The sequence below is a fragment of the Coffea eugenioides genome, chromosome 10 (assembly GCF_003713205.1).
Source record: "Coffea eugenioides isolate CCC68of chromosome 10, Ceug_1.0, whole genome shotgun sequence".
Taxonomy (NCBI): Eukaryota; Viridiplantae; Streptophyta; class Magnoliopsida; order Gentianales; family Rubiaceae; genus Coffea; species Coffea eugenioides.
In genome coordinates, this window is record NC_040044.1 from 31,968,050 (window position 1) to 32,033,788 (window position 65,739).

A 65,739-nucleotide genomic window follows, 5' to 3' on the forward strand; every position below is an offset into this window, starting at 1 on the left:
ATTGGATGATAGATATGTAATACTTGCCTTGCAGTTTGTTTCATCCAACAAGATTGCATTTTGTCTATGTGTGTTGCACTTCACCCCTTTCCCCCGATTTTCTTTGGCTTTTTTCATTTACTGAAATTAGAACAGGAATTCTGTGAATGACTTTGAACCTTGCTGTAAGCTTGAGGACCTAAACTTGGATGTTAGAAAGTATCCCAATGAGATGGAGAGGGCAACACCAGCTGAAGATTTTACCAGAAGGTAGTTTCTAAGCGAACTTTATTTACTTTGCTTTCCTGTCTGTTGGTTAACTTTTTAAGATTGATCTAACTACGGATGAGATGAGTTGGATTCTACTGGGCTGTATTGGTTAGTTTCTCGGTGGAATGACAGAATATCAAAACATTGGGAGAATTTTTTGGGACTGATGAAAAAAAAAAAGAAAAACAGAAACTTACCATGTTCAGGTAACGTATGGTAAAAGATTTTGGAACATAAGGTGGCAAATGCATTAATTATGAAGCTAAAAGAAGTAGTGTTAATGATGAAAAGAACAAAATTTTGTCAAAAAATTATTTCTAACACTTCATTTAATATTGTATTATGATTACTTTTGAGTTAGGAACTGTCCATCATTACAATTCTATGCCAGATGAATTAATGATGTGAAAGCTTTCGACATGTGCACCAGTTCCAAAAGGAAGATTTCGATTCTTGCCTTGTTACATGAACCAAAATACTTTTTAGTCTACCCATAATAAATTTTGGAGTTTAAGGGATTTAAAGTATATTTCTGTTCATCTGTGAATCTCTCTATGTTGAAGAAAGATTAATTTTTTGGAGTTTTGGCTCGTTCATTTTTGCAATTTTTATCCAATGGTGCCCTTGCGGTAATTGTTACAAGGTCTGCATATTGAAAGGGGACCTTGTATATGACCTATTGGTTTTTGTTATGTGCGCAAATAGCTAATTTGTCTCCCTTATTTACTGGGCTTCTTTGATCCCAAATCTGATTTGTAGCTTCCGGCGATGCTTTCTTTCATATGTGGGTCATAGTCATTGGTAATTGTTATGTAGCAAGGTATTGGTGTGACTAGCCTGCTCCATCATCATATTGGGATGCTTTTAGATGAAAGCTTTTGTGTCTAACACTATCAATTGTATAAATGGGAAGTCTGGTCCCAGGCACAACTTTCACTTTTCAGAACATTTATTTTTCATTATGAAATGCAATCTTCAGTGTCTTTTGACATTATCAAATATTTTGGTGTGTTTTCTTTTGCCCACAGTCTCACTGGCCTTAGCTGTTTAAGCATATGGATAAAATGATACTAGACTTCTACTCCAAGGATTTTTGTGTTATTTGATTGCTTTTCTGTAGTGCAGGCAGGACGTTTCACATATACCAATCCATGAAGTAATATTTTCAACTGTTGACAAGCCCAAGCTCCTCAGTCAGGTTAATGCTTGAATGAGATAATTTATCAATTGAAGAAATTGGTGTAGTATGGCTATGGAATCTTTTAGTTCTCCATTTTGCCTCATAAGCTTATGGTTGATGAATTTCAAAAAGATTTTTGTTATATTTTAAGTTCAACACTAACTTTTCCAAATATGCATGATATCAATGCTAATATTTGACATTCCAGAGGTTCTAAGCCTCCAAAAGTGAAAGTAGTGAACTTGATTGTCCTGCTCTTCTAAGCAACAAAAACCTTTGTATATTGAGTCAAGTATACATGCATTATTGCATTTTTTTCCTAATAAACCATAGTAATATTAGGACTAGGAAGTTGAAATAACTGATTGATATTAACCGAAAGAAAATAATGCAAATCTATTTGCATATACGAGGGACACATTAAGCTAAGTATCTAGTTCTCATAAAATAGCCATATATGCTGCAATTTTGAACTCTGATACTATTAGGGTTACACTTTTCTTTTGTTACTGAAGTCTCACGTGCCCACCAGTCCCTGAATGTAAGAATCAAACATATGCATTATATGATACATGATGTAATAGCATTTAGTTTTGTTTTGGAATGTTGCACATAATATTTCTTTTTGGTGCATTTAAATGATTATTAGAATTCGTATTTATCTTGTTCTAATATGTCTTATATCATTGTTTGTCAAGTGTTTTGTACGAAGGGGAATTGGTGCTGTGTAATTGTGGTATCCCTAGTATGCTTAGTGGGCCAAACAGTCCTAGAAACTTTGCGACATACTACCGTATTTCAGGGTTAATGAGAATGGTACTGTATAATATTAGCATAAATTTGTTGGAATGGCTGAAAAGTCTTACGGGTTAATCATGCTTACTATATCTACTGGATATAAGATATAAATGGGTAACCATACGTTTCATCTGAGAAAATTGCTATAGGCATTAGGCACTGGATATGGTTGCTTTGATTTTGCTGATAAACATTTTGTAATGACTTTAAACTTTGTGTCCCTCTTTCCAGCTTTCAGCTTTGCTTTCTGATATTGGGCTTAACATCCGTGAAGCTCATGTGTTTTCCACAACTGATGGCTACTCTTTAGATGTTTTTGTGGTGGATGGATGGCCTGCTGAGGTAACTGTGATTTCAGTTTTAACATTTTAGCTAATATTCTAGACTCAATGCGCTGGAAGATTGCTTGGTTGAACCTGTTATGCTGATGCCATTCCTTTGTTAAATATTTCCCATATTTCATTTATAGGTACTACATCTTTTGGTTTTTGGACAAGTGATAATTGATGTATCCTTAAGCTGCATGTACAATGTGTTTATCATGTGAAACTTCTTAATGTTGGTTTTTCTGTTCATTGCTGACCACTAAAGCTTCATGATTTGCGGGGTATGACAACGGAGAGGGAGAACCATTCTTGTAACACAGCATCAGTATCTCTTGAGTTATCAATATGGATGAGTTAATTCTCATGGGACATGTTAAATCTTCATATAAGGAGCATTGTGATTATATTTCTTGTATGACAGGGATCTCTGCTGAGTCAAAATGTTGCTGACTTTGCAATCTTGTGGTCAGGATACAGAAGGCTTGACTGAAGAAATGAGAAAAGCAATAGCTAGAAATTTGGTAATTCAATTTCCTTGTGATGATATTGTTATTCTTTTGTTGTCACTACTTGTGATATGTGCCCACTTGTTAAAACATGATACCTATGCTTTTTGTTACCTCTTTGTGAAAATCAAATTAAAACAATGCCCTGTTCTGACTGCCATAGGGATCTTGGTCTGGCTCTACACATTCCAAGCATGCTGTGGAAAAAGCTTTACCTGTGGAAGCAAAGCCTGTTGATTGGGAAATAGATACAAGATTGCTCAAAATAGGGGAGAAAATTGCATCGGGGTCGTGTGGAGACCTGTGAGTTGACCATTTTTTCCTATATGCATAGATTGGAAGCCAAGAAAACAGAAAAGATATTTCCTGTTTCTTTTTTTCTTTTTTCTGTCACTCACTCTCAACTGCAATTGAGCAAAAGGTATCGAGGAGTTTATAAAGGTCAAGATGTTGCAATTAAGGTTCTCAGATCGGAGCATTTGAATGACACCTTAGAGGATGAATTTGCTCAAGAAGTGGCTATCTTGAGGTACATGATTGTGATTGATGCGAGCCTCTGATGATTAATCTTTGCTGAGAAACCCCAAAATACTGTCCTGTCATAGTTTGGTCTGTTGAAATTTTGCGCTTTCAACAATAAGTTATTTTCAGTTCTTATTAAGATTTTGAGGACTGAGCTTAGAAAAAGAGTGACAGGCTGTGTACAGTAGCACCAGAAAGTGTGTCAATGCATCATTGGATGGTCATAAAATGATGAAAAATGAGTTGATATTTTTCATTTATTCTGTGTAGATAGCTCTCCTGAGAAGCAACATTGATGCAAACTAACCAGTTTAAGCTCGTAAATGTGGTGTATTTACAAATAATTTCCATAGCTCCTTTACATTATAGAAATTTATTTTGCTGTTTTGTCTTGCAAGAATTAAGCATCCGTACCACAATAAGACATCCTAAATTGTTACTAAAACTTGTAGTAACTTCTTTATCTAAAGGTTGGGGGCTTCAGTTGGGTTGGGGCTTAAGTATGAACGCTAATGTTATCTTACCCATGTCGAGGTAGGATTTAAGCTTTGTATTATTCAACGTGGTTGACTTGAGGTTTAAATGAAAGCTTGAATGACCAAACTCTTTTGCTTAGCAATTTGTTAAGTTTTGAGTTGAAAATTTGCATGTAACTGAGTAAGAAATGAAGCAGGTTAAGCTGGTAGTAATAAGGATCTGAAAGGAAAAACAAAGAAAGTCATGCATGCTTTTCCTGCCTTTGAAGTAGTTAGGCAGTTAAAAATTTTTGGCGCACATTGCAGTTTGTAATTACGGCACTGTTATATCCTCAGGCAGGTTTCTTTAGAAACCTATGACATTGTTTCTTTGTTTGATACACCCTTCTCAAAACTAGGAAGATGCCATCTTGTGTTGTTCTTCAATTAGCTAAATTGCATGGGTGCAGATGTATTTTGATGATTCAATTTCATTTACAATGTCCAAAGCAAAAGTTGTTACCAATTTGACTAATTCTACATGTTTATTTGAGTGCAGGCAAGTTCAGCATAAAAATGTTGTTCGTTTTATTGGTGCATGTACAAAATCTCCTAATTTTTGGATAGTTACAGGTACATGGCTTTGGGACTGACTAATATTTATATTCATGTCTTGTTTATCTTCTGCCATTGCTTACATTTTCTAACTGTACTCGAAGAAAATGAAAAAAAAGGATCTAATCATAGTTGGTTCTTAATTAAGTGAATAAAGATGTTTTCTTTTTGGTTGTTTTGAAAATTCAATTGCTATCTTGTATGTATGGAACTTAGACACTTATGTTAAGATACTCCGTCTATTGCATATGGTTTTTTCATCTTCATCGTGTCTCTTTAAGTATTATGTGTTGCTTGAGTGGCGTCTATACATCATTTTGTAGTTTTGCATATTAGATAACTAAGTTAACTTATATCCTTGTTGGAATGCTTATGTAACTTGTTGACATAACTCCTGCTGCTGTGTGAAGAATTCATGCCTGGGGGGAGCCTCTATGAATATTTGCACAAGAACCATATTGTGTTGAAGCTCCCACAGCTGCTGAAGTTTGCCATCGATGTCTGCAAGGGAATGGAATACTTGCATCTAAACAACATTATCCACAGGGATCTAAAGACAGCAAATTTGCTGATGGATAGTGCCAAAGTAAGTAGTTTGAATGTGCCAATTGGATTCTTTTGATGATGGCTGTAGACCCAAAAAAAAAAAAAACTTTTTCAGTTAAATCCTGATACTTGTTTTTGATTTCCTATCAGGAGGAGGATTTGTTATGCCCAGTGGGGAGTGAGGGAAGGGGGGGGGGGGGGGAGATAGTGGAGGTATTTGTGCGTTTGTCATGGAAAATAAATTTTTAAAAAATCAATTAGCAGTTTGTGTAGTTGTAAAGTCCCTATTGTTAGTATCTGATGATCTTACCAACCATATAGCTGGTCAGCTTTTGATGGCTTCACGATACTTATTCCTTTGATATGACTCTGAGAGTGACACCCTAGGGAGTGGATGTGATTCAAAATTACTTTCACCCAATGCAAAATGCTCTTACTTATTCAATTCTTCCCTTTAGCACTATTATCTGAATGGAATTCTATTTTGCACTTTTTGATAAAGTAATACGGTGCTTATGTTTGACTATGTGGAAAAAACTATTTATATCTTTAGCTTTTTCTCCTGGTCACTGATAGTCCTTGAATATAGCTTTTTTGGACCAGAGTTAATCTAGCCAATTTCTTGTCTTTTGGATGTTAGATTTGCTGAGTTACATGCTATATTTTTGGCTATGACATGAGTGTGAAGATTTTTGGTCAGCTGCAATGTCAAAACTTGTCTTTCTCTGACCAAGTGTTGCCCGTTCTTGTTTCTTTGGATGAATATTTGCATCATTTGAAGTAATTAAGTTCTTCTACTGCCATAAATATAATGCTCTTTTGGGATGGCTGTGATGGTTGTTGTGTGATGCCCATTTAGTTTAGGTGAACTTCCAATCTAAAAATGAAATAGCAGCAGTGTGCAAATTTTAGGCATCTTTTGCTTGTATGAATAACATGAGGAAAAAAAATTGGGGCTGGGGGGAGTATGAAATTCTTGGGATCTGACCTTAATTTCAGAATGACCAAATTTGTCTTAATGTCCTAAGAATTATATTCAGGTTAGAAGAAACTCTTGTCTATAGACAAATGCTTTTGCATTCATTGCAGTACAAATATGTAACTAAAAGATTAACTGTGGGGCCAATTTGATGTTGCTAATTTGCTGAGACCTGCATGTCTTTTAAGTAACAAACTGATTATAATACCTGGAATCTACTCATTTTATAGAGATTAAACAAACCTGCCTTTGAATATGAATGTAGAGAAATTCAAATTAGAAGGTGATAAACTTCTATTTTGAGTTATGACTCCAACAATGTGTGGTTTGAGTAAAGATTCTCCAAAAGATTGCATTCAAACTAGCAGGAATGATTTTTTTGTTGATGTTTCTTGAACCCTTGATTAGCTGTCTTGCCACCTTTTAGCATCTAGAATACACTGATCATTGTTGGACATCAATGGTTTTATTTTACATTCTAATCGGGTGATTGCATTTTACTGGTTCTTAAGTGATTCTATTTTACTCTTGCATGTCTTGGAGTTTTGCTCATCGTGCTGCTTAGTATATTACTCATGTGAGTGATCATTAATTTTTTTTTTTTAAAGGTTGTTAAGGTAGCTGATTTTGGTGTTGCTCGATTTCAATCTGTTGGGGGTGTGATGACAGCTGAGACTGGAACATACAGATGGATGGCTCCCGAGGTTTGACTGCCTTGTTCTTTAAAAAGCTAATGAAGCCATCTATAGTTTATATATCATTTCCAGCTTTGCGTATACCTTTGGACTACGCATGTTGAAAAGTGTGAAGCATGCCGGAGATCCTTTTGATCTGCTTGTGGTTTTAGAGACTTGATTTGGTTCCATCCTTTCCACATAGCTATTTAAATGAAGCTGTTGCTCTGTGCAATTAATTTTTCTACCATATTGCAAATTGTTATGGTATTTCCAGTTCTTCGTGAGACAAGATTTAACATATGCCTACTGCCAGTGATTTCTTATCTTTGAAATGTTTATATATCCATTGCCTGGAAAAGAATTTCTACACTCCATTATTCCCTTGACTTTTACTCCTCTAGTAGATTGTTCATGTTACTTCAATGGCCTAATAAGTAGTAACTACCGGGAGTTGCTTTATTTGTCTGTTTCTCTCTTACGCTGAACTGCTCGTTTTGCTTAAATTCGATCTGCTTGTTTGCAGGTTATAAACCACCAGCCATATGATCAGAAGGCAGATGTATTTAGTTTTGCGATTGTTCTTTGGGAGCTCGTGACGTCCAAGGTGCTCTGAGTTTTATCATGCTTTATAGAAAATTTTAACTTCATTGGATCGGTCTTCTCTTTGAAGATTTACAATCAGTTTGCTGTATCTGCAGATTCCATACAACACCATGACACCCCTTCAAGCTGCCTTGGGAGTCAGACAGGTTTACAACATGATTCATTTCTTACAATGATACGTTAGGCGACTTATGTTGGTTGACTATGTCAGTTGTAGCACTGAAATGCGAGTGATGCATAAGAGCTGGCTTGATGCAAGATACATCATAAGTTCGTGATAATGTTTTTCCTGGAGTTCCAAAATTGGTATTTTATATTGGCTAGGCAAGTATATCAAGTAATAGTTGGAAAATTAGAATGGTATGTGGATGAATAGGAGAACATGTAAGGTCGTCATGTTAGATAATTAGGTATGAGATGGGAAACATGGGGGATGGGCTAGTCTCACTGATCCACAAAGTACTTACAAAGGAAGGGTTGCTGATAAAACTTTTCAGTTTTGGGAATCTAGACATTAATCTTGGGGCAAACCATAAATTGAGACAATTCATTTTGGTGGAAGTGAGGTAGTTGTGAACTGCAAGTACTTTGTTAATGGAAGTTGAAGTAACAAGATGTAAAGAAATGTTAACATGACACTCAGTGATGTACCTCCTTTGGTTGCGAGTAATAGTCGCTATACCTCCTTTGGTTGAATAGAGCGCTTTGATAAGACTGTTCCTCAGAGAGTGTGGCAACACAATCAAGATGGTAAAATTAATTTTTTTTTTTCGGAACAATTGTCTCGTCTCTAAGTGCCTTGCAATTTTTTTAAAATTCCCTTAGCGAGATAACAGTCTTTTTCCATTTCATGTAAGGAGTACTACTTTTACCATTTCTTCCTAGAAGTTACTTTTTTTTTTTTTGTTAATGTCGAATTGACTCGATGTATGTTCCCTCTAGGGTCTTCGGCCTGAGCTTCCCAAGGATGCGCATCCAAAGCTCTTAAATATGATGCAAAGATGTTGGGAAGCGATACCCGAGAACAGACCTTCCTTCTCCAATATAAGGGTACAACTCGAACAACTTCTTCAACAGGAAGTTCAGGTAAATGTTGGTAGTCAATCTGCTGCTTCTTTTTGATAAGTTTTAACATTGACATGTAAGGATTGAGTTGTGTCATGCAGGAACTTCCCGAAGAACCGAATGGCAGCTGAACATTGCTTACACTACATGCTAACGGCCGAATTTTGCAGTAACTAATGAGGGATCCTTTTGTTTTTACCTAGTTCCTGATACAGAGTGTATTAACGTCTTCAGGGAAATTGGACAATTTTTACAGAGCCACTGGTATAGGACTGTAGAGTAACGAGAGACATTGTACCAAGTCTTTTTGAGCGCCCACTATCAGACATTATTGATCTTGTACAAGGAGGAGGGATATATAATGCCTTTTGTTTTTCCCTATACCTTTTTTTGAGTAAGCTTTTTTAGATTCATTGTAAGATTAGTAGGTAATTATCTGTTTGGTCTTGCTTTTGCTAATCAGTTGCTCATCTAATCAATCACATAATAAAGAACAAAAAACAAAAGAAGACTTGGGTGAGTGGAGAATCATCTTTTCTCAATTATTCCGATCAATAATTTTGATATGATATTTTGGTAAGCATTAGAAGTATTTTGATATGATATTTTGGTAAGCATTAGAAGTTTGTGCAAGTTTAGCTTTACTAGTCAAATAGGATACTAGTAATGTGACAAGACATCATGAATATGAAATTTTTATATAAAATTCCCTCAATTATTGCTCGTATGGTTTTAGGGGTGGAGTAACAATATGGAGATAAAGAGATAATGATAAATTTGGGGAACATTAATGGCTAATAGTGGCATCTTAACTTGTGAAAGCTTTCCATTTGTGCTAATCACAAAGTTAATTTTCAGATATAGGAGCCCAATTGCTATCATCCAATGCTACCTACTTGAAAACTATCCATCAAGAAGTTAGGCAGAATGATACCTCCAAGTCCAATTCCTAGGTGCCCTCCAGAAATATAAGGCATGATTTTCAATAAAAACTGCAAAAAGATGTATAAGTTGGTGGCCTTGAAAATGGAAATCACATGTTTATTATTTTTATTTACTGAATAACCCTTGTCGTCAAGAATCCGGTAAGTGTTTTTGTCCCTTCTTTTGATTTCTTGGAGTTTTCATTTTTTCAAGAATGATGGCTACAACTAAACCATAGAAATGGTCTCTTAAAACTAACTTGGGCAAATTTGCATCTATAATTATAATTGTCAATTAGGAAAAACTTTCCCCTTCCTGGTCAGAATTTTTCTCTACACCTTCTGATGAATATTTTATTAAGAATGTGTACATTTTTGCAAGAAGTACAAGTATTTACTATTTGTATTCACAAATTTTTAAGACGATATTGTGCTCTTTTTCTTTTTAATCATGAAATCAAATAGAACTATAGAATTTCTTGATGGCTTAGACAAGTGTTTGGATTGCATTTTCCGTGATTTTTCATGGAAAAATTACTGTAGCGATTGGATGTATATATGTGAGGGAAAAAGGTAATAGGGAAATGTGATCACGGAAAACGACATAATTTTTCGACGGAAACCGGCAATCCAAACAAGGCAATGTTCCTGGCTACATTCACAGGATTGTGTGTGTGTCTACCTCCTTCCTCCAAAAAATTGAATGTCAACTGATACATTTTTTTTGGGGTTCTTCTGTATAGCCTGCAGGGAACAGAATATATCAAAAAAAAAAAGAGTGGGTGGTCAAGTGTTTAACTGTGGGCAAAAGTTTAATTTAGGAAGCAAAAGATTAGCAAGTCAGATGTCAGGCGTGGTGGATAATATTCGAATTTTATAGTGGGTCCAAAAATAATTTTTTTTAATAGTGGGTCAGCCTTATATTTTGTGTGCTTACAGAATTAAAAATATAAAATATATTTTTTAACATCAATAATATTAGCATAACTCCAATAACATGCCAGCTAACTATTTCTGAGACGTGAAATTCAAGATAATAACATCTCAACAAAACAATTTCAATAAGAAGAGAGAATAATCAACAGTACCATATAACTATTTCTCAGCCATGAAATTCATGATAATAACATCATAACTAAACAATTTCAACAAGAACAAAAAATAATAGGACAAATAACTTTTTTTGATAGGACAAATAACTTAGACCCTCGACATGTGCAAAACAGTAGAAGTCTTTTCAATTAGTTGTCAGATAATGATCTTGATGTCACCATGCAATGAGTTGTCGAAACTCCCCTATTTTATAAAAGCAGACTATTCAACTCCAATTATGGGACACTTTGACGGACTCTTATTTTCTCTGGCTAATATGTGTACCTTTCAAAATCTCTCAAAGTCTTATATGCAATCTTCCGAACGTCCCTACCAATCATTTCACATTTAATTAGATTCTGAGGCCTAATCCTCCTGCTCCAATGCATGCTTAATGATACCCTAATTTTTTTTTTCCATTTTAATGCTTCCTTTATTTGTTCTATTGATCATTCGTCATGATGACATTATTATGAGATGATAATTTGCTGTCCTTCAACTAGCCATTTGTACTTCAAGAAAACTGGAGAGCCCAGAACTGATGAAGGTTAAGAAGAAAAATAGAGTATATTTTTGAGTTCAATTTGTTGAATTTTCTTGATGGTGAATACTTGATTAGAAAGCTTATGGTTCTTTGGCTAATCCGCAGTTGGGCAGCAAAAGAATGAATGACTGAGATTTGCAAAAAGCGCACTTTTATGGATTAAGAGAAGATGATATGAAATCATGTTCCATAAGAGATACACTGCAATTTTGATCCGTTTAATTTTGGTAGAAACAAGAAAAAAAAAAAAAGATTGAAGAAGGTTAGCATGATATCCTTTCACATTTCAGAATTCGGTTTGCCATGAAAACCCCATATAAAATTCTCATTTACGAGTTAGATGTCTTAAGAGAAGAGAGTTTTGACATCAATTCCATATCGTTATCACGTAATACGAAGTCAGATTCACTAAGAAATTTTTGACAGTCCTTATTTTTTGTTTTCTCTTTTGACAATTTCGTAAGCTTGAAAGTTCAACTGATCATACTTCGAGATATTATTGTTACTTGTGTTTTTCGATTGAGTCCAGCTGTCAGACAAGAAATGTAATCACAAAATAAAAAAAAATTGCTTAAAAAACTATGATGATATCCCAAATTCATGAAGCATATGTGGATGCATTTTTAGTACTTGCATCACAAGCATGAATTTGCTGTGCAGCACGAAGATCCTATGTTCCTTAATTCATTCGATATGTAAAATCTTAAGGGTCATGGGAAGAGTGTCCTACTATTTTTTTTTTGGCTGCTTTTGTAATCATTAGAGATTATGCGAGTAATTATTTCCTTTCATCTTCTAAAGAAAAAGCACAAGAGTTAGTTTATCATGGGGAAAAATATAGGGTTCTGTTGTAGTCGAAACTAGTTAGGGATAAATAATGATGATAGCGTCATTAATAATTTATCAATAGCGCAGTCAGAATTTGAGTTTTGTAACTATAGATTCCACGAATAAATAGTTGCATCAAATCAAGATTTACACTTTTCATAATGTTAGTTTCCTTGAGTTTCAATGATATATTCATTAGTATCATGCTTCCGTCTTAAACAGGGATCACAAACTATTGCATCCGTTTGAGTTGAAAAGGGGAGCAGGTGAAAAAGAAAAGTAAAACATACAATTAGCATTAGACCAGATTACCTAAGTATTTGAATATTTTTGTTAAAAATATGATTAAGAATAGTAAAGACAAAATATAAGAGAAACAGAGAAAAGTGTCGTAATAAAAATAGTATTCATTTATTACATGGAACCTGCGGTTTGCCGGCAGGATAGAAAACCTTACAAACATGACATGTACTGCATGGTACGTAAAACGATACAAATCCCATAAACAAAGGAACTAAGGCGCTACAACCAATTTAGATAAAGAAATGGCAACGTAGAAAAACTTGAAATCATCATCTTCACATTGGGCTTTTATTCTTATGCTTCTACATCTTCAAGAAGGTCTCAAACACTGGTTTCCTTCTCCTTTGCCTGCAAATATTCAGCTGGCTATCAGCTATATGCATTTCTAAGTTGATAAGCTAGTTAAAAAAAAACTCTTTAATCTATATACTGTACAAGTTCTTGATAACAGAGGGAAAAAATGATGCCTTTCTTTGGTAACATAAACAAAATTTTCTAGCAGTCATTTTGGTGGATGAAGTGAAGGCACTTAGCATGATAGACATGACAGTTTGTGTTGATAGAGATATGTTTTATCATGCAGAAGTGGGTATATTGAACAAGTGTTATTACCTCAGAAGCAATTGCTTAGTAGTGGTGAGGAGGTGGTGGAGACTCGTATTTGTAAACTGGGGGAGGAGGTGGTGGTGACTTGTACTTGTAAACTGGGTGTGGCACCGGATGAGGAGGTGGTGGTGGTGACTTATACTTGTAAACTGGGTGTGGTACCGGATGAGGAGGTGGTGGTGGTGACTTATACTTGTAAACTGGGTGTGGTGGTGGCGGAGGAGACTTATACTTGTATACCGGATGAGGAGGTGGTGGTGGTGACTTATACTTGTAAACTGGGTGTGGTACCGGATGAGGAGGTGGTGGTGGTGACTTATACTTGTAAACTGGGTGTGGTGGTGGCGGAGGAGACTTATACTTGTATACCGGATGAGGAGGTGGTGGTGGTGGTGACTTATACTTGTAAACTGGGTGTGGTACCGGATGAGGAGGTGGTGGTGGTGACTTATATTTGTAAACTGGGTGTGGTGGTGGGGGTGGTGGAGATTTGTACTTGTAAACATGATGAGGTGGTGGTGGGGACTTGTATTTGTACACTGGTGGAGGTAAATGCTCTGGAGGTGGTGGTGAGGGATAGTGGTAAGGAGGAGGAGGAGATGAATACTTGTAGTGATCATCAGCTGCAGTTTCTGAGGGCAAGCCAAGAGCAACAAATACCACTAAAACAGTGGTAAGAAGAGGAGTCAGCCCAGACCCCATTGCTTTTGCTTTGCTTCCCATCATAACTACAAATTCTTGTTTTAGGCTGATATGCTTCTAGGCAGCCTCTAGCCCCCTTTTTATAGCACTCAGTGCCTTCATTTTTAACTCCCAAGGCTCGGAAGATGTAAGCATGGTAAGTCTTTTTACAGCTCTCAACAACTTTAGAAAAGTAAAAAATCTTTTGCAGGTTGGAATGGGTTGTCCTCAAACTGTGCTTTGACAGATTTGACAATCGTGAATATTCATTATTCAATTGTGTTAGGTGGAGGGTTGTGCTCTAAAGTTTTGAATCTTAAGCTATATAATAACAAGTGTTCGTACTTTTTTGCAGCTTAGCCATGCAATGACTTCGAAATATAATATTGCGTGAATGACATTGTTCTATCTATGAAAAGAAGACCGGATCCAGCCGACTCCCCTCCCTACCTCTAGTACCAATCCTATCAAGAAGGATGGTGTGATAATTCAAAGTAGGTGTTGGCGCGGGTCGGATACCCGTCCCATTCACCATTTGGTTGATTCAACCCGCACCTTACAGGTTAGCCATTTTCTGATCCTTACCTGCCCCGCATATCAGCGGGTACCCGATAAGATAGGGTCGGATCAGCGGGTACTCGCTCCATCCCGTTTATCATTTAATTTTTTTTAAAAAATAATTTATACTAATTTAATTTTATATTTTACACATTCATCTAAGATTTAATAATTTTTTTTTTCTAAAAAAAGGTTTCCCACCAAGAAACAAGCATATGAAGAGAATATAAGATAAAGGAAAAAAATTAAAAGAAATCAAAATCAATAAAAGTTTGAAATAAGTAGCACAATTTTTAATATATATGTTCTACATTAATTAAACTTTTTTCTATAAAATATAAGATCATGACCTTTACAAATGAATCTTGTAAATAAACTATAGTCTCTCATATTTGTAATACAATTTGTTCAATAAAATTACTTATTTGGTTCTAACTTATTATTTTATAGTGTGTATAAAAATAAAAAATATATATATGCGGGGCGGATCGGATACCCGCGAATTTTTAATTATGTGACTCTAACTCGCCCCGTATCTTAGCGGATACCCGACCCTCTTTTGATCCGATCAAATAATAAAAATCAAATATCCTAATTTTTGGATCGGATCAGATCGAATATGACGGATTTTCGGATTAGCAGATAATTTTGCGCACCCCTAATTCAAAGTGGTCATTGTCTCATTATTATTAACAGTCAATCTTGGAGTAAAGTAGAAGAATTTCTGACATCAAATGGGAGTCGGTGAATTGATTTTTAGGGTAAAGATCCTGTAAAGGCTTTCGTAGACGTGACCATAAAAGGTGCATTTGTGAAGAAATGAGTTGGTAGATTATTAGCTAGATGAAACAAAGGAATGTCCTGTGCACTAAGAGGTACGAAAAGATCGTACCTCTACGGCTCTACCATGGCAGGTTTTATCTTGGTCAATGATCAACTATTGGACAAGCCTGATACTTTTGGTCATTCACCAATGAAAATGTTTCAAATGTGATTAACAGACGTACCATTTTCCCTGTCATAAACATTTATGTACTAACCACCGTTTTATCTGTCTTTCTGTAATATTTCGCCAAGGATTTCAAACAACAAAAGTTAACTGCACCTTCTCCTCTTTCCCTCTGTTGCAGCAGTGCCGTCCAGTACAATTATTCTAATTCCCACATAATTGGGATAATTCTGTAAACCTCCCTTAAGGTTTTTGATTATTTCATTAGCTTCTCTCCAAATTTTGAAAATTATACTAATCTCCCTTGAGATTTATTATTTTGTAATATCTAAGTTCAACCAATAATTAAAAAGTGATATTAGGAAAGAAAAAATAATATGATTTCACTATTTTCTTTCATCTACTAAATTATTTAATTAATCTAATATCAGCACAAACATTAAAGAAAACACTTGAATTTGCTTTTTATCATCAAGGATTGAATCACATATGCCATAAAAAATAGTATATCATTCTATATATTTCACTTAATGTAAGATCCAAATTATTCTTTTCAATTACAAACCCATAAATATTACAAAGAGTGAACTTTAACACCATAAAAATTTTAGTAACTAACTTTAATATTTTGATAAGAATATTTATGATGTTAAAGTTTATTTTTTTTTTATAATAACAATGGATTTGTAATTGAAAAGAATAATTTGGATCTTACATTAAGTGAAATATATAAAATGATATACTATATTTTATGGCACATGTGATTTGATCTTCAATGAAAAACAGAAAATATTAGTATTTTTCTTTAATGTGTGGGTTGCTATTAAATTAATTCAATAATGTAGTAAGATGGGGGCAATGATAAAATCATATTTTTTTCTCTCTCATAATATCATCTTTTAATTATTGATTGGACCTAAATGTTACAAGATAAATAATCTCAAGGAAGACTAGTGTAATTTTTAAAATTTGAAAGGAGGCCAGTAAAATAGTAAAAAACTTCAGGAGAGATTTCTGAAATTATCCCCACAAAATTTGCTTTTCATGTCTTTTCTTTTTCCCGTGTTAAACTGATTGAAAGCAGCGTATCACACTAAGAGAACTTCTATGGAAGCACGATGCCGCCAAACTAGAGCTCAACAATCAACCCAGATTGGGATTTTTGTTGTTCTTTCTTTCTTCTTTTTAATTTCAAGAACAATACTTAATCCCAATTAAAGAATGCTTCGGATTTCATATTTTTACCTATGTTTTGCAAAGCACAGAAGGAAAGAAAAGAAAAAAAGGAGGGAAAAACCCAATTCTCCACAGTATCGATTCCAAAAGGGGTGAAAAAGGAAAGAGCACAATCTTTACTCCATGTAATCGGCAATGAACTGGACTATACAATTAAACGTTGAATGCACTAATCAAAAGCTATGGACACGTATAGTTTGTCGGTGGGTTTCAATGAAAATTAGTCTCTTCTTTTGTTTTTTCCAATTACTTAATAATTTTTTCTAATATTAATTTAATATTCTGTTGGATATGGGTTGATGTCCACGGCTTTCATGGTTAGTTAATAATAAAATGTCCAAAATGACAGATTTGCAGTGCCTATCAAATGTTTTAAAAAATGCACAATAAAGGGAAGAGCTTGAACTAAGGCTTTTTTTTTTGGTTAAAAAGTCATCCCAACGTTAGTGATGGAATTTAATTAAAACATTACAGCTAGAGCTATATTAGTCATCCAATTAGCAAGTTGTGATTGGTCATTGAACAGCTTATAGGACTATTTCTCCTATAAGTTGCTCAATGACCACCATAATGCTTGCCGTTCTATTACACACTAATGTATAAGTAACAATTCAGGTTACACACTCTCGTGTCTTAACACGTATTCTTTTTAAGAGTTAAAGTTAATTAAGGGTATTATTATGATAATTTAAAGTGTATAAGTATCAATCTATTAGAGTGTACACACTAATACTAATGCATAACAAAAGACTCATTACCATTCAACGATTGACCATGATGTGTTTGTAAGTCATCAGATTAGTTATTGCAGCAGTGAATGTACAAATACCTGTACTTGATCTTGGGTACGATTGTACCTATCAACTTGTTTATAGAGTTTACCTAACTTTTTAGAATTCTGCAGATGAAGAGGCCGTGTTTTAGGCGTGAGTATTCTTTTTTCAAGAATTGACAAGTAGACTAGTTCGAGGAAAGATCATGAATTTCCACGTTTAAGGGGACAATTTTCCATCTTGTGTTTTTGAAAAAATGCTATGGTGGCTATGTTTGGATAGATAATTTTTCCAAATGATGGTATAGGCAGATTTTTCCTACGGTACATCAACCATAGAAAATCTTTGTCGACAGACAGTGAAATAGTACTCTTGTATGCTATGAGATGAAACCAAAATTTAAGAGTAAAATATAGTAAATTCCCTTTGTGGTTTAGAATTCGATCATGATACTCCCTCATTGTTTAAAAACCTCCACATAATCCATTTGTGTTTTGGATTAAATTAGACCGTGGGTGGAAATCATCCAAATTAACAGAAAAATCCAAAATGTCTATGCTACCCCTCTTATTTCTTTCATTTCTTGTTTTGTTTTATTTCTAGTTATTCTAAGTGATAGGTTACAATTTTATCATTTATTTTATAATTAATTTCCCCTATTACCTGACCCGATTTAAATTAATTGTCAAATTTTACTCACTTTTGACAATTTGCATTTATTACAGGGAGTGGAACACAACTACCATAACAAGTGTCAATTTGACAGTCATCAGGAAATGAGTTCAAGTAGCAGTCCTCATTCCAGGGGCAGTTTGGTAAACGGAGGAACTTTTCTACTTTTGGGGAATTGCCGAAAAGGGAGGAGATGGAACAAGACCTGGAGTCTCCTTTTTCTTTCTTCCTCTAGGCAGCCGCAGAAGGGAAGTAGTAATTAGATAGGAAATAGGATGGTAGAGACCAAGCACTACTTTGGGTGGTTTTCTTTGACTTTTCTTTTTTCATCCTTTAGTTGTTTTTCTTCTTCCGTATGTGTAGAAAAAGTGCAGACGAAACAAAACAATGAATCACTCTTTGTAGTTTGGTTTTTTTATCCTTATTCCAACGCAATTGAATCTACTGGATCAAGACGATGTCCGTGAATATTATTTTTGAATTCTGGCGTGGGTCTTTCGCATTAGGAATGAACTAAATTTCCTTTTCTAGTCAAGAAATAATTGATGCTTTTGGTTTGTCTAAAAATTGTGACATCGATTTAATTTTATCTTTTCCTCTTATTTATTGGTATTTACATATTCTCCGATTGTAGTGCTATTAGTTGTTAAATTGATTGATTATCTTGGATCGAGATAGTGAATTGATTTAGTAACCTATAGTCAATTAGGACATTAAATCCGTAATTGTTTCATTGTCTTGAAATAGTGACAACTGACATGATTGGGTTTGTATCAAGGGAATACATGGGCTAATTTAAAATAATCTTGGTAGTGCGTTATTTGGTTAGAATAGGACTCCTCTTATACGTAATGCAATTGGGGAATTAAATCTTACGGGCGTACCTAAGATTATTTCTCAATTAGAGCAGTGATTAACGGGCATACCTTAATCACCGATACAGTAAGGAGGGGTTGACTATCATCACTTGTTTGACAGTTATAACCTATTTATTAGTAAATAATTGGAATTGCCTTTGCGTCGATGATCAATTAGGTGAATCATTGTTGAAGTTATTTCTTGGCTAGACCTTTAATTATTATTATTCTAATTTTAGTGAATTGTCATTTAATTTCTAGTTATCTATTTATTTCTATTTGAACTCTTTAGATTGTTATCGTTTATACAAAAACACCTCCTTGTTACTGTGAATTTAAAAAGAAACAAATTTTTCCCAATCCCTGAGGATACGACCCTACTTGCCCTGTTTACAAATCAACAATTCCTTTTGAATAAGCAATCACATTCTGGTATATCGGGTTAAGCAAACTCTTCGGGAATAGGGTGAATCAAGTAACCCATTACACACCTATAGTCCCTGCTCCAGTACTCAGAATTGGGTTCTGATTATTTTAATTGGCAACTAGGTTTATTTTTATTATTGCACAGGCATCGACAACCTGTCAATTTTTAGCGCCGTTGTCGGGGACTGGTGTTGGTTTATTTGTTTCTTTTTAGGTTCATTTTTGTTCTAATTTTCTAGTGCTTTCCTAGTATATGCCTTATTCTTCTCATACAGGTGAATTAATTTTTGACCCCGAGGTAGAGAAGACTGCGCATAGAATAAAGAAAGAGACCGGACAACTTAGAGAAGAGCACTCCAGTGCTGCATCTCAAAGACCTGAGCCAGAAGTTGAACTAACAGATTCACATAGTGATACTTCTAGTGACTCGGATCGAGAAGAAGTCACTATGGCTAATGCACGGATACTAAGGGAGTTGGCTGCTCCTGATTTAAAACAGCAGCCCTTATGTATTACTTTTCCATATTTAAATGATAACCACTCCATTTGAGTTAAAATCTGGTCTAATTCATCTCTTGTCTTCTTTTTATGATTTACCAGGTGAGGAACCGTATAAGTACTTGCAAGAGTTTGATGTCGTTTACAACAGTATGAAACCTCCGGAAATTACAGAAGAACAGATAAAAATGAGGGCATTCTCTTTCTTCTTGAAGAACTCCGCAAAAGATTGGATGTACTACTTAACACCAGGTAGCATCACCACGTGGGATCAGCTGAAGAAAAAGTTTTTGGACAAATATTTTCTTGCGTCTCGAGCTGCAAGTCTAAGGAAGGAGATATGCGGTATCAAGCAGTATTTAGGAGAGTCGCTTTATGATTATTGGGAGCGATTCAAGAAGTTATGCATCAAGTTCCCTCAACACCAAATAAGTGAGTAATTGCTTATCCAATATTTTTACGAGGGGCTGTTTTTTAGAGACAACAGTATAATTGATGCTGCAAGTGAATGGGCATTGGTGAACAAAACTTCTCGAGAAGCGTAGGAGCTAATTGAAGGAATGACGGAGAATTCGTAACAGTTTGATACGAGGGAGGATGTCCCGACACGCAAAGTAAATGAGGTAGAGACATATTCCATCCAATAGCAGTTGACCGAATTAACATCCTTTGTTAGGCAATTAGCTATAGGAAATACATCACGAGCCAAAGTGTGTGGGATCTGCACTGCTATGGGTCATTCTACATAGATGTGCTCAATGATTCAAGAGAAAAGTACGGAGCAAGTAAACATGGCTGGTCACGCGCCCGTGCTAAGAAAGCCATAGGACCCTTACCCGAATACGTACAATCCTGGTTGGAGAGATCATCCCAACCTCAACTATGGAGGAAATAGGCAACCAGATTTTACACCAAATAGACAGCAATGGTATCAATAACAGTATGAGTCTCGCCCGCCACCACCTCCATCAAACTCAAGTCTGTCTATAGAAGAGATGATGAAGCAATTAATTGCTAATCAACAAAAAATAGATTCTGACCTACAAAGTATGAGGAATCAATTGGGACAGGTGCAAGCAATGCAGAATCAGATGAGTTAGATGGCAATAGCAATCAACCGCCTGCAATCCCAAGTTTATGAAAAATTACCATCTCAACCTGAACTGAACCTGAAGAATGTAAGTGCAATGATCTTAAGGAATGGGAAGAAAATTTAGGGATCCGAACTTGTGATTCCGAAAAATAAAAATGAAGATTGAATTGACAAAGAGCTTGAGGAGGAAGGAATGAGAAATGCGAATCCAAAGATAATTCCTGATTCTATAATTAGAGTTGGAACTAACTTACTGCCTTTTCCGAGCAGGTTAGAGAAATCAAAGAAGCAAGATAAAGAAAAGGAGATTTTAGAGGTTTTTTGATAAGTGAATATTTAACGTACATTTTGTACAGATTTGGCATGAATTTTTGGCATGTTTTGAGAAGATTAAAGCCATATTTGAACTCTTTTGGTGATAATTACTTAAAATATTGTTTAAGTGTTCAAAACTTGATAAATGAGTGGATTAATGAGTTAATTTGGTGAAATTGTGAAGGTTATTGATGTATGAAATTCATGCACGAAGTTGAAAGAAATGCAAGGATCATCCAGAGGACAAAGTACAAAAGAAATTGGGAGTAAAAATGTAGAAAAAGGAAAGAAGTGAAAAACTGAAAATTTAATCAACACGGATCCGAGCTCGGATCCGTGTGAACAAGAAGGATCCGAGCTCTCGTCTGTACTTCTGGAGGAGTGTATCCAAGGTCAGAACGATCCGACCTCAGATCCACCTTGGGAAGTCCTCGGATCCAGTTTCACCCCCCGGATCCGAGGCTCGAATTTGTCTCTCTGCTCAGCAAGTGACACAGCTGTTTTTCTTTACCTTTCTCACAACTTTTTCAACTATTTTGAGGGACAGAAATCGGTGGCACATGCTTCTGCAACAAAAGAGAAGACCAAATGAGTTGTAGAAAAAGGAAACATCATATCTTTGACTTCTTTTTACAAAATCTGAGTGGAGGAAATTATGAAGAGGAAAAATAGATTTTCTACCACCTTTTATGCAGAAATACAGGGGAGAAGCAGGACAGGACCATACGTAGCTAGTTTTTCCTTCTTGTAACATTTTCTCTCTAGCTAGGAGTCCTTGGAGAAGCATTTGGAGTTTTCACTTGTAATCATCTTGTACAAGAATATAGCAGAAATTGGAGGGATTCACCATCAATTGGCTAAGATTTCTTTTATCTTTCTTGTACTTGTACTTTATGATGTTTTGCATTAATAAACTTGTGAATTTGATTGTTAAATCATTCATGAGTAGCTAATTTTCTTTATCTAGGAAGTAGATGAAACTTATGGCTAAATAATATGACTTGAATGTGATTTACACTTGTTATATTTTGTATTAACTTGTTTACTTGTGTAGTTGTGATTACTTGTTATTGATTGATCACCAATAGCATGTTTATAGTTGTTATTATTCAATGAGAATTGGTAGTAACAATGGAAACAAATGAGTAGAGCTTAAGTTGTATGTTCATGAAAATAAAGATACACTTAGGTGGATTATTCAGCATTTCATGAAATAAAACAGAGTAGTAGTAGTATTTCACCATGAAAATAGGGAAAACTATATTGGTCTAGGCCATTTCATAATGAAAATGAGACTTGGTAATTTTGAAAATGAATCCCTAGTTAAACAAGAATAATAATAAGAGGTAAATCCATTCATTTGTGTTGTTTATGCCATAAGTGGAATCTACATCCCTAGATTCTTTCTTGAGTGAAATTTCTTCCTTTGCATTTAGCATTTGTTAAATTATATTTGTATATCAAATTTGTAGATTTTAGCAATATACTTTCTCTGCTCAAATTTATTGTGAGTCTAAATAATAGAGAAAAATAAGGGTTTAGTACTTGTTTAATTTGCTTCTCGTGGGATCGACCCGATACATACCCTACATTACAATTTCGGCCTGTATACTTGCAGTCAACGGGTATAAAATCGGATTTAAACTTGCATTGATATAAAAATTCTGTTATTTTTCGCAAGGTGGCAATCAATATTTCTTTGTTGGACGCGATCAAATAAGTGCCAAAATACGCTAAATGCTTGAAAAACTTGTGTGTCAACAAGAAGAAATTGAGGGAGGACAAGCATATTGTGGTAGATGAGAACGTTTCAGCAATTTTGCAAAGGAAACTACCACCTAAATGCGGGAATCTAGGTATGTTTACTATCCCATGTAAGATTGGACATTCTAATATAAAAAATGCCATGCTAGATTTAGGAGTTTCTATTAATGTGCTGTCTAAATCAATTTATGATTCCCTAAATTTAGGATCTTTAAAAGAAATATGGATAATAATTCAATTGGCTAATCGTATATTTACTTATTTGGATGGGGTAGTTGAGGATGTTTTAATGCAAGTAGATGGATTAATTTTTTCTGCTGATTTTTATGTGCTTTATATGGATGATGAAAGTGCCCCAAATCCATCATCCATTATATTAGGAAGGCCATTCTTGAGTACTACCCAAATTAAGATTGATGTTAGTAAGGGTACTCTCACAATGGAATTCGATGGAGAAATAGTCCACTTTAATATTTTTAATACAATAAAACATACTGTTAACTCTCATTCTGTGTTTGCTATTCATGCTACTAATTCCTTTGTGCAAGAATTTTCTGAATTTGGTTGTAGGGGTAAATTCAAAATTCCTGCGAACAAATATCAGGGAATGAAAGCAATTTATGAGGTGAAAATGAGTAGAAAATAAAGAAAGAAGGCTGTACTCAATGACTATTTGGATCCCGGAGTAGGACCACCGATTACAAGGAAAATTGAATTACATCCATATTGAAGAGTGGTGTTCAACGTCTAACCAAAAACGTTAAAAAAGGCGCTTTTTGGGAGGCAACCCAAATATTGACTTTATTATTTTTTGTTGTTCAATTCTTTCGATTTGTCGTTTTTCATTTGGGTACTAGTCAATTTTCATATTTTTCTCCAATGTGACCAGGACATGGAATCTTGGTATGCCCACGCGAGGAGGACACGCAAAAAGTGACTCCCAAGGCCAGTGGATGTTTACCAATCTTGGCGTGTCCACGCCATGTTAGTACAATTTCAACATCTCGCGACGTTGGCAGGAAGTGAAATCTTGGCGTGCCCACGCCATGTCAGTGACTCCCAAGATCAGTGGACGTTTTATAATTTTGGCGTGCCCACGCTGTGTTTGACAATCCAAAACAAAAAAAATTAAAAATTTTAAAATTTTTTTTAGCAAAATAAAATTATTTTCCTTTTTAACCTTCATTTTTTTTTCAAAAATTCAAAATTTGACATTTAAATTCAAAAAAATAAAAAAATTGAAAAAAACCCAAAAACTATTTTATTTTTTCTTTTTTTTCCTTCTTCTTTTCTTTCTTTTCTTTCTTTCTTTCTTCCTCTTTTCTTTCTTTCTTCTTCCTTGATTCCTTTTTCCTTCGTATGCCGTCTCCCTCCTCCTCTCTAACCTCGCACGCCGCTCCTCCTTTTCCCTCCTAGCCGTCGTCCGCCGCTCACCTTCCCGAGCACCGCCCCCCTCTCTCTTTACCTGCGTTCCTCTTCTCTTGGCCAAAACCCAAAAACCTCCACCACGGCCTTTCCTCTCTTTCTCAGTCGATCGACCGCGCGTCGCCAGCCTACCACAGTGCGCCGCCGCACCTCCTCCGCTGTCGTACGGCCGCGTGACTCCCTCGCATCTCTCTCTTCTCCTCGCGTCCACCCATGGCCAAGTGCGCAGTCGCGCGCTTTTTCTCGCAGCACCTCGCGCAGCCACCTCACGGGCAGCCCTGCTCCCCTCACGTTTGGCGTCAACCACACTCCACCAGCTCTCACCACCTCTGCTGCCGTACGCCGCCACCATTGCCGCGCGTCCCTCTCCGCCGCTTGCCTTCTCTGCACGCCGCCCGCCACTCGTAGCCATCCTTCCTGGTGCCAGTTTTTCTCTTAATTTTGTGATATCCAATATTTCGATTACTTGATATTGATGGGATTTGGATGATTATGATTTTGATTTTGTAATTTTGTTTGATTGCATCTGTGTTACTGGAACTGGTGGTTGACATATTGGGTAATTTTAGTGTTGGTTGGGATTTTTCAGTGGTTTGGGTTGGCGATTTGAATTGTTTCTCACCTGTGTGTGTACTAGTGGTACTGGTTGTGGTAGTTTGCATATCATTTATTAATCCTATGTGATTTGCTGCCGAATTGATTGTTGGACATTTGTGATTGAGTTGTTCTTGTCCAATTGGAGACATTTGGAGAGATTTGGGTGGGCAAGTTGTGTCGCTCTCTATTGATATTTAGGAGACACTTCTGACCATATTTTATTTATTCAAATGGGTTGAATTCATTGCTTTGTTGGGGTCATTTTTGGTATCACTTGAGTTCTATTTTGCTGATTTTTGTCTTAAGTCCCCAGAATCTGGCAGCCTTTATGTAGCATGTGGGTTTTCCTCCTCCTTTTGCACCTCGCCCGCCGATGTGACCCCAACACGGTTCCTGTGATTTCAAGGAAGTTTCGTTGCCCTTTTTCTTGCTTTTGCTGTTTATTCTCCACAGTGAGGGCAATGTGTCATTTAAGTGTGGGGGGGAGGGATTAGTTGTGGTGTTAGTTTTTCTAGTTTTTAGTTTTCAGATATTTTTCTTTTATTTTTAATTTGTTATTTGTCTAGTTTTTGTTTACTTTTTTGTCATTTATCTGTCTAGCTCTTCTATGACTGCCAAAGTTTGATGTTGGATTATTGACTCTAATTCTACTATTGCCAAGTTTAATAATAAGAGTGTATCGAGTTAATGTGGTTGAGTCCAAGAACATTTCTTTGGTGAATATCGGTGATTACTTGACTCTTTTGATTTTTTTGATTAACTTTTCTAGGCATAGGGAATGATTGTTGGCATTTTCATGTGAATTGGTCCGGTTATTAATTTTAGCTCTCTATGTTTGAAGAAATGAGGCTAGCGGCTGCTGTTTTTGTTTTCTTTTACTGTATTATTTTGAGTTATCGTGTTATCTAGCTGTGAAATAAGGTTGACTGTACTCCGCTATTTGTTACTACTGAATAACCGGGGAGCTTCACCTTAAGTGTCGGTTCTCGCGTCAAAAAGTAGTAATTTTTATGAGTACGTGATCGTATAGCGATAGGAGCTGAGTAATCGGGTTCCTTCATCTAACAAATATTGGAATTCGTATCAAAAGACTCCAATGGCTAGAGACTAAGTCTTTTGTGCTATTGAAAAAAAAAGAGAGAAAAATAGAAAACGTGATAAAAAAGGTGAAAGTTGTGTTAGTGTGTGATAAAAATCAGTCTGCCGATTTATGGATTTAATGTTGAGAGTTTGGTTACTAGTTGGACCATTTGCTGATAAAAATTGTGCGCCATTCTTTTTTCTTAGATTAGTTAAACTGGAATTGAAGGAGTTTGTGGTTTAGAAGCTAATCGGGGTGATGTTTCTCGGATCTTGATCACTGATGCTTGATCTATGTTTTTCTTGGTATCTTGGCAATATGGTAGATAGAGCAATAGCCATTGTCAAATATTGGTGTTTGTTTGCTATTCTCATGCTTGAGAACAAGCATAATTTAGGTGTGGGGGAATTAATAGGTCACAATTTTATTATTTATTTTATAATTAATTTTCCCTATTACCTGACCCGATGTGGATTAATTGTCAGATTTTACTCAGTTTTGGCAATTTGCATTTATTACAGGGAGTAGAACGCAAATACCATAACAAGTGCCAATTTGACAGTCATCAGGAAAGGAGTTCAAGTAGCAGTCCTTATTCCAGGGGCATTTTGGTAAATGGAGGAACTTTTCTTCTTTTGGGGAATTGCCGAAAAGGGAGGAGATAGAACAAGACCTGGAGTCTCCTTTTTCTTTCTTCCTCTAGGCAGCCGCAGAAAGGAAGTAGTAATTAGATAGGAAATAGGATAGCAAAGAACAAGCACTACTTTGGGTGGCTTTCTTTGACTTTTCTTTTTTCATCCTTTAGTTGCTTTTCTTCTTCCGTATGTGTAGAAAAAGTGCAGACGAAACGAAACAATGAATCACTCTCTGTAGTTTGGCTTTTCATCCTTATTCCATCGCAATTGAATCTACTGGATCAAGACGATGTCCGTGAATATTATTTCTGAATTCTCGCGTGGGTCTTTCGCATTAGGGATGAACTAAATTCCCTTTTCTAATCAAGAAACAATGGATGCTTTGGTTTGTCTAAAAATTGTGAGATCGATTTAATTTTATCTTTTCCTCTTATTTATTGGTATTTACATATTCTCCGATTGCAGTGCTATTAGTTGTTAAATTGATTGATTATCTTGGATCGAGATAGTGAATTGATTTAGTAACCTATTGTCAATTAGGACATTAAATCCGTAATTGTTTAATTACCTTGAAATAGTAACAACTGGCATGATTGGGTTTATGTCAGGGAAATACGCGGGCTAATTTAAAATAACCTTGGTAGTGCGTTATTTGGTTAGAATAGGGCACCTCTAATACGTAAGACAATTGGGGAATTAAATCTTACGGGTGTACCTAGGGTTATTTCTCAATTAGAGCAGTGATTAACGGGCGTACCTTAATCACCGACACAGTAAGGAGGGGTTGACTGTCATCGCTTGTTTGGCAATTATAACCTATTTATTAGTAAATAATTGAAATTGCCTTTGTATCGATGATCAATTAGGTGAACCATTGTTGAAGTTATTTCTTGGCTAGACTTTTAATTATTATTACTCTAATTTTAGTGAATTGTTATTATTTAATTTCTAGTTAGCTATTTATTTCTATTTGCACTCCTTCGATTGTCATCGTTTATACAAAAACACCCCCTTGTTACTGTGGATTTGAAAAGAAACAAATTTTCCCCAGTTCCTGAGAATACGACCCTACTTGCCCTGTTTACAAATCAACAATTCCTTTTGAATAAGCAATCCCATTTTGGTATATCGGGTTAAGCAAATTTTTCGGAAACAGAGTGAATCAAGTAACCCATTGCACACCTAGAGTCCCTACTCCAGTACTCAGAATTGGGCTCTGATTATTTTAATTGGCAACTAGATTTATTTTTATTTTTGCACAAGTATCGACAACCTGTCACTAAGCATGAGCATTTTTTGTTTACCAAAAGTTAACCGGGCCAAAATCAAAATTTTAAAATATTTTTTGTATCTAAAGATAACATTATGGGTCAAAATAAAATTTATAAAAAATTCTCTTCACGTATCAAACTCCATCTTCAGCATAAATTACAATTTCACTGTTGTATTGGTCAAGTACAATTAGAGAGTAGCAATATTAACCATGAAAGTCACCGTTTTTTGGCAAAAATTTGTTGCTTTTCCGTCTGCTTCTATTCCTCAAATCTCTCCACCAGTCCCCACTGCCTTTCACCTCCATCACCAGTCGCCATCTTTTTTTGGGTCTATTAAGTGTGAATTCATGCCCAATAAGGTTTTGGGATTTCCTTTCACGTTCAAGTTTAGTTCAAAGTGCAACAAGTGTATCCCAAACTAGCTTGGATGGTTTCTTTTCACATTCGAGTTTAGTCCAAAGTACAAGGGATTATGTGAGAATTTTTAAACAATAGGAAGGTAGCGTGGCCAAACCTCGAACCAGTACGTCATAAGGCTTAATTTCGATGTAAAATTAATAATTATGTGACGATTTCTATTGACTCTAGTTGCAAAGTTATACATTTCTTGTGAAGCTTGTATGACATACTGGTTAAGAAGTTAATTTCTTGAGTTCATATTTTTGAAGTCACGGGGATAAAGAAATTCAACATTTTTACTATACCATCAATTTGAAATATAAACATCTGCATGCAACTGCAACTCAAGGCAAGGAAGTCTTCCTAATAGAGACCTTGGAAGTATTAATTTCATCATGGTCTTTAAAATACTTCTTTGTCTAATTTGTATGAATAAATTTAACTTGTTCTAAAAAATATTGCTAATTCTTTAATATATATATTTTTGGTTGAGCGTAGAAGTATCCACAATAGTGGGATCAATACAAGCGGATTACAACCAATCAATCGCGATTCATTACAACCGATCAATACAAAAAGATTGAGATCATTGCAGATGAAACTAGTGAGGGAAAAATAATGGTGATAATGTCCTTAATAATTTAGCAACAACACCGTCACAATTTGAGTTTTGGATCTCTAAATTCCACGAATAAATAGTTTCATCAAATCAAGATTTACACTTTTCATAATGTTAGTTTCCTTGACTTTCAATGAGATATTTATTAGTACCATGCTTCGGTCTTAAACAATGATCACAAACTGTAGCATCCTTTGAGTTGAAAAGGGATGTAGGTGAAAAATAAAAGTAACACAATTAGCATTAGACCAAATTACCTAAGCATTTGATACTTTTGATAAAAAAAAATGATCAACAATATTAAAGACAAAATATAAGAGAAAGAGAGAAAAGTGTCGTAATATAAATAGTATTCATTTATTATATGGACCTGCGGCTTGCCAACAGGACAGAAAACCTTACAAGCATGTACTGCATGGTACGTAAAACGGTACAAACCCCATAAACATAGAACTCAGGAGCTAAAGTCAATTTAGATGTAGAAATGGTAACGTAGAAACTTGGAATCATCCTCACATTGGGCTTTTATTCTTATTCTTCTACATCTTCTTGAAGGTCTCAAACACCGATTGCCTTCTCTTTTGCCTGCAAATATTCAGTTGGCTTTCAGCTATGTGCATTTCTATGTTGATAAGCAAGTTTAAAAAAAAAACACTCTTTAATCTGTATACTGCTCAAATTCTTGAAAACAGACCGAAAAAATAATATATTTCTTTGATTCTTAAAAAAAAATCTTCTACTAGTCATTTTCATGGATCAAGTGTACGTCCTTAGCCCGAGGGATTTAAAACCACTAGAAAAGTTTATAACTAAGTAGGGGATACGTCTAGGGCTGTCAACGGGCCGGGTCCGGGCCGGAATTCATTATTCCGGACCCGGACCCGAATTACTATCCCGGATCCGGACCCGACCCGTTTACCCGACGGGTCTTTTATTCTATGTTCCGGATCCGGATCCGGCGGGTCCCGGATCCGGATCCGGGTCTACCCGAACAAATTTACCAAATTTTATAATTTCTAATAAAAATGAGAAAAAAATATATTTATAAACTAATTTCTAACTAATGCAAAGAAAAAACCAAATAAGAAAAGAAATCAAATTAATTTTATTAAAATACATCACCCTAATCAAATTATATTGATAAATATATATTTTTTAAATTATTAATTCATTTATATCCGGATCCGGGTCTAATACGGGTCGGAATACTATATTCCGTATCCGACCCCTTTTTTTGTTTGACAAAACGGATCCGGATCCGGATCCAGGAAACGGAATTAAATCCCTACCCATACCCGCAATAATTTCACGGATCCGGTCCGGATCCGGGTCTAGACCCAACCCGTTGACAGGCCTAGATACGTCACTAATTTTTCCCTTTCGTAGTCTAAAGAAATCGACAGCACGGAGAAAAGTATTGAGATCATTTACAGTTTAAACTAGTAAGCGATAAATTATAGCAATAAAGTCCTTAATTAATTAGTAATAGCATTGTCAAAATTTTTTTTTTGAGTTTTATAAGTATAAATTCCACTTACAAATTGTGCATTATCCAAGACTCTCACTTGTCATGATTTTTCCTTATGTTTCAATGAGATAGGTTAATATCATGTCTCTGCCTTAAACTATATGTACCAGCTGGTAATATCACTATAACAAAAATGGCCTTTAGCGGTATTTAAAGGTGTCAGTATAGATAATCTAACCTGACATTTTATCTATCCTCACACCTAGGGCGAGTGTTGTCCCTTCCAATGTGGGGATAGCCTCAAATCTTTGGCAACATTCAAATGTATCAGGAAAACCATACTGCTATAGCATTCCCTTTGCCAACAAAAACTTTTTTTTGTGATAATCGAAAGTGTCCGTATAGCATTAGAACATCAGTAGCGGATTAGTAGTATATCCAATTTATGAAGGCATCTTGAATTGTCTTAATATATGGCTTTAAGGACACGTAGCCATGTGAATTTACACTGCTTTGGATGACATGCCCATTTGTCATTAGTGTTTTTTGAAGCTAAGCTATGCTGACACTTCTAATTGCTAGGAGTTTTTTTCTGTTTTTTTTTTTCATATGGAAGCAACCTGCAATTAGTCCTCCCTGCTGTACATTCCATCAACCAGAATCCCAAGGGACTTGTAAAATTATCCCAAAAGGCAGAATGCATATAGCAATTTAAAAGAAGAAATCGATACTCAAATATAATTCATTGAATTAAAAGTCAATAACAAGTACAAACATAACAAGTACTAAAATCGCAAACAAGTGCTCAAAGCAAGTACTAAAATCCCAAAAAAGTATCGAAAGATTCTCATTTACAATAACTTGAAAGACTTTCTTGTGCACAAACAAAAAGACTTTCATCCCTAACAAGTTGAAAGAAATGCTAAAAGTCAGGTAACGTAATTGTACAACATTAGCAACGATTCGCGAGAGGTATAGTATATATATAGTACATTGCTTGGGCTCCTATAAAGCAGGATATTAAAACCGAGCAACCCATACCGTCAGCGAACTAATCAAAGTGAAGTCAGCTCCATGAATTTCTGTCTAATGTGCTAATTGTCCGCACCAGTAAAGTACTTTACGGGCATTTTCTTTGAACATAAGAAGTTCCATGTTCCTCAAACCTATTAATCGAGAGATAAAACAGACTGAAAATGGGGAGAAAAAAAGAAGAAAAGTTGAATATTGAAAGGTAGAGTGGATGTAAAAGCTTACTCAGATTTTGAAAACCAAATTTGCTGAAAGGAACCAAGTGCCACCAATATACTCCCACCTGTCCAAACACTGAATGCGACAGGTTAGTCAACAATGCATGGCATTGGCATGCAAAATTACTTCTTGCTACAAATGAATAAAGCTAGCTCAGATTCTGCCCACAGGCAAGGGCTTAGAAGTGTAACCAGTTAACTTGATTAACACCTTCTTGGTATAATGCCAAAGGTTCAGCATCATTTGTAACTTCATTAGAAACTATTGTCATATGCATATTTGTCCAAAGTTTTCATAGAAACAGATACTCATTCAAAATAGATAGCAATTTCACATTTAGTGCTTCAAACATTAGCAGAATCATAATAGAAATCTATCTTTTCAATGATCAGTATATATGTGCTCTTCACATTCTTTGTGGAAGCACTGCAAGTTTAGTACCATACAATCGGAGCACGTGCTGATATAATTTCCTAGGTTGTGCTTTGACATATGTAGTCATTAGCATTTTGAAGTGTGTCAATTAATGATCGGAAAATTTTCAATTAAATTTCAACATATCAAAGCACTTAATAATCACTATTTTTTTAAGTGCCCACTGGAGGAAAGAAATCTTAAAAAACTATGTAACCAATCCTCCTGAAATTGGCAAACTTTTAAAAGATAAGAAACTATTAGTCACATTCCAACTTGAAAGACTAAATCAGGACACTTCGCTGGAGACTGTAACTGAAAGGCAATTTCCAGTATGTTACACTGCAGAGGATTTACAAAATATTGAATGGCTAGCAAATCCCAATTTGTTAGTTGCCCATAATGCATTATAGTGCAAACAATCCCCATTGGGTTTAATGTGCAAGATCTGTATTTTTTCTACAGAAATTCTACAACAAAAACAATATATTCTTGTCTAAAAATATAGAGTAATCAATGCTCTAGATCATAAAAGCAGACAAAAAACAAGACAGTCACACAAATAAATACCACACAAGTCAAATAAATATAGAATCCCTTCAAGTTTTTTTTTTTTGAGATATAAAGTCAATTCAAAGAAATTAAGATATGCACCCAGCATCTTACAATAGAGCACTAGTCACTTAATCCATCTTATGTAAAGTCATCTTCAACTTTATCATAACTGGAGTTATAACAATTAACTTCTCCATCTTCATTCTCTTCCTCTGCATCCTCATAAATTCAAATTATTCTTATTTGTCCATGAGAAGAACATTTAGTTTGAAGAAGAAAAGGAGAGACACAATGTGTGCCTAAGTTGAGGTTGGGGGAAAGAATTACGAGGGATGTTGGGAGAAAAGATTTGACAGATACTCTTTTTATTCTTCAATTTGATGCAGTTAATATCTTCTTTTTGTCTATATGGTAATTGTTCTAGGTCAATATAACTGGGATGCAACATAATAAGTGATGTACAACCAGTTTATTACCCATTGGACTAAAAACTCGAAATAATTGAATGCGTAGATGAAACATCTCCAAAATTACAGAGTGCTCTACTTTAGTGCTATGTGCTATGAATAGCTGACATGGTGCATGGAATGCAAAAGTATCCAAGCTATGCGGTAATTTTTGATAATAATTAAAAAAAAACCTTCTTATGGGGCTATAGCAAACAGAACAACAATCATGACCAAAACATCAAAAATAAGTTGCATAGCATCCAGCGAAAGTTCCAAACAAGATTTCCTCTAAGATAGTTAGGAAATTGTACTAAATGTACTTTTCTATTGCACTTGATGATCAAAAACAAAAGAAAAGTTCACCAAGGCAAAATTTCACTCTCCAATCACTTTCATCTCTCTCTGTTCACTTCCATTGCAAATTTCCTTCTTTCTTCATTCGAACCTTCCGACAAACAAGTAGTGAGCATGAAAAGTTTTGAAATTTCTTTTTCATCAGTTCCTTATACGGCCTGAGCTTGAATTTCAAATCTAAAACTCTACTCAAACCTATGATCAATTCCAGCCACTTAAAATCGATTAACAAGACGAAAGTAAAGCATAACCGACATGATTGCAGACAAAGAAGAAAACAATACAATTAAGGGGGAAAAAAGGTATAAGAGTTCGGGAAACTTTACAGTGATGATTTCCGCTGTAGTGGCTGGACTTCAATGAGACGGTGGCGGCAACCTTCGCCTACTCTACTCCTCAACACGCTCAACCTGAATATCTAGTCAGTACGGAGAAGCATGGGGATCGGTTTCAGAGGAAAGAAGAAAAAGGAAAGAACATGAGTATCTGTTTTTTTATTCTTTTTGTCCTAGCAAAGAGAGCGAAGACTTATTGGTGCAGGTGTCGTGGTTGACCGAACAGGGCAGAGAAGCGGCCGAGTTAGCAACCAAAAATGGAGGAGTGGGGCGGCGGCGAAGGCGGAAGACGAAAGAACCAAAATGGGGGAGTTTTGAGAGATAGTCTGCCGAGAGAGAGGGTTTGTGAGAGAGAGGAGAAGAACCGGCAAAATGAAAGTTTTGAGATTTCACTAAGTGTTTTGGCAAATGAATCTTCCGCCAAAATCAAACGACATCGTTTTATGTTTTAATTTTTTCGTTGTATCTCACATTTTCTAAAATGCCATGATAGGAAATCTAAAGACGCATTATTATTTTTATATCAGATAAAATAAAAAAAATAAAGTATAAATTAGTGAATTGATAACAAATGTCATGATAGAAGTGTTATAATGACAAAAACCAGCAAGTGTCCTTATAGACATGTCAGGAAAGGCCATTTTTGTTGTATTGTATTATCACCACAATGATCACAAACTATGGTATACTTTGAGATGTAAAGGGAATAAAAGAAAGACAAACATGAATTTAGCGTTAGACCAAACTACCTATGTATAATAGTATAATTTTACTATTGACTCAATAATATTAAAGGCAAAATATAAGGGAAATAGAGAAAAAATGTCGTAACATGCATAAATAGTAGAGCCAATAGAAGTGAAATGAATTGATTAATTGTATGGAACCGACTTTTGCCAATAGGATAGAAATCCTTACAAACATGTACGGCATGGTACGTAAAACAATATGTACCCCACAAATAGGGAATTAATTGAGTCGCAAAATTCAATTTACAAATTAAAGTGGAAACATAGAAAAACTTGAAAACATCCTCGCATTGGGCTTTTATTCTTATTCTTCAACATGTTCATGAAGCTCTCAAACACAGATTCTCTTCCCCTTTACCTGCAAAAATTTCAGTGGGTTATGGGTATTGTGCATTTTCAAGTAGATAAGCATGTTAAACAATTCATTAATCTATTTAATACACAAGTTTTGGAAACAGAGGGAATACTAATGCTGTTCCTTGGTTCTTAAGAAAACCTTCTACTAGTCATTTTCATGGATCTAAGTGTACGTATTTGGCATGATGCACATGGCAGTTTGTCTTGATAGAGATAAAGTTTATCATGCGAAAGTTAATATATTGGTTTAGCATTATTACCTCAAAAACTTGGATACAATTGCTTAGTAGTGATGAGGAGGAGGAGGAGGAGAATTGTAGTAGTAATGGTAGGGTGGAGGTGGAGACTTGTAGATTGGTGGTGGTGGGGAACTGTAAACTGAAGGAGGTGGAGACTTATAAGCAGGTGGTGGAGATGACTTGTACACTGGAGGAGACTTGTATTTATCAATTGGTGGTGGTGGAGATTTGTAAACTAGAGGAGGTGGTGGAGGTGATTTGTATACTGGAGAACGTGGTGGCGGTGACTTGTAAACTGGTGGTGAGAGTGAATGCGTTGGAGGTGGTGGTGGGGAATAATGGTAAGGTGGTGGCGGAGACTTGTAAACTGGTGGTGGTAGGGGTGAATGCACTGGAGGTGGTGGTGAGGAATAGTGGTAAGGTGGTGGCGGGGACTTGTAAATTGGAAGAGGTGGTGGAGGTGACTTGTAAACTGGTGGTGGTGGAGGTGAATGGACCGGAGATGGTGGTGAGGAATAATGGTAAGGTGGTGGCGGAGACTTGTAAACTGGTGGTGGTGGGGTGAATGCACTGGAGTTGGTGGTGAGGAATAATGGTAAGGTGGTGGCGGGGACTTGTAAACTGGAGGTGGTGGTGGAGGTGAATGCACTGGAGGTGGTGGTGAGGAATAATGGTAAGGTGGTGGCGGGGACTTGTAAACTGGAGGAGGTGGTGGAGGAGACTTGTAAACCGGTGGTGGTGGAGGTGAATGCACCGGAGGTGGTGGTGAGGAATAGTGGTAAGGTGGTGGCGGAGACTTGTAAACTGGAAGAGGCGGTGGAGGTGACTTGTAAATCGGTGGTGGTGGAGGTGAATGCACTGGAGGTGGTGGTGAGGAATATTGGTAAGGTGGTGGTGGAGACTTGTAAATCGGTGATGGTGGAGGTGAATGCACTGGAAGTGGTGGTGAGGAATAATGGTAAGGTGGTGGCGGGGACTTGTAAACTGGAGGAGGTGGTGGTGAGGAATACTGGTAAGGTGGTGGGGGAGACTTGTAAACTGGTGGTGGTGGGGGTGAATGCACTGGAGGTGGTGGTGAGGAATAATGGTAAGGTGGTGGCGGAGACTTGTATATTGGCAAAGGTGGTGGAAATGAATACACTGGAGGTGGCAGTGAGGAGTAGTGGTAAGGTGGTGGGGGTGAATGCATAGGAGGTGGTGGTGAGGAATAATGGTAAGGAGGAGGAGGAGATGAATACTTGTAGTAATCAGCTGCAGTTTGTGAAGGCATGCCAAGAGCAAGAAATACCACTAAAATGGTGGTAAGAAGAGGAGTCAGCCTAGACCCCATTGCTTTTGCTTTGCTTCCCATTGCTACAAAACGTGGTCTGAGGCTGATATGCTTCTAGGCAATGTTTTTAAACTCGGACCGGTCAGTGAACCGGAGAGGTTGTCGGTTCGCGGTCCGACCGGTCCAACCGGCCGGTTCATAGGTTCACTGTTTTTTTTTTTTTTTTTTTTTTTTTTTTTTTTTTTAGTGTTAAGTACTAAGCAGGTTGCATTCTACACTTGAACTTTACCAACATAACTTAATTTAAGTTATGATAATAATAAATTTCGTAAAAGTTATACATAAAACATGGAATGATAAATATAATTAAAATATCATAATTCACCACAAGTTTTCATAAATTCATTATAAACATAAATAGATACAATCCAAATGTTCACCAATTATCACAAATAAAAACACAAAAAATAAATAAATTAAATATTGAAATTCTTTTACAACCCTTAAAAAAATCCATAAAAGAGTTCAAGTTAAGACAAACCATTTGAATAGCAAACTTTTATGAGTGGCATGATAAGCAACCACACCACCTTCACAATTTAATCAACTTAAGCTGAAAAAGTTAAAATTTTATTATAAAAATATAAATCTAATTGCTCAAACTAAAAAAAAAACTAAAAATTTTTGAAAAACAAATATACAGTTAAACACATAAAAAATTAATTGCTACTAAACATTACTAATTAACATGTTATATTAAATTCAATGATCCTATACCATTAATTATTTTAAATTCAATTATCAATAGCTTCGATTATGTGCCAACTACCATATTTTTTACCAGCCCAATGTTATTATTTGTAATTCCTACCCAATTCCTACATGGATGTGCACTACTTTTGCAAAAATTTCATCCTTAATTAATCAAATAAAAATAAAACAAAAAATGAGGGAAACATATGAAAATTGAGGGGAAAAAGAAGAAAATGCAAAAAAATCAACTAAAGATAGTAATATAGAAAAAAAAAGCCTTGAAAAGAAAAAAAATTAAACTTACCAAGATGTTGGAAAACAAGAAAAGTTGAAATTTTCAACTTGTTTACAATCTGCTAAAGATAATAACCTGATAATAATGGTGAAGACTTGAGAAAATCTTGTTGTGGATATTTGGGTTAAAAATGGTTAAGAAGAAAAAATTGAAAAAAAAAATTAAGAGAAGAACTTGATGTTTTAATATATTTTTTAGTCAAGTAGAATTCTCAACAAACTTAACTACAGTCTAGCGGTAAGATTGTCATATGCAAATCTGGAGACCTAGGTTCGAATCATGGCTACACCATTCTTGATATTTTGTTGAAAAATTTAAAAAACCGCCGGTTCACGGTTCTTAACGGTTCGTCCGGGTTTCAACGGTTCTCCATGAACTTCCGGCTTTAGCATTAGACTGGACCGGTGACATGGCCGGTTCGCGGTCCAACCGGTCGAACCGGCCGGTCCGGTCCGGTTCTGAAAACACTGCTTCTAGGCAACATCTAGCCCTCTTTTTATAGCGCTCAGTGTCTTCATTTTTTACTCTCGAGGCCTAGATGATGTAAGCCTCGTAAAATCTCGTCACCTTCTCTAATTAACTTTTCAAAGGCTAAACATCTTGTACACGTTGGAATGGGTTGTCCTCAAACTGTACTTTGATAACTTTATCAATCGTGAACATTCATTATTTAATATTGCTAATTCGTGTACCGTGCTCTAATTGTTAAATCTTAAACAAAAATTTTAAGAACAATATATTATTCAGTGTTTGTATAAATTTTGCAACTTAGCATGCCGGTGACTTTGACATATTTGTGTGAATGCCGGTGATTTCATAATGTTGTTTTGCCTCCGAAACAGGCTTAGACCAGGCCCGACTTTCTTCTCTATTTCCTTTTCCCATCAAGAAGAGGTTGGTAATAATCCAAAGTTGTCATTGTCTCGTTGATATCAATAATTGAACTGTTATATCTATATTCTACTCTTCAACTCTATCTCTCTTCTTAGTTGACATCTAAACTCTAATTGAGACAAATCAATCCCTAAACTATATTTTGATTCTTTTTTATCCCTAAACTCTTAATTTTGACACTTTTATTTCTGTACTATGCCTTGATACATACTTTGGTCGCGAAACTTTTTTCTTTTCTCTAATTTTGGATTTTTTTTTTTTGTTATGGTTGCTTCATACTTGTCTAGTCACGGGTATTGTATTAACCATTATACTTAAGTAAGAAGGGTTTCATAGTTTAAGGACTATAATGTCACAAATTACAGCTTAGAAATCGAGTTACAGTTGAAGGGTACAAAATGGCATTAACCCGAAGGAAACTAGAATTCCTCTTAGTATTTCTGACGTCAATTTGCCTGTCGGTGAATAGTTTTCTAGGGTAAAGATCATGTCCACACCTTTTGGTGGTGATTAAAGGTGCATTTGTAAAGAAATGAGTTGGGTGATTATATTACCTACAGAAAAAAAATGTGCATCCAAAAAGGACAGTGCCGGCAGGAAGGGATCCAAACGTTGACCATGTAGTAAGCCATCGAATTAGTTATCGCAGCAGTCAATTTTGAAATGTTATTAACATTGCCACCTAACTTTCTAGAATTCTGCAGGACAGCGCAGATGAGCAGGCTGTTGTTTGAGATGTGAGTATTCCTTTTTCCAAGAATTGTAAGTAGACTAGAATGAGGAAAAGATCACGAACTCCCCATTACAAATGGGCAATTTTCCATCTTCTGATTTTGGAAAAATGCTATCAAAATGTTTAGGCAGATTTTTCTTATAATACATCAAGCCTAGAAAGTTGATCTATAGATATAATCAAAAGTACTCTTGTATTTTATGAAGGGGTACCAAAATTAATGCTTAATTTGCCTGTCAAAATAGCTATTTGAGGATTTCTATTGTATAAAATTGCAAAGTTGTATCTTGCTGACGGAGCCCCGCTGGCAATACTGGTTAAAGGAGTCAATTCTTGACTTCGTAGTTTCACGCGGGACAAAGACAAAAATTTTGTTGCATGGTAGTATTTATTAGCTTAACATAATTTGCGTTATTGTGATTTATTTTGCAGTTTATTTGTTGGATTGTTTAGCTTCTCTGAGGTATAGAGTCCTAGTTTTTTTTTATATAAGGTGTAGAGTCCTAGAGTTGTTGTAGGATTTTGTTTTTGCTTACGGTCTATTTCATTTCTTATTAATAAAATTTGAATTTACAAAAAAAAAATTCATAATTGTGTTAATTTTCTAATATATATTACTTCATAATTATTATAATTTATGGTTAAATGCCCTATTATTAACAATATAATCTTAAGCAATCCAAAGAAATAAACGTGCATACTATAAAGCAAGGAAGTACAGTACCAAAAAATAAAATAAAATAAAAGACGTGCATATAGGCATGGCCACGGTTCTAGAACCGCATCATATAAGATGGTTTTGGTTCTGGTTCTTCAAAGAGGTAGAACCAGAACCGCATAGTTCTGATTTTGGTTCTTTATAGTTCTGGTTCTGGTTTGCGGTTTTGTATGGTTATATACAATTTTATTTAATTCCTTATTCTTACCAATTTTAATACGAATATAACAATATATTTAAATTTTCAAATAAAACGTAAAAAAATAAATACAAAATAAAGATCATATTTTAATTTTATTATTATTCTACAAAGTAAGAAGTAATAAATAGATAATATAAATTTTATGAAAAGTACATTACATTGTCAAATTAAAAAATACATTACACTGTCAAATGGTTGTCATATGTTGACTTTCTTGAGTTGGACAATCATCAATGTTGAAGATTCCATTTGAAGAAATATTGCAAAAAATATTTTTTTGCTTGCTTGATTTTGAAGATGAGCTACTACCATCAAAACTTGTCATTTGATAGCAAATAAGCAAAAAAAAAAAAATTTGTAAGTAATAATTTAATACTTGCAAATTATAATGATAAATATTAGATGAATAGAAAGAATTAAATAATTAATAAAATATATAGAAAGTCCATAAAATTTAAACTTTCTTAAAACCTATTAAACACAACTAATTTTTTTTTGAATTATCTCACCACTTATATTAATTATTTTTAACGGTTCTGGTTCTGGTTCTGGTTCTGGTTCTATTTTTTAGAGAATCAGAACCGAAACCTTTATCCAAGGTTCTACCACGGTTCTGGTTCCATGGTTTTGATTCTGGTTCTGATCCAGTTCCAAACGATCCGGTTTCGGTCCGATTCCCAGTTCCAAATAGAACCATGGCCATGTCTACGTGCATACAACTATCAACTATGCCAAGTGTATATTGACCTATGCAAATTCCAATGATAGAGAGACGTGCATACAATTATGCTTTGTGTATGTTGACCGATGCAAATTTCCGTAAGAGAGACCTTGAGATTGAAAGTATTAATTGCATCGTGGTGTTTAACTGTTTATGCTACTTCTCTGACTAATTTGTACGAATGATTTTAACATATTATTTTAAAGATTGCTAACTTTAACATACTTCTTTGACTATTCATACCAATAAATTAATTTAACATGTTCTTTAAAAGATTATTAACTTGTGACCTGATAGCATGTAAAGATGCTCAACCACTAATTTGTTATGTGGGAATAAAAATGATAATGACTCTGCACTTGCTCAGAAAAGTGATATGTATTCATATTTGGCAGAGAATATATAGTATATAGTGTTTAGCAGACATTATTTAAGATGCCGTATTCGCAAGTTGGAAAATGGAAATGAAAAGATTAGTCAATTCGGATTTATAGAATGTGTTAACAGCTGGATGGATGAAATCTAAATTGAAAATATTAATTTTTCATGCACCACTTGGAGTAAAGAAATCTACAAAGTATTTTCGTTAGGAAGTCTCTTTATAGAGAAAAGCATCTTAGCAATGAATAGAACAAAAGGTTTTCACGACTCCCCATTTTCTAGCTAGTGTGAATTGAAAAGGCCTCATGGAATCGAAGTGGCCGAACTGATGACAGCTCAAGTCAATGCATATATTAATACTATTCAAGGCGCTTTTATTATCTTAATAATTATATGCATTATAAGCTTAACAGAGGGAGCAAAATTGGAGCTTTATACCAAAAAAAAAAAGGCAACAAAAAAGCTGCCTGGGTAACTAGGGTAAAATTTTGATTCTAGATCAACCAGTTTTCCCTTAGGAGTCAGGATAAAAGAATATCCAGATCTTCATCCATATTGTCAGTTCTGTTCGAAGAGGTTCACTTAGGGGTTAATTTGCCTGGTAAGCTATGAAATGACTGAAGATGTCTTTTACATATATATATATATATATATTCTGATCAATGATTGCATATGTTGGAAAATAACCATAATTCTTTTAGCTAAAGTTTTCCGTTTAAATGTTGTTAAATTAGATTTACAGGAGTTGATCAGTCATTTCGATTATGACAGTTGGGTCCTGAATTATTAACATAGAAGATCTACATTTTACATTCCAAGAAGGAGAATCTTGGGTGTCAAATCCCACAAATGTGAGGACTACAGTCTAACTAGCTATATGGATCGGCTCATAGATGAGAAACCATAGATAAAAACGGAAAATTAATCTTGGGGGCAAACTTTAATATATCTAAGCTTAAGCGTGCAATATAAAATCTCTTTTAATTTTTGTAGGACAAAAGTTTAAATTATGTAGAATATTTTTGAAAATTTTCAATAATCTAAAAGAAAAAAAAACCTTATTTTGTAAAATTTGGGAGGCAGTGATCTTGTTGTTATGATTTCGTGTAATTCAGATCGATTGTTATATTTGTTACATTATTTGGTGTATAATTACATTATATTATATTATTATACTCAGCTGTTGTATTCACGATAAAAGTGATGTATATAGACAAAATATTTCACACATATATTTAGTATAATATTGTAGCACAATTGCACGTCAAAAATTTAAACTTATACAACAACGGATCAAATCGCGTAAAATATGACAGCACAGGCCCCCTGTCCTTCTTTGCAAATGGCATTCCTATCATTACTTAGAAAGCCTAACCATTTCGTCAAACACCCTCTTGCAAATCACATATATATGGACTGTCAGATTAATTATCTATCATAATTCATAAAAACTCCTTTTGGAACTGACATTTGGAAAGACTTCAATGAAAAAAAAGAACAGAAAGTGGCTTATATGCTGCGATTTCAAGGCTTTTTGGAAATACCAAGACTTTCCCATCAAAGACTTGAGAAGTAAATTTTTAACAAACAAAATTTTAACCTCTGGAATGGACCTTTATCAGAACACATTTTGTCGTGAAAAGCTCATATAAATTTCCCATTGAAAACTTTGTGCGTCTTCAACACAAAAAAGGAAAAAGGGAAGAACATCCATATCATTGTCACGTAATACAAAGTCAGCTCTATTAAGAAAGTTTCACCAATTGGGTAAACTTTGACGAATCAGCTTTGAAATACTATTACTTGTGTTTTTCAATTAAGTCCAGCTGTCAGACAAGAAAAATTCGAATCATAAAATAATCAAAATGCTTAAGGAAGTATATGCGGATGCATCGTAAACAAGGACACTGTTGTCCAGCACGAAGCGCCTATGTTCCTTAATTCGTTCGATATGCAAAATCTTAGTGGCTGAGGGATTTTTAAACTACGGGAAAAGAGTGCTAATTTGTTTTGATGCTGTTGTAATCACTAGAGGATATGTGACTAACTATTTCCTTTCATCATCTAAAGAAATGGATAAGAGTTAGTTTATCGTAGGGAAAAATATTAGGATTAGTTATAGTATATGATTTTTTTTTTTTTTTTTGGTATTCTGCACTCTTTAATGGCGCATGATAAGTTATCTACAAAATTTGAACTTTTGTAGATAACTAAACATCGGCCCACCTCTTTTCCTGTGCCCTAAAAAAACTTATAGTATGTGGGGTATTTAATGGTGATAATTAAAAAAAAAATAGTGATAACGTCCTTAATTAATCAGTAATAGAATCTCAAAATTTTGAATTTTGTAACTATAAATTCCCCTAAGAAATAGTTGCACTAATTCAAGATATACGCTTTTCATGATGTTTCCTAATGTGTCAGTGAGATACTCGCTAGGATCAAATCTCTGCCTTAAATTATATGTAATAGCTCGGAATATCACCACTACAATGATCACAAATTATAGTAGCATCCTTTGAGTTGAAAAGGTATTTAGAGATAAAAGACAAGACAAGCTTGAAGTTAGGATTAGACCAAACTAGTGAACTACCTAAGTATATCAACCTTTTTGTTAAAAAAATTATCAATAATAGTAAACGGAAAATGTAAGAGAAAGAGAGAAAAAAATATCGTAAAATAAGTAGTAGAACCAATAGAAGTTTACTCAAAAGACACAAAATGAATACAGTTATTTTATTGGACCGGCATTTTGCAATAAAAATCATTACAAACATGTATGGCATGTAGGTAAAACAACACGAACCCCACAAACAGGGAATTAATTAAGTCGCAAAAATCAATTTACAAAATAGAACGGAAACATTAATAAACTTGAGAACATCCTCGCATGGGGCTTTTATTCTTATTCTTCCATGAACCGCTCAAACACTGATTCTCTTCCCAATTTGCCTGCAAAAATTTCAGTTGGCTATTAGCAATGCGCATTTCCAAGTTGATAAGCATGTTAAACAAACACAAGTTTTTGGAAACAGAGGGAAAACTAATGTTCCTTGGTTCTTAGGATAACCTTCTACTAGTCATTTTCATGGATCTAAGCGTACGTACTTAGCATGATACACATGGCAGTTTGTGTTGATCGGGATAAGGTTTATCATACAAAAGTTTATACTGGTTACGCGTTATTACCTCAAAACTTGGATGCAATTCCTCAGTAGTGCGAAGGAGGAGGAGGAGTATTATAGTAGTAATGGTTGGATGAAGGTGGAGACTTGTATATTGGTGGTGGTGGGGAATTGTAAACTGGAGGAGGCGGAGATTTGTAAATAGGCGGTGGTGGAGACATGTACTGGAGGAGATAGTGGTGGTGACTTATATACTGGAGGAGGCGGTGGAGGAGACTTGTGCTCGTAAACTGGTGGACGAGGAGACTCATAAATTGGAGGATGCAGTGGAGATGACTTGTATACCGGAGGAAGTGGTGGGGGAGACTTGTGTTTGTAAATAGGTGGTGGCAAGGAGTTGTAAACTGGAGGCATGGGTGGTGGTGAATTGTACTTGTAGATTGGTGGCGGCGGAGACTTGTACATTGGAGGCGGTGGTGGGGATGACTTATATACTGGGGGACATAGCGGCGGAGACTTGTAAATTGGTGGTGGAGGGGACTTGTACACTGGGGAAGATGGTGGTGGTGATTTGTAAACGGGTGATGATGGAGGTGAAAGCAATGTAGATGGTGGTGACGAATAATGATAAGGTGGTGGAGGTGACTTATAAACAGGTGGTGGTGGAGGTGAATGCACTGTGGGTGGCGGTGAGGAATAGTGGTAAGGTGGTGGGGGTGACTTGTAAACTAGTGGTTGGTGAGGGTGAATGCACTGGAGGTGGTAAGAATATTTATGATGTTAAAGTTTATTTTTTTTTGTAATATTTTGGTTGCAAATTTTTTGGTTATTTGTTGTTGATCATGTTTGACAATGGGTTTGTAATTGAAAATAACAATTGGGATCTTACATTAGGTGAAACACATAGAATGATATACTATGTTTTATGGCATATGCAATTTGATCTTTAATGAAAAGTAGCAAATTTTAGTATTTTTCTTTAATGTGTGGGTTGCTATTAAATTTATTAAATAATATAGCAAGATGGGGGGCAATGATAAAATTATATTATTTTTTCTCTCATAATATCATTTTTAAATTCTTGATCGGAACTAAATGTTACAAGATAATTAATCTCAATGAAAATTAGTGTAATTTTTAAAATTTGAAGAGAGGCCAGTAAAATAGTCAAAAACTTTTATCATGGGGAAAATATTGGGTTCAGTTGTAGTCGAAACTAGTTAGGGATAAATAATGATGATAGCGTCATTAATAATTTATCAATGGCGCAGTCAGAATTTGAGTTTTGTAACTATATATTCCACGAATAAATAGTTGCATCAAATCAAGATTTACACTTTTCATAATGTTAGTTTCCTTGAGTTTCAATGATATATTCATTAGTATCATGCTTCCGTCTTAAACAGGGATCACAAACTATTGCATCCGTTTGAGTTGAAAAGGGGAGCAGGTGAAAAAGAAAAGTAAAACATACAATTAGCATTAGACCAGATTACCTAAGTATTTGAATATTTTTGTTAAAAATATGATTAAGAATATTAAAGACAAGTCTGTTTGGATTGTGAATTATTAGAGATATTTTTACTGTAGCACTTTTTGTGATGTGATGTATGTGAGATAAAAAGGTAATCGGGAAGGTAAAAAGGTGTATTAGAAATTGTAATGATGATGTAAGCAAATAAATTTGGGGAAATAAAGCTCAATCCAAACAAATATAAGAGAAACAGAGAAAAGTGTCGTAATATAAATAGTATTGATTTATTACATGGAACCTGCGATTTGCCGGCAGGATAGAAAACCTTACAAACATGACATGTACTGCATGGTACGTAAAACGATACAAATCCCATAAACAAAGGAACTAAGGCGCTACAACGAATTTAGATATAGAAATGGTAACGTAGAAAAACTTGAAATCATCATCTTCACATTGGGCTTTTATTCTTATGCTTCTACATCTTCAAGAAGGTCCAAACACTGGTTTCCTTCTCCTTTGCCTGCAAATATTCAGCTGGCTATCAGTTATATGCATTTCTAAGTTGATAAGCTAGTTAAAATAAAAACTCTTTAATCTACATACTGTACAAGTTCTTGATAACAGAGGGAAAAAATGATGCTTTTCTTTGGTAACTTAAAAAAAAATTTTCTAGCAGTCATTTTCGTGGATGAAGTGAAGGCACTTAGCATGATAGACATGACAGTTTGTGTTGATAGAGATATGTTTTATCATGCAGAAGTGTGTATATTGAACAAGTGTTATTACCTCAGAAGCAATTGCTTAGTAGTGGTGAGGAGGTGGTGGAGACTTGTATTTGTAAACTGGGGGAGGAGGTGGTGGTGACTTGTAGTGGTAAACTGGTGGTGGTGGTGGTGGAGACTTGTATTTGTAAACTGGGGGAGGAGGTGGTGGAGACTTGTAGTGGTAAACTGGTGGTGGTGGAGACTTGTATTTGTAAACTGGGGGAGGAGGTGGTGGAGACTTGTAGTGGTAAACTGGTGGTGGTGGAGACTTGTATTTGTAAACTGGGGAGGAGGTGGTGGAGACTTGTAGTGGTAAACTGGTGGTGGTGGAGACTTGTATTTGTACACTGGAGGTGGTGGTGGAGGAGACTTATATTTGTAAACTGGTGGCGGAGGAGACTTATACTTGTAAACTGGGTGTGGTACCGGATGAGGAGGTGGTGGTGGTGACTTATACTTGTAAACTGGGTGTGGTACCGGATGAGGAGGTGGCGGAGGAGACTTGTACTTGTATACCGGATGAGGAGGTGGTGGTGGCGACTTATACTTGTAAACTGGGTGTGGTGGTGGGGGTGGTGGAGATTTGTACTTGTAAACATGATGAGGTGGTGGTGGGGACTTGTATTTGTACACTGGTGGAGGTAAATGCACTGGAGGTGGTGGTGAGGGATAGTGGTAAGGAGGAGGAGGAGATGAATACTTGTAGTGATCATCAGCTGCAGTTTCTGAGGGCAAGCCAAGAGCAACAAATACCACTAAAACAGTGGTAAGAAGAGGAGTCAGCCCAGACCCCATTGCTTTTGCTTTGCTTCCCATCATAACTACAAATTCTTGTTTTAGGCTGATATGCTTCTAGGCAGCCTCTAGCCCCCTTTTTATAGCACTCAGTGCCTTCATTTTTAACTCCCAAGGCTCGGAAGATGTAAGCATGGTAAGTCTTTTTACAGCTCTCAACAACTTTAGAAAAGTAAAAAATCTTTTGCAGGTTGGAATGGGTTGTCCTCGAACTGTGCTTTGACAGATTTGACAATCGTGAATATTCATTATTCAATTGTGTTAGGTGGAGGGTTGTGCTCTAAAGTTTTGAATCTTATGCTATATAATAACAAGTAGTGTTCGTACTTTTTTGCGGCTTAGCCATGCAATGACTTTGAAATATTCTTGTGTGAATGCGATCGATTTCGCAATATTGTACTATCTATGAAAAGTAGACCGGATGCAGCCGGCTCCCCCCTCTGCCTCTATTACCAATCCTATCAAGAAGGATTGAATCACACATGCCATAGAAGCTGGGTGGGAAAAGGGTGGCCAGGGATTGGTTGGGAAGATTGCGGGTGGGCCTGGGCTGTTCCAAATTTTAGCTGTGCCAGTCCAAAGGTCGAAGAAGCAAAGGCGCTAAGAGAGGCCATGATAGTTGCACATGCAACAGCAAGGTTGGCGAAGGGTGGTAGTCAAGTAGTGTGCAGTGAGGAGGAGGAGGAGGACGTGGTGATAGCAACAATTGTACATGAATAAAATTTGATGAATGTTGTTTTACCTTTGCAAATAGGGTGAACAACTTTGTTAGCCATAAACTAGCTAAAGTAGCTATTACTTTGGAACAAAATACTGAATGGAAGGAAAACTTCCCAGTTTGGCTGCTGGAACAAGTCCAGGCAGATTGTGAGGGCGGTTGCCCACCTATACTGTAATTGGTTTACTATTAATACAATGTTGCCGTTCTGATAAAAAAAAAAAAAAAAAAAGAATCACATATGCCATAAAAAATAGTATAATATTTTTATATATTTCACTTAATGTAAGATCCAAATTGTTCTTTTCAGTTACAAATCCATTGTCAAACACGATGAACAACAAATAATCAAAAAAATCTGTAACCAAAATATTACAAAGAGTGAAGTTTAACACCATAAAAATTTCAATAACTAACTTTAATATGTTGATAAAAATATTTATGATGTTAAAGTTTATTTTTTTGTAATATTTTGGTTGCAAATTTTTTGGTTATTTGTTGTTGATTTTGTCTAACAATGGGTATGTAACTGAAAAGAGTAATTTGGATATTATATTAAGTGAAAAATATAAATAATATACTATTTTTTGATGTTATATGCGATATGATGATCTTTAATGATAAACAACAAATTTTTGCATTTTTCTTTAATGTGTGGGTTGCTATTAAATTAATTAAATAATGTAGTAAGATGGGGGCAATGATAAAATCATATTATTTTCTCTCTCATAATATCATTTTTTAAATTATTGATTGGATCTAAATGTTACAAGATAATTAACTTTAAGGAAGATTAGTGCAATTTTTAAAATCTGAAGGGAGGCCAGTAAAATAGTCAAAAACTTCAGGGGAGGTTACCGAAATTATCCCCACAAAATTTGCTTTTCATGTCTTTTCTTTTTCCCGTGTTAAAACTGATTGAAAGCAGCGTATCACACTAAGAGAACTTCTATGGAAGCACGATGCAGCCAATCTAGAGCTCAACAATCAACCCAGATTGGGATTTTTGTTGTTCTTTCTTTCTTTTTTTTTTAATTTCAAGAACAATACTTAATCCCAATTAAAGAATGCTTCGGATTTCATATTTTTACCTATGTTTTGCAAAGTACAGAAGGAAAGAAAAGAAAAGAAAAGAAAAAAAGGAGGGAAAAAGCCAATTCTCCACAGTATCGATTCCAAAAGGGGGGGAAAGGGAAAGAGCACAATCTTTACTCCATGTGATCGGCAATGAACTGGACTTGTGTTGGATATGGGTTGATGTACAAAATGACAGATTTGCAGTGCCTATCAAATGTTTTAAAAAATGCACAATAAGGGGAAAAGCTTGAACTAAGGCTTTTTTTTTGGGTTAAAAAGTCATCCCAACGTTAGTGACGGAATTTAATTAAAACATTACAGCTAGAGCTATATTAGTCATCCAATTAGCAAGTTGCGATTGGTCATTGAACAGCTTATAGGACTATTTCTCCTATAAGTTGCTCAATGACCACCAGAATGCTTGCCGTTCTATTACACACTAATGTATAAGTAACAATTCAGGTTACACACTCTCGTGTATTTGGGCTTGTGTATCAAACTCCAAGAAATTGTTGTATTTGGTCAAGTACAATTAGAGAGTAGCAAAATTAACCATGAAAGTGACCGTTTTTCGGCAAAAATTTGTTGCTTTTCCGTCTGCTTCTATTCCTCAAATCTCTCCACCAGTCTCCACTGCCTTTCACCAGTCGCCATCTTTTTTTGGGTCTATTAAGTGTGAATTCATGCCCAATATGGTTTTGGGATTTCCTTTCACGTTCGAGTTTAGTCCAAAGTACAAGGAGATTAAGCTCTAAATTGTTAACTCTTAAACAATATAATATTAAGTTTTTGTATAAACTTTTCTACTCAGCAAACCGGTGACTAGGAAATATTTGTATGAATGAATGCTTGATTTCGGAATGTTGTATTGCCTTTGAAAAGAAATTAGACCAGGCCTGACTTTCTTCTCTATTTCTTTTTCCTATTAAGAAGAGGCGTGTAATAATTCTAAATTGTCATTGTCTAGTTGATATCAATCTTAGGGTAAAGTAGAATTACTCTTAGATTTTCTGACGTCAATTGAGAGTCGGTGAATAGTCTTCTAGGGTAAAGATCATGTCGGTGATGAAAGGTGCATTTTGTGAAGAAATTAGAAGGGAGATTATTACCCAGAGAAAAATGGTGGATTAGGAAGCGAGATTGGGGTTCCTACAATTGCAGGTTCGATTGTATTGTATGGTGTAGTTAATAGAGGGAATGGGTTAAATTAAATTAGAAATTGGGTGTATGAGATTGATTTGGGGACGTAATTTATTAAGGAATGCCAAAATTTATTATGTTTTTGTATGTTGTTGTCTTAGCATCCACATTTATTAAATTAGCGTCTACATCTGATTTGTTGATATTTACACTATACCGTACAATTGGAACTGGTAATTGTAGAAGCCCCTGATTGAGGAAAGGGATATGTGGTGGCAGGAAGGGGTCCAAAGATTGACCATGTAGCAAGCCATCGAATTAGTTATTGAATAGGTGAATTTTGAAATGTAAAATTGCTGGCTTTTGCCTGATTTTGAGTATAATTACGGCTATCAACTTGTGTATAATGCTACCTAACTTTCTACAATTTGAGGGAATGCTAATTGTATTTTTTACTTCTCTTTTTCACTACTTCCCTTTTCAACTCAAAGGATGCTATCGTTTGTGATCATTGTTTAAGACCGAAGCATGGTACTAATAAATATCTCATTGAAAGTGAAGGAAACTTAACATTATGAAAACTGTAAATCTTGATTTGATGAAACTATTTATTCGTGGAATTTATAGATACAAAGCTCAAATTCTGATCTCGATCACCATTATTTTTTCCTTACTAGTTTCAATAACAACTGATGTCGATCCTTTTCCCCCTGACAAACTAACAGTTGGCATTTTCTTTAGAAGACGAAAGGAAAGAATTAGTCACATATTCTTTGTGAGTTTTGTATTTATAAATTATTAAGAAAAGAATTAGTCACAAAAAGATTGAGATCATTGCAGTTGAAACTAGTAAGGGAAAAATAGTGGTGATAATGTCCTTAATAATTTAGCAACAGCACCGTCACAATTTGAGTTTTGTATCTCTAAATTCCACGAATAAATAGTTTCATCAAATCAAGATTTACACTTTTCATAATGTTAGTTTCCTTGACTTTCAATGAGATATTTATTAGTATCATGCTTCGGTCTTAAACAATTATCACAAACTATAGCATCCTTTGAGTTGAAAAGGGGTGTAGGTGAAAAATAAAAGTAAAACAATTAGCATTAGACCAAATTACCTAAACATTTGATACTTTTGATAAAAAAAAAAATGATCAACAATATTAAAGACAAAATATAAGAGAAAGAGAGAAAAGTGTCGTAATATAAATAGTATTCTTTTATTATATGGACCTGCAGTTTGCCAACAGGACAGAAAACCTTACAAGCATGCACTGCATGGTACGTAAAACGGTACAAACCCCATAAACATGGAACTCAGGAGCTAGAGTCAATTTAGATGTAGAAATGGTAACGTAGAAACTTGGAATCATCCTCGCATTGGGCTTTTATTCTTATTCTTCTACATCTTCTTGAAGGTCGCAAACACCGATTGTCTTCTCCTTTGCCTGCAAATATTCAGTTGGCTTTCAGCTATGTGCATTTCTAAGTTGATAAGCAAGTTTAAAAAAAAAAACACTCTTTAATCTGTATACTGCTCAAATTCTTGAAAACAGACCGAAAAAATAATGTATTTCTTTGGTTCTTAAAAAAAATCTTCTACAAGTCATTTTCATGGATCAAGTGTACGTCCTTAGCATGATATACATGGCAGTTTGTGTTGATAAAGTTTTGGATAGGTATTATTACCTCAAAACTTAGATGCACTTGCTTAGTAGTGGTGAGGAGGAGGAGAACCGTAGTAGTGATGATAGGGTGGAGGTGGAGACTGGTAAACTGGGGGAGGAGGTGGTGGTGAGTTGTATTTGTAAACTGGTGGTGGTGGAGATTGGTAAACTGGGGGAGGAGGTGGTGGTGAGTTGTACTTGTAAACTGGAGGTGGTGGAGACTTGTACACTGCAGGAGGTGGTGGAGGAGACTTGTACTCGTAAACAGGTGGCGGAGGAGACTTGTATACCGGAGGAGGTGGTGGGGGTGACTTGTACTTGTAAATTGGTGGCGGTGGAGATTTGTAAACTGGAGGAGGTGGCGGTGGGGACTTGTATTTGTACACTGGTGGAGGCGGGGAGTTGTATACTGGAGGGGGTGGTGGCGGTGACTTGTAAACTGGTGATGGTGGAGGTGAATACACCGGAGGTGGTGAGTAGTGGTAAGGTGGCGGTGAGGACTTGTAAACTGGAGGAGATGGTGGGGGTAACTTATAAACAGGGGTTGGTGGAGGTGAATACTCAGGAGGTGGTGGTGAGGAATAGTGGTAAGGAGGAGGAGGAGGAGATGAATACTTGTAATAATCAGCTGCAGTTTCCAAGGGCAAGCCAAGGGCAACAAATACCACTAAAACAGTGGTAAGAAGAGGATTCAGCCTAGACTCCGTTGCTTTTGCTTTGCTCCCCATTGTTACTACAAATTCTTGTTTTAGGCTGATATGCTTCTAGGCAGCCTCTAGCCCCCTTTTTATAGCACTCAGTGGCTTCATTTTTTACTCCCAAGACTTGGAAGATGTAAACATGGTAAATCTCTTTCAACAGCTCTCAACAACTTTAGAAAAGTTAAAAATCGTGTACGCGTTGGAATGGGTTGTCCTCAAATTGTACTTTGATAGTTTTGACAATCGTGAATATTCATTATTCAATTGTGTTAGGTTGAGAATTATGCTCTAAATTTTTGAATCTCAAGCTATATAATAACAAGTTTTGGTATTAATTTGTAACTTAGGGTGTGTGTGATAAAACTGAAAACTGAAATCTGAAATCTGAAATCTGAAGTTTGAATTCATTAAATTATTAAGTATTAAATCTAATACATACATTCAGTGATAAGTTATTCACTTATCACTTAATTTTGAGAGCAAGTTTTGTCTTGGAAATCCAGTGTTACTTAATTAATTTAAATGTTCAATTTTTTGTTATCAAACGATTTGAATGTGTTAAGATTTAAATCCATTAAATTTAAGTATGGAATTGGATTATCAAACAGGGTCTTAGGCATGCAATGACTTTGAAATATTGTGTGAATGCTCGATGGCGTAATGTTGTATTATCTATGAATAAAAGACCATATACGGACCCGCATTCCTCTCTATTTCTTTTGCCTATCAAGAAGGACGGTGTAATAATACAAAATGGTCGTTGTCTCATTATTAACAGTCAATCTTTGAGTAAAGTAGAATTCGTAATAAGAATTTCTGATATCAAATGCGAGTCGGTGAATTGATTTTTAGGGTAAAGACCCTGTAAAGGCTTTTGGAGGTAATAAAACATAAAAGGTGCATTTGTAAAGAAATGAGTTGGGAGATTATTATCTAGAGGAAACGAATTGATACGTGCAGGAAGAGATGTGAAGAGACTATAGGTCTTCTGCTATACACTAATGTAACATTCACATTACACATTTTTGTGTGTTGACACGTGTTCTTTTTATCAATTAAATGTAATTAAGAGTATTATTACGATAATTTAAAGAATATAGATATCAATCTATTAATGTATGTAACATGAAAATTACATCAAAAGATCCATTGCCATTCAAAGTTTGACCGTGTAGTGTTGTAAGTCATCAAATTAGTTGTTGCTGCAGCGAATTTTGAAATGTGCAACTGCTTGTTCCTGATGTTGGGTATGATTATACCTGTCAACTAGTCTAGTTTTGCCTAACTTTCTAGAATTCTGCGGGACAGTGTAGATGAACAGGCTATGTTCAGGAGCGAGTATTCTTTTTTAAAGAATTGACAAGGGGGCAATTTTCCGTTCAAGGGGGGCAATTTTCCATCTTGTCTTTTTGAAAAAATGCTATCACATTGTATAGGCAAAATTTATGTCTACAGATGATGAAAAACAGAGAAAATTCTATAGTCTCTTTTGGGTAGGATTCTTTAAGTTGTATCTCTCAATAAAGATAAATAGTTTAAATTTTCAATATTTAACAATATTTAATCTTACAGTCATTAACACTTCTTTCACTATCCAATGACAAATATCACTTGTAGGTATAATACCCTAAAGAAACTATAAAATCTCCCATGAAGTAGTACTATTATATGTTATGAAATGAAAACAAAATTTATTGCTTAATTTGGATGTCAAAAAATCATTTGACGATTTCTATTGGCTCTAGTTGTGAAGTTATACCTCACTAGCGAAGCCTGTATGACATACTGATTGAGCAGCCAATTTCTTGAGTTCGTATTTTTGAAGTCACGAGAATAAAGAAAAAAACTTAAGGAAGAAAAAAAGAACAGACGTGAATACAACTATTTTTTGATACCATATAACTCTGCCTAGTACTGTAGTTTCACCAACAAAGGAAGTCTTCCTAATAGAAACCTTGAAAGTATTAATTTCATCACGGTCTTTAAAATACTACTTCTTTGACTGATTTGTACGAATAAATTTAATTGTTCTCATAAATTTTGCTAATTTTTTTTTCATAAGAGCACAAGCTGGTTACTACCAATCAATACAAGCTGGTTACTACCAATCAATATTACATATAATTTTCTAAGTGCCTTTGTCACCATTTTCTCTAGCTAGTGTGAATTGGATTGGCCTCATGGAATCGAAGTAGCCAAATTGATGACAACTCAAGTCAATGGACATGTTAGTATTCAAGATTCCTTTATTTTCTGGGTGATAATATATTTATAAGCTTAACAGGAGGCAAAATTGGAACTATATACCCATAAAAAAAAATAAATTTGGCAGGGTAATTATACTCCCGAAGGTTAAATTTTGACCCCAAGGCAACCAGCCTTTAGGGCAAAAGTATATTTAGATATTCCTTCATATTATTGGCTTTGTTTGAAGAGGTTCACATGGGGAAGTTGCCCTGTAAGCAGTGATTGAAAATGTCCTTTTTTTTTAATGTTTTAATTTTCAGATCAATGATTGAATATGTTAGAAAAGCATGAATAAATTTTTATTTTCTTATTGAGAAGATAAAAAAAGGTGATTGAAAATGTGTTCTTGATACAAAGTGATTGTATCCAATCAGAAAATTTTGAATCATGTAAAAAATCAAAATGCTTAAAAAAAACTATGGCAATTTCCCAAATTAATGAAGTGGATGCATTTTAGTACTTGCATCTTAAACAAGGACTTGGTATGTAGAACGAATTGCCTATGTTCCTTAATTCACTCGATGAGCAAAAAATCTTAGGGCCCGAGGGATTTAAAACCACCGGAAAAGTTTATAACTAATTTTTGCTGATGTTGTAATCAGTAGAGGATATGTCACTAATTTTTCCCTTTCGTAGTCTAAAGAAATCGACATCATGGAGAAAAGTATTGAGATCATTTATAGTTTAAACTAGTAAGCGATAAGTTATAGCAATAAAGTCCTTAATTAATTAGTAATAGCATTGTCAAAATTTTTTTTTGAGTTTTATAAATATAAATTCCACTTACAAATTGTGCATTAACCAAGACTCACACTTGTCATGATTTTTCCTTATGTTTCAATGAGATAGTTGTTAATATCATGTCTCTGCCTTAAACTATAAGTACCAGCTGGTAATATCATCACCACAATGATTACAAACTATAGTATACTTTGAGATGTAAAGGGAATAAAAGAAAGACAAACATGAATTTAGCGTTAGACCAAACTACCTATGTATAATAGTATAATTTTAAGAAAAAGGCCCATTATTAATATTGACTCAATAATATTAAAGGCAAAATATAAGGGAAAGAGAGAAAAAATGTCGTAACATGCATAAATAGTAGAGCCAATAGAAGTGAAATGAATTGATTAATTGTACGGAACCGACTTTTGCCAATAGGATAGAAATCCTTACAAACATGTACGGCATGGTACGTAAAACAATACGTACCCCACAAACAGGGAATTAATTGAGTCGCAAAATTCAATTTACAAATTAAAGTGGAAACATAGAAAAACTTGAAAACATCCTCGCATTGGGCTTTTATTCTTATTCTTCAACATCTTCACGAAGCTCTCAAACACAGATTCTCTTTCCCTTTTCCTGCAAAAATTTCAGTGGGTTATGGGTATTGTGCATTTTCAAGTAGATGAGCATGTTAAACAATTCATTAATCTATTTAATACACAAGTGTTTGGAAGCAGAGGGAATACTAATGCTGTTCCTTGGTTCTTAAGAAAACTTTCTACCACTCATTTTCATGGATCTAGGTGTACGTATTTGGCATTATACACATGGCAGTTTGTCTAGATAGAGATAAGGTTTATCATGCGAAAGTTAATTTATTGGTTAAGCGTTATTACCTCAAAAACTTGGATACAATTGCTTAGTAGTGACGAGGAGGAGGAGGAGAATTGTAGTAGTAATGGTAGGGTGGAGGTGGAGACTTGTAGATTGGTGGTGGTGGGGAACTGTAAACTGGAGGAGGTGGAGACTTGTAAGCAGGTGGTGGTGATGACTTGTACACTGGAGGAGGTAGTGGAGGAGACTTGTATTTATAAATTGGTGGTGGTGGAGATTTGTAAACTGGAGGAGGTGGTGGAGGTGATTTGTATACTGGAGGAGGTGGTGGTGGTGACTTGTAAATTGGGGAAGGAGGTGGTGGTGACTTATACTTGTAGACTGGAGGTGGTGGAGACTTGTACACTGGTGGAGGTGGTGGTGGTGACTTATATACTGGGGGAGACGGTGGGGGAGACTTATAAATTGGCGCTGGTGGGGGTGAATGCACTGGAGGTGGTGGTGAGGAATAATGATGAGGTGGTGGAGGGGACTTATAAACAGGAGGAGGTGGTGGCGGTGACTTGTAAACTGGTGGTGGGAGTGAATGCGTTGGAGGTGGTGGTGAGGAATAATGGTAAGGTGGTGGCGGAGACTTGTAAACTGGTGGTGGTAGGGGTGAATGCACTGGAGGTGGTGGTGAGGAATAATGGTAAGGTGGTGGCGGGGACTTGTAAACTGGAGGAGATGGTGGAGGTGACTTGTAAACCGGTGGTGGTGGAGGTGAATGCACCGGAGGTGGTGGTGAGGTAATGGTAAGGTGGTGGTGGTGGGGGTGAATGCACTGGAGGTGGTGGTGAGGAATAATGGTAAGGTGGTGGTGGGGACTTGTAAACTGGTGGAGGTGACTTGTAAATGGTGGTGGAGGTGAATGCACGGAGGTGGTGGTGAGGAATATGGTAAGGTGGTGGCGGAGACTTGTAAACTGGTGGTGGTGGGGTGAATGCACTGGAGGTGGTGGTGAGGAATAATGGTAAGGTGGTGATGGAGACTTGTAAACTGGAGGAGGTGGTGGAGATGACTTGTAAATTGTGGTGGAGGTGCTTGCACAGGAGGTGGTGGTGAAGAATAATGTAAGGTGGTGGGAGACTTGTAAACTGGTGGTGGTGGGGGTGAATGCACCGGAGGTGGTGGTGAGAAATAATGATAAGGTGGTGGAGACTTGTAAACTGGAGGAGGTGGTGGAGGTGACTTGTAAATCGGTGGTGGTGGAGGTGAATGCACTGGAGGTGGTGGTGACGAATAATGGTAAGGTGGTGGCGGGGACTTGTAAACTGGAGGAGGTGGTGGAGGTGAATGCACTGGAGGTGGTGGTGAGGAATATCGATAAGGTGGTGGTAGGGACTTGTATAATGGCGAAGGTGGTGGAGGTGACTTGTAAACAGGTGATGGTAGTGATGGTGGAGATGAATACACTGGAGGTGGTGGTGAGGAGTAGTGATAAGGTGGTGGGGGTGATTTATAAACTGGTGATGGTGGAGGTGAATGCACAAGAGGTGGTGGTGAGTAATAATGATAAGGAGGAGGAGGAGGTGAATACTTGTCGTAATCAGCTGCAGTTTCTGAAGGCAAGCCAAGAGCAACAAATACCACTAAAACGGTGGTAAAAAGAGGAGTCAGCCTAGACCCCATTGCTTTTGCTTTGCTCCCCATTGCTACAAAATGTGGTCTGAGGCTGATATGCTTCTAGGCAACATCTAGCCCTTTTATAGTACTCAGTGTCTTCACTTTTTACTCCCAAGGCCTAGAAGTTGTAAGCCCAGTAAAATCTCGTCACTTTCTCTAATTAACTTTTCAAAGACTAAACATCTTGTATACGTTGGAATGGGTTGTCCTCAAACTGTACTTTGATAACTTTATCAATTGTGAACATTCATTATTTAATAGGGATAATTTCAGAAACATCCCCTGAGGCTTCCAACAATTTCATTGACCTCCCCTAAGGTTTTGAAAATGACATAAACCTCCCCTGAACTTATAGTTGTAGTAACATGATCAGCCCATGTCAGGAAAATGAGCATTAAAAAAATATTTTGAGTGAGATGATATTTGTGTTCCACATATGCCCTTTTTGCTTATCCACAACTTGTATTTGTAAATAATGAAAACTATTAAAAGACATACATAATTAGTAAATTCTAGTAGGTGTAATAGCAATTAGGAAAAGTGCAGTAACAACAACTTGAAGCTTCAGTCTGCACAAATGGCTAGTGCAATGGCCATATTTTAAGTTTCTTTCAAAAGCATATAAACGGCTCAAGCAACTCAAGAAATAATTTATTTTTAGTGTGATTACCTAATTTTGAGGTAATAAAAAGTGGCAAGGCTAGACCAACCAAAGGCCATAGTTAACATGATACTCATCATAAATATCATACTAGGTGTTGTATCTATATTCATCCAAAATATAAAATCAATTGGATAAACTCTCGTAACAAATATAAAAGTGTCACGACATTGTACCAACCATTTTAAATCTTTTCTGATTATGTAAGAAGTAAACCAATAGTACTTGTCAGTTGGATTGTATTTGGAAGAAATGTATGACTATTGTTGGATGACTACTACTGTAACTTTAATAAGAGATAATAAGCAACAACTTATTAGTTGAACTAGTTAGTAAGGTAACATAAGTCACTTGACATTAGTTCAAAATTGCTATAATTGTAGCAGTTATAGTATTACATAACTGTCGATGCAATCCAAGATAGTTTCAAACACCATCTGCCCCAGATGAATGAGGCAGATGGTGAGGATTGCATAGCCAAATTTCATGACCATTGATTGTTTGTCACTAATGCCAACCATATACAAAAGCATGAGTGGGTAGCATGTCAATAATCTTAATGCAAATAAGCATATTTTAACCTGAGAGGAGCTATGCTTTTTTCCTTCTTTTCCCTCCATTTTTCCATCTTCGCCAATTTTTTGTATAATACTATCCTTGTGTTGATCTCTAAAGTCATGTCCAATCACAAAAAATGGCTCCATATTGGTGCATCAATTAGTGTCATTTCATAAGTGTAGTTACATTGGCTTTTTAGAGATAGAACTACAGTTAATATCATTTTATTAGTTCATTTATTTAATGACCTAATTATATTTTTCCAGAAATTGGTTTCTCATCACCCTTTTATGCATAAGGGCAAAGTAGCAAATTCATTCTAGGTTACATCAGCAATGGGTCCCAAAATCAGTTGAGGGGAGGTCAATGTTATTTTCGAAACCTCAAGGGAGGTCAATGAAATTATCAAAAACCTCAAGGGAGGTTTCTGAAATTATCCCTATTTAATATTGCTAATTCGTGTACCGTGCTCTAATTGTTAAATCTTAATTCTTAAACAAAAATTTTAAGAACAATATATTATTCAGTGTTTGTATAAATTTTGCAACTTAGCATGCCGGTGACTTTGACATATTTGTGTGAATGCCAGTGATTTCATAATGTTGTTTTGCCTCCGAAACAGGCTTAGACCAGGCCCGACTTTCTTCTCTATTTCCTTTTCCCATCAAGAAGAGGTTGGTAATAATCCAAAGTTGTCATTGTCTCGTTGATATCAATAATTGAACTATTATATCTATATTCTACTCTTCAACTCTATCTCTCTTCTTAGTTGACATCTAAACTCTAATTGAGACAAATCAATCCCTAAACTATATTTTGATTCTTTTTCATCCCTAAACTCTTAATTTTGACACTTTTATTTCTGTACCATGCCTTGATACATACTTTGGTCGCGAAACTTCTTTCTTTTTTCTCGAATTTTGCATTTTTTTTTGTTATGGTTGCTTCATACTTGTCTAGTCACGGGTATTGTATTAACCATTATACTTGAGTAAGAAGGGTTTCATAGTTTAAGGACTATAATGTCACAAATTACAGTTTAGAAATCGAGTTACAGTTGAAGGGTACAAAATGGCATGAACCCGAAGGAAACTAGAATTCCTCTTAGTATTTCTGACGTCAATTTGCCTGTCGGTGAATAGTTTTCTAGGGTAAAGATCATGTCCACACCTTTTGGTGGTGATTAAAGGTGCATTTGTAAAGAAATGAGTTGGGAGATTATATTACCTAGAGAAAAAAAATGTGCATCCAAAAAGGGCTATGTGCAGGCAGGAAGGGTCCAAACGTTGACCATGGAGTAGCCATCGAATTAGTTATCGCAGCAGTCAATTTTGAAATGTAATTAATATTGCCACCTAACTTCCTAGAATTCTGCGGGACGATGCAGATGAACAGGCTGTTGTTTGAGATGTGAGTATTCATTTTTCCAAGAATCGTAAGTAGACTAGAATGAGGAAAAGATCACGAACTCCCCAGTTGGGCAATTTTTCATCTTCTGCTTTTTGAAAAATGCTATCAAAATGTTTAGGCAGATTTTTCGTTGATCTATAGTTATAATCAAAAGTACTCTTGTGTTTTATGAAGGGATACCAAAATTAATGCTTAATTTCCCTGTCAAAATAGCTATTTGAGGATTTCTATTGAATAAAATTGCAAAGTTGTATCTTGCTGACAATACAGGTTAAAGGAGTCAATTCTTGACTTCGTAGTTTCACGCGGGACAAAGACAAAAATTTTGTTGCATAGTAGTATTTATTAGCTTAACATAATTTGCGTTATTGTGATTTATTTTGCAGTTTATTTGTAGTATTTTTTTTATAAGGTGTAGAGTCCTAGAGTTGTTGTAGGATTTTGTTTTTGCTTACTGCCTATTTCATTTCTTATTAATAAAATTTGAATTTACAAAAAAAAATTCATAATTGTGTTAATTTTCTAATATATATTACTTCATAATTGTTATAATCTTAAGCAATCCAAAGAAATTAATGTGCATACTATAAAGCAAGGAAGTACAGTACCAAAATAAAAAAAAAGATGTGCATACAACTATGCCAAGTGTTGTATATTGACCTATGCAAATTCCATGATAGAGAGACGTGCATACAACTATGCTTTGTGTATATTGACCGATGCAAATTTCCATAATAGAGACCTTGAGCTTGAAAGTATTAATTGCATCGTGGTGTTTCTGCTACTTCTCTGACTAATTTGTACTAATGATTTTAACATATTATTTTAAAGATTACTAACTTTAACATACTTTTTTGATTATTCATACCTAAGGATGGCAATGGAGCGGGTGACCGGCGGGTACCCGCCACGCGGGGACTATTGGGGTGGGAGGGAATTTTTCCCCCCGTTTCGGGGGTATATACCCCCGCCCCGCCACCCGTTTAAAATAAAAAAAATATATAATAATTATACATATAATGATATTATTAATTATACTACTAATTATACATGTTTATTAATAAAAATTATTAATTATTTATACTAAATTTATTAATACATTTATATTAAATTCCTAACTACACTTAATACAATAACATTTTTTTTCCAAAAAAATACAATAACAATTTAGTGATTGTATTTGTATCAAAAGTAAAAACTTGATTATTTTAGTTATACTTTTTTATCATATTAGATTGTATTCAAATAACTTTTGTTTAATTATTTTTATGAGTTTCAATTGTAAAGTTACAATGAATAATAATTTGATGATATGTTGATATTTTAGTACTTGATTATTTGTTCAAATTTAATTATAATAAATTATATAATAAAATTTTTTTTAACCCCGCAGGGGAAGCGGGGCGGGGCAAGTCGAGGCGGAGGATGGGGCGGGGGAGGGGGTAATTAATAGGCAATGGGGCGGGGTATTCATACCAATAAATTAATTTAACATGTTCTTTAAAAGATTATTAACTTGTGACCTGATAGCATGTAAAGATGCTCAACCACAAATTTGTTGGGTGGGAATACAAATGATAAGACTCTGCACTTGCTCAGAAAAGTGATATGTATTCATATTTGGTAGAGAATATATAGTGTTTAGCAGACAATATATAAGATGCCGTATTCGCAAGTTGGAAAATGGAAATGAAAAGATTAGTCAATTCGGATTTATAGAATGTGTTAACAGCTGGATGGATGAAATCTACACAAAAAAAAAGGAAATTTTATTTGATAATTGAAAATATTAATTTTCCATGCACCACTTGGAGTAAAGAAATCTACGAAGTATTTTCGTTAGGAAGTCTCTTTATGGAGAAAAGCATCTTAGCAATGAATAGAACTAAAGGTTTTCATGACTCCCCATTTTCTGAGTACTTTTATTACCATTTTCTCCAGCTAGTGTGAATTGAAAAGGCCTCATGGAATCGAAGTAGCCAAACTGATGACAGCTCAAGTCAATGGATATATTAATACTATTAAAGGCACTTTTATTATCTTAATAATTATATAAGCTTGACAGAGGGGGCAAAACTGGAGCTATATACCCAAAAAAAAAAAAAAAAGCCACAAAAAAGTTGCCTGGGTAACTAAGGTAAAATTTTGATTCTAGAGCAACCAGTTTTCACTAAGGGTTAATTTGCCCGGTAAGCTATTAAATGATTGAAGATGTCTTTTTGCCTTTTTTTTTTTTCCTGATCAATGATTGCCATTGTTGGAAAATAACTGGTTTTTTCTTTAGCTTGACCATAATTCTTTTAGCTAAAGTTCTCCATTTAAATGTTGTCAAATTAGGTGTACAGGAGTTGATCAGTCATTTCGTTTATGACAGTAGGGTCTTGAATTTATTAACATAGAAGATCTACATTTTACATTCCAAGAAGGAGAATCTTGGGTGTCAAATCCCACAAATGTGAGGACTACAGTCTAACTAGCTCTATGGATCGGCTCATAGATGAGAAACTATAGATAAAAAGGGAAAATTAATCTTGGGGGCAAACTTTAATATATGGGATAATTTCATAAACCTCCCCTTAGATTTTTAGCTATTTCACTTAGTTCCCTTGATGTTTTAAAAATTACACTTACCTCTCTTAATTAGATATTTTGGTAACCAAAACTTAAAATAGAGTGAAAAATTTAATGAATATCCTAAAATGCCCTTATTTTATAAAGTTTAATTTGTTCTTCTAAACAATTATAAAGTAATTTAGCACAATTATCAAAAAGAGAGGGTCAAGTTCTTCATACGAATATTTGTTATTTAATAATCAACTACAACAATAAATCTTTTGTCATAATAGGCTATTTCTTTTTATAGAACTTTATTGGGGGATATAGATTCTTTTTACGATAAAGAAGAAAGTGTTATCTTTTTTTTTTAAGTTTGTGGACTACTTTTTTAATAAAAGTTTATGGACTAGTTTAGTGATAGAACTAACATAGTTTGGTAGTGATTTTGGGCCATTTTGTTTATAATTATTGTTGATTTATTCTTGATTTTAATATGAAAATGGGTTGCAAAAAAAAATGGATGATGTTAAAAGTTATCAAAAAAATATTACTAGTTTAATGTTTGATTTGGATAGATATTAAAGACAACATTGATAATTCTTCTATATTTCTAATGAAATATAAGAGAAATGAATAAGAAGGAAAAAGGAAAAACAATTATAAAATCCATCTTTTGCATAAACATGGCAATAAGAGACTTTTATTAAAATATTAAGGTTGGTGTTATCATTTTAAATGGGTAAGGGAGGTAGGTGTAATTTTTGAAACCTTAGGGGAGCCAAGTGAAATTATTAGAAATCTCAAGGGAGGTTTCTGAAATTATCCCTTAATATATCTAAGCTTAAGTGTGTAATGTAAAATCTCTTCAAATTTTTGTAGCACAAAAGTTTAAATTATGTAGAATATTTTTGAAAATTTTCAATAATCTAAGAGAAAAAAAACCTAATTTTGTAAAATTTGGGAGGCGGTGATTTTGTTGTTATGATTTCATGTAATTCGGATCGATTGTTATATTTGCTATATTATTTGGTGTACAATTACATTATACTATATTATCATACTCAGCTGTTGTATTCGCGATAAAAGTGATGTATATAGACAAAATATTTCACACATATATTTAGTATAATATTATAGCACAATTGCACGTCAAAAGTTTAAACTTATACAACAACGAATCAAATCGCATAAAATATGACAGCACAGGCCCCCTGCCCTTCTTTGCAAATGGCATTCCTATCATTACTTAGAAAGCCAAACCATTTCGTCAAACACCCTCTTGCAAATCACATATATATATGCACCGTCAGATTAATTATCTATCATAATTCATAAAAAAAAAAATTCCTTTTGGAAAGACTTCAATGAAAAATGAGAACAGAAAGTGGTTTATATGTTGCGATTTCAAGAGATCTCTGGAGCCCTGATAATTTTAGATCTAACTCACAAACACATGGAGAGAAAGCCAAAAGCATCCTGCTTAAACTTTTTGGAAATACCAAGACTTTCCCATCAAAGACTTGAGAAGTAAATTTTTAACTCACAAAATTTTAACCTCTGGAATGAACTTTTATCAGAACACATTTTGTCGTGAAAAGCTATAAATTTCCCATTGAAAACTTTGTGCGTCTTCAACACAAAAAAGGAAAAAGGGAAGAACATCAATTCCATATCATTGTCACGTAATACAAAGTCAACTCTATTAAGAAAGTTTCACCAATTGGGTAAACTTTGACGAATCAGCTTTGAAATATTATTACTTGTGTTTTTCAATTAAGTCCAGCTGTCAGACAAGAAAAATTCGAATCATAAAATAATCAAAATGCTTAAGGAAGTATATGCGGATGCATTTCTGTCCTTGCATCGTCAACAAGGACACTGTTGTGCAGCACGAAGCGCCTATGTTCCTTAATTCGTTCGATATGCAAAATCTTAGTGGCTGAGGGATTTTTAAACTACGGGAAAAGGGTGCTAATTTGTTTTGATGCTGTTGTAATCACTAGAGGATATGTGACTAACTAATTCCTTTCATCATCTAAAGAAATGGATAAAAGCTAGTTTATCATAGAGAAAAATATTAGGATCAGTTGTAGTTTAAGATTTTTTTTTCTGTATTCTACACTCTAAGGGCACATGATAAGTTGTCTACAAATTTTGAACTTTTGTACATAACTTTTTTTTTTTGAAATCCGAGTTATTTTATTTGATAAAAATTAAGAAGGGCATACATGGAAAGCAAAGCCAACACTAGCGCTATCTTAACCTATGCCTTAACTCTACGCAAACTTGGAACACCCATCTGATCAAGAGCGACGTTACCTCTCACCAGACCAGGCAAATCACGCAAAGAGCCATACGTTAGAGTTGTTTTGTTAGGCTCCTGACCTAAATCTTAGAGAATTGATGAGGGAGAAGGGAAATCGGAGTTTGGGGAAGAAGAAATTGGGGAAGAATCATCAGGCGAGAGAGAGAGAAGATTGAGTGGGAAAATTTGGGGAAAGAGAGAGAGAAACAAATTTTGTTATTCCAAGTCATAACCAACTCTACCAATTACATCAGTACAAATAGGCAAGGATAACCAACTAACTAATTTCTTATTTTATTAGCTAAACGACGCCATCCTATTCAAGCTGTAATTCATCTGATTCCTAACCTTACGATGCCGTCTTACTTATGCGTTGATTTCTTGCCCTTAATCATACAATTTTTGCATAAACGACATCGTATCAAAGCTAATTCCTGACATTGCCTCCCCTAATTTTGAGTCTTGTCCTCAAGACTGGAACTGAGCATGGATGAAAT

General features: G+C 35.2%; 6 protein-coding genes and 1 non-coding gene across 8 annotated transcripts in view; 1 reads left to right on the forward strand and 6 right to left on the reverse strand.

The window, feature by feature from the left end:
- Positions 1 to 8,904, forward strand: part of LOC113750162 (serine/threonine-protein kinase STY8-like) — an 11,444-nt gene extending 2,540 nt beyond the window's left edge. The window contains exons 4-16 of the mRNA XM_027294111.1: positions 136 to 249; positions 1,375 to 1,447; positions 2,459 to 2,569; positions 3,024 to 3,074; positions 3,223 to 3,362; positions 3,481 to 3,588; positions 4,596 to 4,669; positions 5,062 to 5,237; positions 6,785 to 6,880; positions 7,377 to 7,457; positions 7,552 to 7,602; positions 8,399 to 8,542; positions 8,623 to 8,904. Coding sequence (XP_027149912.1) covers positions 136 to 249; positions 1,375 to 1,447; positions 2,459 to 2,569; positions 3,024 to 3,074; positions 3,223 to 3,362; positions 3,481 to 3,588; positions 4,596 to 4,669; positions 5,062 to 5,237; positions 6,785 to 6,880; positions 7,377 to 7,457; positions 7,552 to 7,602; positions 8,399 to 8,542; positions 8,623 to 8,652 — 1,249 coding nt within the window. The 3' untranslated portion in view covers positions 8,653 to 8,904. The remainder of the gene's footprint in view (positions 1 to 135; positions 250 to 1,374; positions 1,448 to 2,458; positions 2,570 to 3,023; positions 3,075 to 3,222; positions 3,363 to 3,480; positions 3,589 to 4,595; positions 4,670 to 5,061; positions 5,238 to 6,784; positions 6,881 to 7,376; positions 7,458 to 7,551; positions 7,603 to 8,398; positions 8,543 to 8,622) is intronic.
- Positions 8,905 to 12,838: 3,934 nt separating this feature from the next.
- Positions 12,839 to 13,540, reverse strand: LOC113750675 (extensin-like). The gene has a single exon (XM_027294628.1). The coding sequence runs from the start codon at positions 13,538 to 13,540 to the stop codon at positions 12,839 to 12,841; it is 702 nt and encodes a 233-aa protein (XP_027150429.1).
- Positions 13,541 to 19,790: 6,250 nt separating this feature from the next.
- LOC113750921 lies at positions 19,791 to 19,897 on the reverse strand. The gene has a single exon (XR_003464691.1). It is a non-coding gene; the product is annotated as a small nucleolar RNA R71 (small nucleolar RNA).
- Positions 19,898 to 34,884: 14,987 nt separating this feature from the next.
- On the reverse strand, positions 34,885 to 36,170 carry LOC113750677 (extensin-2-like). Its single transcript, XM_027294629.1, is given in 2 exon segments — positions 34,885 to 35,400; positions 35,403 to 36,170. Coding segments are annotated over 2 exon segments (1,284 nt in total).
- A 7,502-nt stretch (positions 36,171 to 43,672) lies between these two features.
- LOC113750678 (extensin-1-like) lies at positions 43,673 to 44,397 on the reverse strand. The gene is made up of 2 exons (XM_027294630.1): positions 44,080 to 44,397; positions 43,673 to 43,759 (listed from the first exon to the last, which is right to left on the reverse strand). Exons 1-2 carry the CDS (start codon positions 44,395 to 44,397, stop codon positions 43,673 to 43,675), a joined length of 405 nt encoding a protein of 134 aa, XP_027150431.1.
- Positions 44,398 to 45,647: 1,250 nt separating this feature from the next.
- On the reverse strand, positions 45,648 to 47,006 carry LOC113750059 (extensin-like). 2 transcript variants are annotated; one of them, XM_027293978.1, is made up of 3 exons: positions 46,300 to 47,006; positions 46,196 to 46,227; positions 45,648 to 45,929 (listed from the first exon to the last, which is right to left on the reverse strand). In XM_027293978.1, exons 1-3 carry the CDS (start codon positions 46,990 to 46,992, stop codon positions 45,893 to 45,895), a joined length of 762 nt encoding a protein of 253 aa, XP_027149779.1. In that variant the 5' UTR covers positions 46,993 to 47,006; the 3' UTR covers positions 45,648 to 45,892. The 2 variants fall into 2 exon arrangements, with proteins under 2 accessions (XP_027149779.1, XP_027149778.1); XM_027293977.1 differs by having other exon boundaries at positions 46,196 to 47,006.
- Positions 47,007 to 51,130: 4,124 nt separating this feature from the next.
- On the reverse strand, positions 51,131 to 57,779 carry LOC113750679 (extensin-1-like). The gene is made up of 5 exons (XM_027294631.1): positions 57,635 to 57,779; positions 56,205 to 56,504; positions 51,864 to 51,994; positions 51,596 to 51,802; positions 51,131 to 51,354 (listed from the first exon to the last, which is right to left on the reverse strand). Exons 1-5 carry the CDS (start codon positions 57,777 to 57,779, stop codon positions 51,301 to 51,303), a joined length of 837 nt encoding a protein of 278 aa, XP_027150432.1. The 3' UTR covers positions 51,131 to 51,300.
- Positions 57,780 to 65,739: the final 7,960 nt, after the last annotated feature.

Coding starts and splice junctions, on each gene's coding strand:
- LOC113750675 (XM_027294628.1), bottom strand. CDS start 13,540: ATGGGAAGCAAAGCAAAAGCAATGGGGTCTGGGCTGACTCCTCTTCTT.
- LOC113750678 (XM_027294630.1), bottom strand. CDS start 44,397: ATGTACAAGTCTCCGCCGCCACCAATCTACAAGTACAATTCACCACCA. Junction 43,760..44,079: donor CCACCACCACCAATATACAA/GTCTCCACCTTC, acceptor AAATTTTTGCAG/GCAAATTGGGAAGAGAATCA.
- LOC113750059 (XM_027293977.1), bottom strand. CDS start 46,992: ATGATGGGAAGCAAAGCAAAAGCAATGGGGTCTGGGCTGACTCCTCTT. Junction 45,930..46,195: donor ACTAAGCAATTGCTTCTGAG/GTAATAACACTT, acceptor GAATATTTGCAG/GCAAAGGAGAAGGAAACCAG.
- LOC113750679 (XM_027294631.1), bottom strand. CDS start 57,779: ATGGGGAGCAAAGCAAAAGCAATGGGGTCTAGGCTGACTCCTCTTTTT. Junction 56,505..57,634: donor TCCTCCTCCTTATCATTATT/ACTCACCACCAC, acceptor AGTCACCACCAC/CACCTCCACCAGTGTACAAG. Junction 51,355..51,595: donor AAGTGCATCTAAGTTTTGAG/GTAATAATACCT, acceptor GAATATTTGCAG/GCAAAGGAGAAGACAATCGG.